Raw genomic sequence first — 72,089 nt, 5'->3', positions numbered from 1 at the left:
AACATTTCTTAAGCCTTTACTCTTATTGGATATTGTGCTAATTCCTGGTGTTGGAGAAATTAATGATACTAACTGCTTCCAAAGGACATCCAAACTTAGAGAGACACATGTGAACAGTCCTCATATAAGACGAAAAAGTAGAAGCCAGTGATCTTTACAGAATCATTGAAGAGAGGGCGGGGAAAATGGTTTAGTGTGAGGGACCATTTTCCAAATAAGACTGATGACCTGAGCTCAATAGAAGAATGAAAAAATACATCTCTACAGTGTTGTCCTCTAATCTCCACACAAGTGGCATGCACCTCCCCCTCCAGGTACATTTCTTTGTCTATCTCTGTCTCTGTCTTTGTATTTCTCTCTTTCTATTTCTGTGTCTTTGTCACAGACACACACACACAAACACACAGACACACAGACACACAGACACACACACACACACATGGAAGAGCATTATTTCTCAGATAAGAAAATAGCCTAGTCAGCCATATCTGCATGTACTATACCTGGAAAGCCAACAGGGGATTTTTAAAAAAATACACAATTTTTAGAAATTGTACCTGCACTGGACATACAGAAATTTTTCTCATCATTATTCCCTAAACAATACAGTATAACAACTGTTCAGAAAACTTTTGCATAACATTAACATTTTTAAGTAATCCAGAGACAATTAAAGTACGTAGAAAGACTGTGAAGACTGCATGCAGTGACTAAGCTGTTTATACAAATGATTTGGTCATCTGTGGATATCAATCACAAGGATCTAGAGCTGGTTTCCCACAGACAACAGATACTGAGGAATAACTGATACTTTCCAAATCAAAGGGCAATGAGATTTAGGATCTGGAGTGGTCAATAGTCCCATAGACAGTTGCAAACAGGTGTGAGAAATGCTGAGCCATGTGTTTAAAGAAGAGTCAGAGATGAGACTGGGAAGAAAAAACATCATAGAAATGTATCTGAGTTATATCAAAGAACTTGAATTTTATTCTATAAAAAAATAAGTTTCCTAAAATGCAACCTTCTTGCAAAAGATTGAATAAAGGGCACTGAAATCACTCTATCTTCTAAGACCCAAATTCTGCTACTATGTAATATTGACAAAAGACTATAGATATGAGCAAATTGCTCACTGAGATGGAGCATTATCCTGTTTATTTGGGCGGACCTATTTTAATCTTAGTATTTATTATCGGAGGAGAGCAGGAAGATCAGCTTCAGACATAAAGTTTGAAACAGGGCTGTAATCAGGCCAAAGTTCCAGTTCTGGAAGCACAAGATTCAGCAACCCATTGCAGCACACCAACTAAAGAGACAATCAATGATTAAAAAAAATTAAAATGCAGAATAAGAAATTTAATCAATTTCTCATTCACATTCAGAGAAAATATATAAAGAAAGTCAACAACCCCAAGTTCTTTTTTTAAGCTTTGGGTTTAATCAAAGGAAGAATTTGGGCAGAGGGCAAGAGGTTTGCATAATATACTGTCCTGATCAAGGTGTAGTCTAGTTGACCAGTACCTGAGTTCCAGTTTTGCAAGTTCTAGGACTGCTTAATTTTGCATACCTTTTGAGCCCACCTCAATTTTTTTGTTTGTTTTTGTTTTTTAAGTTTCAGCACCTTATATATGGCTTGAGGGTCACTGGACCCTATCTCTATTTCTTTCTACAAAAAACACATTGATCTCTTTCTCTGCTCTTCACAATTACTCCTATCTTTAATAAGTCCTTTTTTTTCTAGGAAATTCAAATATATATTAGGACAAATTTTACACTGATAAAAACATTTTTTTCTATTAATCATTTTATTTGTTCACATTTTAAATGTTATCCTTCTTCCTGGTCTCCCTTCGACGAACCTTCCACCACATCCCCTCCCCTTTGACTCTAAGAGTATATTCCTCTACCCACCCACTACCACCTCATCCCTCTTCTCTGGGGCATCAAGCCTCCACAGGACCAAATGATGCCACAGATGCCAAATGATGCAGTCCTCTGCTACATATGTACCTGGAGCTAGGAACAGGCCCATGTACATACTCTTGTGTTTATTGATGCTTTAGTCCTTGGGAACTCTAAGGGGTCTGTTTAATTAATACTGTTGTTCTTTGGGTTTGCAATCCCCTTCAGCTCCTTTAGCCTCTGCTCCTTTCCTTATAGGCATGGGTTATTTTAGATGGGTGGGTGGTCCCATCCTTCCACCAGGGAGTCATGTCTATCTGAAGGTAGTCTCTTCAGGATCTAGCTCCCTGTTATTGGATATTGCCGCGAATGCCATCCCCATTGGCTCCTCGAATCCCTGGTGTCTGGGACTTTCTAGTGGTTCCCCCAAGTTCCCCAACCCCCACTGCTATTCATTTCTGCTCTTCTGGCCCTCTGGACTTCTCTCCTGTCTCTTCCCATACCTGGCCCTGCGCCCCTCCCCCTTCCCCTCCCCCCTTCTCTCACCTTCCCTCCCCTCTCAAATCTTTAACCTCTCTGGGTAACAATTTCTTCATCTGAAAGCTGTAGTTTATACCAAGAGATCTTCCATCTCTATCCCAAACTTAAAACTACTATGGTCATATTCTGTAAATATTGTGAACTGTTAGAAAGTTCATATCTAACTAGAATGACTTTAACTATAGCCTGCTCTGTTAACAAAGTGCTAAACACTGAGTTCAGTATTCATGATACATGGTTTCCATGTAGAGAATAAGTGTTTCTGAAAACTCAGTCCTTAGTTTTTTAAACAAGAGATTATATAAATAATATTTTTGACATTTAGTTTACTAAGATATACAGTGAGAGACTTTAATAATCATCTTTAATAACCTGGAAACACAACTTGTAGTAACAATAAGTTATTTAACAGTTGTTTTATAATTACTGCCTACATCTCTCCATGAAGTGTATAAGTGTATAACTAAGAAATGTGGGAAGTGGGTGTGGCCGCATGGGCCAAGTTGTTTACTGCCTTGCATGTGCAGTGAGGCTGCATTCGTGGGCTGCCTGCCAGACTGGACTGTTCCTCGTGATACGGACCTGTCAGCCTATCGGTGACCGACATGAGTTCGTGCCTGGAGCGTGTGAATTCTGATTGGATGAGGTGGGGTGGAGCTAGAAGGAGGTCAGTCAAAGTGAGTAGAAGGCCCTTGCCCTAAGTAGAAGTCAGAAGTGTATGAAGAGAGTTGTAAGAGGGAAAACTGCAAGAAGGAGAGTAGAAGAAGAGGCTGCTGGGGAAGAGAGCTGTAGGGGGAAAAGTCCAAAGTAAAGAAGCTATTGCATGAAACAAACAAACAAACAAAAAATCATCTCAAAGTACCCTTAAGAAAAAGGATAGAAAAGGGTCTTATATTCTAAGAATCAGTTTAGTCATACAAAATAAAAGTCACTGATATGACTGAAATTTTTATTGAGTTATTGGTTGGTTAATAAACTTGCTTCTTTAAACTCAACTACGAATTTCTGTTTCATCTGAGTTTGGATATGGGAGGAAGAAGAGCCAGAAAGCCCAATCATGCTCTGTTCCTCCAGAGTCATGTGATCTATTTACTGCATGAATGTTTTTTACCTATTTAATTAGCAACATTCATGGAATGTTTATGCAAAGAAATCTCGCTGTTGTTACTTTTACTCCATTTCAAAATGTTAGCTTTATTACTTATTTCTAAGGGAGATATTTTTTAAAATAACAGTTAAAATGCAGGACTAGTACAATTGGAAAGCTCTAAATAAAGTTCTTTGATATAAGTTAGGTGCAACTTCTCCCACTGAGGCTAGATCAGGCAGTCCTCTGCTGTAAATGTGTCAGAGGGCCTTGTATCAGGCTAGTGTGTGCTGCCTGGTGGTGGCTCAGTATCTGAGATATCTTGGGGGTCTAGGTTAGTTGAGACTGCTGGTAGGGTGAGGGGTTGGGGTGGGGACATCTTGTAGATGGAGGAGGAGGAATGGGATGAGGAAATGTTGGAGGGTAGACTGGGAGGGGGATAATGCTGGACTGTAAAAATGATTAAAGATAATTTTAAAAGAAAAAAATGAATTTCTATTTAAAATATCTTTAAACAATGAAAAAAATAAAGTTTCTTAGAAACTTTTTCTCAAGAATAATAAAATGGAAGTTGACTCAACAGGAAATAAGTGAGACAAAAACAGTTTTTATTTAGAAGTATAAACAACAACAGATCAAGATGATTTTAAAGACAAAATTCTTTGGATAATTGACCCACTAAATAATCTCTACGCAGTTATAATTAACTAAGGCAAAGTAAGATTAAATATGATTTACAAAACAAAGAAATGCTAGAATTCTTATTCAATATGAATTGATCCACGCAAGGACAGGTGCCAGGAAAAGGCATTATAGCAGTTCCTTGGAGTATCTTACAGCTTCCAGAACATTTTCTTCTATTATCAACAGTTGGACTGCTCATCAAGTCTTCATGGTAAGCTATTAAAACCTACTAATCTGTTTTTTTTTCTATTAGCTTCTTTTTCTGTATGCAAAGTAAATAAATTTCTATCAATCATGCATGATTTTCTTCTCTCTTCTAAGTAGTGTCACACTGTTTTATAGATGATGGCTAAGAAGAAACTTACTCTTGCAGAGTTTTCCAAATTAACCTCTTTGGGAAACCTGTATTAAATCATGTATTGAATCATGACTTGAATAGCTTGTCCTGAGCTAAAGATAGTTCACAAGATAAGAAAACATGCTTCTGCATTCCTTATCTAGGTATAAAAGCCCAATTAGTTATAAAATGCCCACATTAGGAGAGAATAATTATCTTTATCAACTGTAATATCATCTTCATATGATATACATGTACCATAAAATGGTTTATCTTTTCTTTCTTTGAGTTATATTCTTATATTTCTATTGATTGTGAATTAGCATTGAGAAGGACATGGAAGGTGTTAAATCATCTTCACTTCCAGGCAGTTCTAGATCCTAGAAGAAAAGGCAAGGACCTTTTTGCCATCATTGTACACAATAGCAGCTACTAGGTTTTGTTTTACTACTCCATAGCTATATTGCAAAGTGTTGTATACTGCTCAAATGGACACACAATTAGCTTTTCTGTGAAAATTTAGGAAATTCTAACTTTCACTTCTATAAATATAAAATTATAAAGTTTAAAAAGCTTGAAGTTATCATTATACAGGGTTAAGCATTAACACTTGGAAAAAAAAAAACAGCTTTCCATAGCTGTGACAAAATACTGAGAAAGTCGACTTAAAGAATTAAAGATGTATTGGGGTTCACTGTTTCCAAGGTGTGAGCCTGTCATAACTTGACTTTTAGATCTGTGATAAGGCAGAACCATCATCACAGAAGGGCACAGGAGAGAAGAACATATAACCTCATAGCAGCCAGGATGCAGAAAGAGGTATAGTACACAAGAGTCCAGAGACAAAACACTAGTCAGAAGCAATCCTCCAATAATCTACTTCCTCCAACTAAGTTTTATCTCCTAATAGCTCATTAAGGTTGAACTCATCAATGACATGTTAAATCACTGATGAGGTCAGTAACTTCAGTATCCAATCACCTCTAAACTCTGCTACCAGGATGACTAAGCCTTTAACACATGAGCACTTGGGGGTCATTTTACATTTAAACCACAGCAAACCATATAATAATTATTGAACTAATTATTATTATTACATATCATCTTCTATTAGGATTGAGGACATGTTGGCTACTCAGTCAAAATTAATTCTCTGGACATTATTCTTGAAATAAAGATATGAATTACATGTCATTCATTCATTTATTCATCCACTGATCTTTCTATATGCTTAGTACTGTACTATACAGTGTGAACAAAAGTCTAAATAACAGCCCCAGCTATTCTATGAAAGGTGGCAAAATGCTTGGAGAAGACATATCAACAACCTAAAATATGTGCCAAGTACTGTATTGGGGAAACCGTGCATGATGTAACATGTATCACATGTTATATTTGGCTGGCTGTTTTTTTTTCCTATCCTCCTGCTAGGACAGATTTGATGAAGAGAAAGACCTCTCTCTCTTTCTCTCTCTCTCTCTCTCTCTCTCTCTCTCTCTCTCTCTCTCTCTCTCTCTCTCTCACACACACACACACACACACACACACACACACACACACACACACATGCATACACATACATATATATACATACACACATGTGTGTGTGATAATTTCTAATGGTCATTCCTAGTAGATTTCCATTTTCTTTTCTTTTCTCCTCCTATATTACAGAATTTCTGCTACCACTGTATCACATCTATTAATTTCAGTCATAAAATGCTATAATCTCAGTTCCCACTTCAGGTTGATACCTGCCACCTACAACAAAAACAACCAGACGCATGTCAAGATAGAACACCAGAGGTCATATTGACCCTCTTTTCTGAAACACTTTAAAAGACTAAGACAATGGTCTTCAATATAATATTCATTAACCCATCCGTGAATAACCATAATCACTGATTATATTCAGTAATATAATCACCTTGCTTGACTACTTGTTTGAATATAATAACAATATATATTTATTTGTATATAGTAACTATTGAGTGATATAATCACCTTGTTTGTCTATTTGTTTTTATTTGTTTGTTCAGACAAAATCTCATATTATAACCCTGTCTGGCTTCAAATATGCAGTATAAATCAGGTGAGCCTGAAATTCACAGTACTCCAGCCTCCTAAGTACTAAAATTACAGACATGCCTACCATGCCTACACATTAACACATTAGTGCCAGGAAGGCTATTGAATAGAGTAACAGACATCCTGAGCTGATGAGACAAAGGTTGGACTCAACAGGATAAAACTTATTAGAAGCGTTTTTGTTGTTTTTTTTTTTTTTGGTAATATATTTCCGTTGAATTGTTTATTTATTTACTTATTTACATTCCAGATTTTATTCTCCACTGTTCCACATCCCATACCTTCTCCCCCATCTCCCTGTCTCTACAAGGATGTCCCAACCCCCCAACCCCATTCCCACCTAACCTCTAAACTCTCTGGGGCCTCTAGTTTCTTGAGGGTTAAGTAAATCATCTCTGATTGAACAAAAACCCTGCATTCCTCTGCTGTGTATGTGTTGTGGGCCTCATATCAGCTGGTGTATGCTGCCTTTTTGGTGGTCCCCTGTTTGAGAGATCTCGGTGGTCCAGATTAATTGAGACTGCTGGTCTTCCTACAAGATCGACCTCCTCTTCCGCTTCTTTCAGGCTTTACCTAATTCAACCACAGGGGACAGCAGCTTCTGTCCATTAGTTGGGTGCAAATATCTGCATCTGACTCTTTCAGCTGCTTGTTGGGTCTTTTAGAGGGCAGTCATGATAGGTCCCTTTTTCTGGTCGCTCCATAGGCTCAATAATTGTGTCAGGTCTTGAGACTTCCTCTTGAGCTGGATCCCACTTTGGGTCTGTCATTGGACCTTCCTCTAAGACTCCTCTCCATTTCCATCCCTGTAGTTCTTTCAGACAGGAACAATTATGGGTCAGAGTTTTGACTGTGGCATGGCAACCCACTCACTCATTTGATGCCCTGTCTTCCTGCTGGAGGTGGGCTAAGTTCCCTATTCCTACTGCCTGACATTTCATCTAATGTTCCTCCCTTTGAGTCCTGAGAGTCTCTTACCTCCCAGGTCTCTGGTACATTCTGAAGGGTCCCCACAGCCTCCACCCTCCCTAGGTTGCCTGTTTCCATTCTTTCTGCTGGCCCTCAGGGCTTCAGTCGTTTTCCCTCACCCAATAACAGATCAAGTTCCCCTTTCCCCTAAAGCCCCATCCACTTTCCATCCAAGGTCCCTCCCTCTCTCCCCACTTGTGATTGCTTTCTTCTCCTTCCCAAGTGGGACTGAGGCATCCTCATTGGGACCCCTCAGCTTGTTGACCTTTGTGAGTTCTGTGAACTATATATAGGGTATTCTATACATATTTTTTGGTAATATCCACTTATTAGTGAGTACATATCATGCATGTCCTTTTGTGTCTGAGTTACCTCAGGATGATTTTTTTTCTAGTTCCATCTGTTTGCCTACAAAATTCAGGATGTCCTCATTCTTAATAGCTGAGTAGTATTTCATTGTGTAAATGAACCAGATTTTCTATATCCATTCTTCTGTCATGGGTCATCTGGGTTGTTTTCAGCTTCTGGCTATCAGAAATAAGGCTGCTATGAACATAATGGAACAATGTGTTCCTGTGGCACAGTGAGGCATCTTTTGGGTATATTACCAAGAATGGTATTGCTGGGTCGTTAGGTAGATCTATTTCCAATTTTCTGAGGAACCTCCAGATTGATTTTCAGACTGGTTGTACCAGTTTGAAATCCAACCAGCAATGGAGGAATGTTACTGTTACTCTACATCCTCTCCAACATGTGTTGTCACCTGAAGTTTTGACCTTAGCCATCCTGATTGCTGTAAGGTGAAATCTCAGAGTCGTTTTGCAAATGAAATAATTAGAATTTAAAGAAGACTTCAATAGATCTTGTACAGTGTACTCCTTTATAGTACATATTCTCACTAGCCAGAAAGAAAAAGAACAAAAGAAAAGGTTTTTAATATTTATTACAATTTGTTCTTTTTTTTAAACCTTTAAGTGAGTTTTGGACTACAGGTATGTCTAAGTACCATATGTGTGTCTGGATTCCACAGATTTCAGAAGGTAGAATCAGATCCCTTAGAACTGTAATTACAAATAGTTGTGAATCAACATATGTATGCTGGGATTGAACTCAGGTCATCAGGAAGAGCAACAAGTGATCTTAACTGCTAAGCTGTCTCTCCAGTCCTGATTTTTTTCTTTTTTTTTCTTTTCTTTTTCTTTTTCATTAGATATTTTCTTCATTTACATTTCAAATGCTATCCTTTTTCCTAGTTTCCTCTCCAAAAGTCCCCTATACCCTCCCCCACCTTGCTCCCCAACCCACCCACTCCCGATTCCTGGCCCTGGCATTCCCCTGTACTGGGAATATAATCTTCACAAGACCAAAGGTCTCTCCTCCCATTCATGGCCAACTAGGCCATCCTCTGCTAAATTGCAACTAGAGACACAAGCTCTGGGGGGTACTGGTTAGTTCGTATTGTTGTTCCTCCAATAGGGTTGAAGATTCCCTTAGCTCCTTGGGTACATTATCTAGCTCTTTCATTTTGGGCCCAGTGTTCCATCCAATAGGTGACTCTGAGCATTCACTTCTGTATTTGTCAGGCACTGGCATAGCCTCACAAGAGATAGCTATATCAGGGTTCTGTCAACAAAATCTTGCTGTCATATGCAATAGTGTCTGCATTTGGTGGTTGTTTATGGGATGGATTCCGAGGTGGGGTGGTCTCTGGATGGTCCTTCCTTCCACCTCAGCTCTGAACTTTTTAACTCCTTCCATGGGTATTTTGTTTCCCATTTTAGGAAGCAATTAATGATTTTGAGTGGTTGTACCAGCTTGAAATCCCACCAGCAATGGAGGAGTGTTCCTCTTTCTCCACATCCTCACCAGCAACTGCTATCACTCTGGAAGTCAGTCTGGTGGTTCCTCAGAAAATTAGACATAGTACTACCAGAGGATCCAGCAATCCCTCTCCTGGGCATATACCCAGAAGATGTTCCAACTGTTAATAAGGATACATGCTCCACTATGTTCATAGCAGTCTTATTTATAATAGCCAGAAGATGGAAAGACCCCAGATGTCACTCAATAGAGGAATGGATACAGAAAATGTGGTACATTTGCACAATGGAGTACTACTTAGCTATTAAAAACAATGAATTTATGAAATTCTTAGGCAAATCTGGAGGATATTATCCTGAGTGAGGTAAACCAATCACGAAAGAAATAACATGATATGTACTCACTGATAAGTGGATATTAGCCCAGAAACTTAGAATACCCAAGATACAATTTGCAAAACACAGAAAACTCAAGAAGGAAGACCAAAGTGTGGCTACTTTGTTCCTCCTTAGAATGGGGAACAAAATATCTATGAAGGAGTTACAAAGTTTGGAGCTGAGATGGAAGGAAGGACCATCTAGACACTATCCCACCTGGGGATCCATCCCATTACCAGCCACCAAATGCAGACACTATTGCATATGCCAGCAAGAAATTGCTGACAGGACCCTGAAATAGCTGTCTCTTGTGAGGCTATGCCAGTGCCTGGCAAACACAGAAGTGGATGCTCACAGTCATCTATTGGATGAAACACAGGGCCCCTAATGGAGGAGCTAGAGAAAGTACCCAAGGAGCTGAAAGGGTCTGTAACCCTATAGGAGGATCAATAATATGAACTAACCAGTACCCCCAGAGCTTGTGTCTCTAGCTGCATAAGTAGCAGAAGATGGCCTAGTTAGCCATCATTGGGAGGATAGGCCCTTGATCTTGCAAAGATTATATGCCCCAGTACAGGGGAATGCCAAGGCCAGAAAGCAAATGTTGGTGGGTTGGGTAGCAAGGCAGGGGGGGGGGTATAGGGGACTTTCGGGATAGCATTTGAAATGCAAATGAAGAAAATATCTAATGAAAATTTTGTTAAAAATTAAAAAAAAGAAAAAAAAATCTCCATTCTCTTCTATACTTATCATTCTTAGGTTTGGTCTTCTCATTGTGTCCTGGATGTTTTGAGTTAGGATCTTTTTGCATTTTGCATTTTGATTGTTGTGTCCATGTTCTCTATGGAATCTTCTGCACCTGAGATTCTCTCTGCCATCACTTGTATTCTGTTGCTGATGCTTGCATCTATGGTTCCTGATTTCTTTCCTAGGGTTTCTATCTCCAGACTTGTCTCCCATTGGGTTTTCTTTATTGTTTTTACTTCCCTTTTTAGATCTTGGAAGTTTTTGTTCAATTATATCATTTGTTTGGTTGTGTTTTCCAGTAATTCTTTTTTTAAAAATATTTTTTATTACGTATTTTCCTCAATTGCATTTCCAACGCTATCCCAAAAGTCCCCCATACCCTCCCCCCCCAATTCCCTACCCACCCATTCCCATTTTTTGGCCGTAGCGTTCCCCTGTACTGAGGCATATAAAGTTTGCATGTCCAATGGGCCTCTCTTTTCAGTGATGGCCGACTAGGCCATCTTTTGATAAATATGCAGCTAGAGTCAAGAGCTCTGGGGTACTGGTTAGTTCATATTGTTGTTCCACCTATAGGGTTGCAGATCCCTTTAGCTCTTGGGTACTTTCTCTAGCTCCTCCATTGAGAGCCCTATGATCCATCCAATACCTGACTGTGAGCATCCACTTCTGTGTTTGCTAGGCCTCGGCATAGTCTCACAAGAGACAGCTATATCTGGGTCCTTTCAGCAAAATCTTGCTGGTGTATGCAATGGTGTCAGCTTTTGGAAGCTGATTATGAGATGGATCCCTGGATATGGCAGTTTCTAGATGGTTCATCCTTTCCTCACAGCTCCAAACTTTGTCTCTGTAGCTCCTTCCATGGATGTTTTGTTCCCAATTCTAAGAAGGGGCAAAGTACCAGACTTTGGTCTTTGTTCTTCTTGAGTTTCACACATTTACCAAATTGTATCTTATATCTAAGTTTCTGGGCTAATATCCACTTATCACTGAGTACATATTGTCTGAGTTCCTTTGTGATTGGGTTACCTCACTCAGGATGATGCCCTCCAGGTCCATTCATTTGCCTAGGAATTTCATAAATTCATTCTTTTTAATAGCTGAGTAGTACTCCATTGTGTAAATGTACCACAGTTTCTGTATTCATTCCTCTGCTGAGGGACATCTGGGTTCTTTCCAGCTTCTGGCTATTATAAATAAGGCTGCTATGAACATAGTGGAGCATGTGTCCTTCTTACCGCTTGGGACATCTTCTGGATATTTGCCCAGGAGAGGTTTTGCAGGATCCTCCCGCAGTACTATGTCTAAGGAATCGCCAGACTGATTTCCAAGGGGATGTACAAGCTTGCAATCCCACCAACAATGGAGGAGAGTTCCTCTTCACATCCTTGCCAGCATCTGCTGTCACCTGAATTTTTGAACTTAGCCATTCTGACTGGTAGGAGGTGGAATCTCAGGGTTGTTTTGATTTGTATTACCCTGATGATTAAGGATGGTGAACATTTTTTCAGGTGCTTCTCAGCCATTCGGTATTCCTCAGATGAGAATTCTTTGTTCAGTTCTGAGCCCCATTTTTAATGGGGTTATTTGATTTTCTGGAGTGCACCTTCTTGAGTTCTTTATATATATATTGGATATTAGTCCCCTATCTGATTTAGGATAGGTAAAGATCCTTTCACAATCTGTTGGTGGCTTTTTTATCTTATTGACAGTGTCTTTTGCCTTACAAAAATTTTGCAATTTTGTGAGGTCCCATTTGATGATTCTCGATCTTACAGCACAAGCCATTGCTGTTCAATTCAGGAATTTTTCCCCTGTTCCCATATCTTCCAGGCTTTTCCCCACTTTCTCCTCTATAAGTTTCAGTGTCTCTGGTTTTATGTGAAGTTCCTTGATCCACTTAGATTTGACCTTATTACAAGGAGATAGGAGTGGATCAATTCGCATTCTTCTACATGATAACAATCATTTGTGCCAGCAGCATTTGTTGAAAATGCTGTCTTTCTTCCACTGGATGGTTATAGCTACCTTGTCAAGGATCAAGTGACCATAGGTGTGTGGGTTAATTTCTGGGTCTTCAATTCTATTCCATTGGTCTACTTGTCTGTCACTGTACCAGTACCATGCAGTTTTCATCACAATTGCTCTGTAGTAAAGCTTTAGGTCCGGCATGGTGATTCCACCAGAGGTTCTTTTATCCTTGAGAAGAGTTTTTGCTGTCCTAGGTTTTCTGTTATTCCAGATGAATTTGCAGATTGCTCTTTCTAATTCGTTGAAGAATTGATTTGGAATTTTGATGGGGATTGCATTGAATCTGTAGATTGCTTTTGGCAAGATAGACATTTTTACTATATTGATCCTGCCAAATCATGAGCATGGGAGATCTTTCCATCTTCTGAGATCTTTTTTAATTTCTTTCTTGAGAGACTTGAAGTTTTTATCATACAGATCTTTCACTTCCTTAGTTAGAGTCATGCCAAGATATTTTATATTATTTGTGACTGAGAAGGGTGTTGTTTCCCTAATTTCTTTCTCAGTCTGTTTATTCTTTGTGTAGAGAAAGGCCATTGATTTGTTTGAGTTAATTTTATATCCAGCTACTTCACTGAAGCTGTTTATCAGGTTTAGGAGTTCTCTGGTGGAATTTTTAGGGTCACTTATATATACTATCATATCATCTGCAAAAAGTGATATTTTGACTTCATCTTTTCCAATTTGTATCCCTTTGATCTCCTTTTGTTGTCGAATTGCTCTGGCTAGGACTTCAAGTACAATGTTGAATAGGCATGGGGAGAGTGAACAGCCTTGTCTCATCCCTGATTTTAGTGGGATTGCTTCCAGCTTCTCACCATTTATTTTGATGTTGGCTACTGGTTTGCTGTATATTGCTTTTATCATGTTTAGGTATGGGCCTTGAATTCCTGATCTTCCCAAGACTTTTATCATGAATGGGTGTTGGATATTGTCGAATGCTTTTTCCACGTCTAACAAGATGATCATGTGGTTTTTGTCTTTGAGTTTGTTTATATAATGGATTACATTGATGGATTTCCGTATATTAAACCATCCCTGCATCCCGGGAATAAACCCTACTTGGTCAGGATGGATGATTGCTTTAATGTGTTCTTGGATTCGGTTAGCGAGAATTTTATTGAGGATTTTTGCATCTATATTCATAAGGGAAATTGGTTTGAAGTTCTCTATCTTTGTTGGATCTTTCTGTTGTTTAGGTATCAGAGTAATTGTGGCTTCATAGAATGAGTTGGGTAGAGTTCCTTCTACTTCTATTTTGTGGAATAGTTTGTGCAGAACTGGAATTAGATCTTCTTTGAAGGTCTGATAGAACTCTGCACTAAACCCATCTGGTCCTGGGCTTTTTTTGGCTGGGAGACTATTTATGACTGCTTCTATTTCTTTAGGGGATATGGGACTGTTTAGATCGTTAACTTGATCCTGATTTAACTTTGGTACCTGGTATCTGTCTAGAAATTTGTCCCTTTCGTCCAGGTTTTCCAGTTTTGTTGATTATAGCCTTTTGTAGAAGGATCTGATGGTGTTTTTGGATTTCTTCAGGATCTGTTGTTATGTCTCCCTTTTCATTTCTGATTTTGTTAATTAAGATGTTGTCACTGTGCCCTCTAGTGAGTCTAGCTAAGGGTTTATCTATCTTGTTGATTTTCTCAAAGAACCAACTCCTCGTTTGGTTAATTCTTTGAATAGTTCTTCTTGTTTCCACTTGGTTGCTTTCACCCCTGAGCTTGATTATTTCCTGCCTTCTACTCCTCTTGGGTGAATTTTCTTCCTTTTTTTCTAGAGCTTTTAGATGAGTTGTCAAGCTGCTAGTATGTGCTCTCTCCAGTTTCCTTTTGGAGGCACTCAGAGCTATGAGTTTTCCTCTTAGAAATGCTTTCATTGTGTCCCATAGGTTTGGGTATGTTGTGGCTTCATTTTCATTAAACTCTAAAAAGTCTCTCATTTCTTTCTGTGTTCCTTCCTTGACCAAGTTATCATTGAGAAGAGTGTTGTTCAGTTTCCACGTGAATATTGGCTTTCCATTATTTACGTTGTTATTGAAGATCAGCCTTAGTCCATGGTGGTCTGATAGGATGCATGGAACAATTTCAATATTTTTGTATCTGTTGAGGCCTGTTTTGTGACCAATTATATGGTCAATTTTGGAGATGGTCCTATAAGGTGCTGAGAAGAAGGTATATCCTTTTGTTTTAGTATAAAATGTTCTGTAGATATCTGTTAAGTCCATTTGTTTCATAACTTCTGTTAGTTTCACTGTGTCCCTGTTTAATTTCTGTTTCCACGATCTGTCCATTGATGAAAGTGGTGTGTTGAAGTCTCCCACTATTATTGTGTGAGGTGCAATGTGTGCTTTGAGCTTTATTAAAGTGTCTTTAATGAATGTGGCTGCCCTTGCATTTGGAGCATAGATATTCAGAATTGAGAGTTCCTCTTGGAGGATTTTACCTTTGATGAGGATGAAGTGTCCCTCCTTGTCTTTTTTGAGTACTTTGGGTTGGAAATCGATTTTATTCGATATTACAATGGCTACTCCCGCTTTTTTCTTCAGACCATTTGCTTGGAAAATTGTTTTCCAGCCTTTCACTCTGAGGTAGTGTCTGTCTTTTTCCCTGAGATGGGTTTCCTGTAAGCAGCATCTGTTATGTTGGGTCCTGTTTCTGTAGCCAGTCTGTTAGTCTATGTCTTTTTATTGGGGAATTGAGTCCATTGATATTAAGAGATATTATGGAAAAGTAATTGTTGCTTCCTTTTCTTCCTTTTATTTTTGTTGTTAGAGTTGGCATTCTGTTCTTGTGGCTGTCTTCTTTTTGGTTTGTTGAGGGTTTACTTTCTTGCTTTTTCTAGGGTGTGATTTCCATCCTTGTATTGGTTTTTTTCTGTTATTATCCTTTGAAGGGCTGGATTTGTGGAAAGATAATGTGTGAATTTGGTTTTGTCGTGGGATACTTTGGTTTCTCCATCTATGGTAATTGAGAGTTTGGCCGGGTATAGTAGCCTGGGTTGGCATTTGTGTTCTCTTAGTGTCTGTATAACATCTGTCCAGGCTCTTCTGGCTTTCATAGTCTCTGGTGAAAAGTCTGGTGTAATTCTGATAGGCCTGCCTTTATATGTTACTTGACCTTTCTCCCTTACTGCTTTTAATATTCTATCTTTATTTAGTGCATTTGTTGTTCTGATTTTTATGTGTCGGGAGGAATTTCTTTTCTGGTCCAGTCTATTTGGAGTTCTGTAGGCTTCTTGTATGTTCATGGACATCTCTTTCTTTAGGTTTGGGAAGTTTTCTTCTATAATTTTTTTGAAGATATTTGCTGGCCCGTTAAGTTGAAAATCTTCATTCTCATCCACTCCTATTATCCGTAGGTTTGGTCTTCTCATTCTGTCCTGTATTTCCTGGATGTTTTGAGTTAGGATCCTTGCGTTTTGTATTTTCTTTGATTGTTGTGCAGATGTTTTCTATAGAGTCTTCTGCACCTGAGATTCTCTCTTCCATCTTTTGTATTCTGTTACTGATGCTCGCATCTATGGTTCCAGATTTTTTTCCTAGGGTTTCTAACTCCAGCGCTGCCTCGCTCTGAGTTTTCCTTATTGTGTCTACTTCCCTTTTTAGGTCTAGTATGGTTTTGTTCATTTCCATCACCTGTTTGGATATGTTTTCCTGTTTTTCTTTAAGGACTTCTACCTGTTTGGTTGTGTTTTCCTGATTTTCTTTAAGGACTTGTAACTCTTTAGCAGTGTTCTCCTGTATTTCTTTAAGTGAGTTATTAAAGTCCTTCTTGATGTCCTCTACCATCATCATGAGATATGCTTTTAAATCCAGGTCTAGCTTTTCAGTTGTGTTGGAGTGCCCAGGACTAGGTGGGGTGGGTGTGCTGCGTTCTGATGATGGTGAGTGGTCTTGATTTCTGTTAGTAGGATTTTTACATTTGCCTTTCACCATCTGGTAATCTCTGGAGCTAGCTGTTATAGTTGTCTCTACTTAGAGCTTGTCCCTCAGGTGATTATGTTAGCCTCTATCAGCAGACCTGGGGGACTAGCTCTCTCCTTAATTTCAGTGATCAGAGTACTCTCTGCAGGCAAGCTCTCCTCTTGCAGGAAAGGTGCCCAGATATCTGGTGTTCGAACCTGCCTCCTGGCAGAAGTTGTGATCCACTCACCAGAGGTCTTAAGATCCCGTGGAGGTTCCTGTGAGGACCTTGGGGGTGACCGGAGACTCCACGGACCAGGAACCCCGGTGCTGCAGTGGACTGGAAGGGACTTGTGCCCCTGATCAGGCCGGGTTATCTGCTTCCCTGGTTAATGCAGTCTCAGGTCCCGCGCAATTGGATTGGAGCAGACATTGTGTTCCACTCATCAGAGAGCAGACACTGTGTTCCACTCACCTGAGGTCTTAGGATCCCTTTGGGGATTCTGTGTGGGTCCTTTCCGGTGTCCGGAGTTTCCCCGGAGCAGGACTTTCCTGTAATTCTTAAAGAGATTTTTGTGTTTCCTTTTTAAGGACTTCTACCTGTTTAGCAATGTTTTCCTGTAATTCTTAAAGAGATTTTTGTGCTTCATCTTTAATGACTTCTATCTGTTTAGCAGTGTTCTCCTGTACTTCTTTAAGTGAGTTATTAATGCCCTTCTTAAAATCCTCTACCAGCATCATGAGATATGATTTTAAATGCAAATCTTGTTTTTCAGGTGTGTTGGGGTATCCAGGACTTGTTGTAGTGTGAGTACTGGGTTCTTATGATGTGGAGTGGTCTTGGTTTCTGTTAGTAAGATTCTTACATTTGCCTTTTGCCATCTGGTAATCTGTGGTGTTATATGTTCTAGCTGTCTCTGGCCGGAGCTTGTTCCTCCTGTGATTCTGTTAGCCTCTATCATCACTCATGGGAGTCCAAGTTTCTGCTAAGTCCCAGTGATCAGAGTACTCTCTGCAGGCAAGTTCTCCTCTGGTATGGAATATGCACAGAGGTCTGGAGCTCTGCTCTGCCTCCTGGCTGAAGATGAAGGCCCAAAGGGACTCTGTCCAAGAAGCTCTGTTCCTTCTGTGGCCCACACACTCTCCTGCACAGACTGGTCTCTGAGAGACCTGGGATACAAGTTGGTGATCTCGCCTGAGTCCTGGGGTCAGATCCCTCCCTGGAGGCTGACTCTCCTCTGGTGGGGAAGGCGCACAGAGGTCTGGGTCTCAGCTTAGCCTCCTGGCTGAGGATGAAGGCCAGAAGTCCCCCTGTCCAAGAAGCTCTGTTGCTTCTATAGCCTGCGCGCGCTCTACTGTGTGGATTGGTCTCTCCTGATTTTTTAAATAGAAACAGGCTCCTTGTTTCATGTACAAAATGTTTGAAAGCACAAAAATCTCATGAGAAAGACAGTATTGAAATAGAAATATATACAAATGTTGAAATTCTAAAAAAAAATATTAAAATGAATACTACTCTACTTTCTCCTAAATCTTTAAGTAAAAGCCTAAAAAATCAAACTGTTTCAAATATATGAATCCCTGATAGGAATTCAGAACTATTCAAGGAATAAAGATAAACTCAGCAACCAAGTAAAAATGAAATGTCTGCTATCCAACCAAAATTACCAAACATGAAAAGAACCAATATAATATATAATTAAGATAAAAATTTATGAATGGTAAATTGATATGCTAATATTAACATGCAACATGGTGGTAAACATCTTTAATTCCAGCAGACAGGAAGCAGAGGCAGGCAGATCTATGTGAGTTTGAGGCTAATCTGATGTACAAAGTAAGTCCAGGACGGCCAGGGTTCTGGTGCACAGAGAAACCCCTGTCTCAAAAAAATTTTTTTCCATATTGTTGTACCAGCTTGCAATCCCACCAACAATGGTGGAGTGTCGCTCTTTCTCCACATCCTCGCCAGAATCTGCTGTCACCTGAATTTTTGATCTTAGTCATTCTGACTTGTGTGAAGTGGAAGCTCAGGGTTCTTTTGATTTGCATTTCCCTGATGACTAAGAATGTTGAACATTTCTTTAGGTGCTTCTCAGCCATTAGATATTTCTCAGTTGAGAATTCTCTGTTTAGCTCCCTACCCCAATTTTTATAGTGTTATTTGATTCTCTGGAGTCTAACTTCTTAAGTTCTTTGTATATATTGGATATTAGCCCTCTATCAGATGTAGGATTGGTAAAGATCTTTTCCCAATCTGTTGCTTGCCACTTTGTCCTATTAACAGTGTCCTTTGCCTTACAGAAGCTTTGCAATTTTATGAGGTCCCATTTGTCAATTCTTGATCTTAGAGGATAAGTCATTGGTGTTCTGTTCAGTTAATTTTCTCCAGTGAGCATGTATTTGAGGCTCTTCCCCACTTTCTCTTTTATTAGTTTCAGTGTATCTGGCTTTATGTGGAGGTCTTTGACCCACTTGGACTTGAGATTTATACAAAGAGATAACAATGGATCTATGTGCAATTTTCTACATGCTGACTGTCAGTTGAACAAACATCATTTGTTGAAAATGTTGTCTTTTTTCCACTGGATGGTTTAAGCTCCTTTATCAAAGAGTGTGGGTTCATTTCTGGGTCTTCAATTCTACTCTGGAAATCAGGCTGAAAGTTCTTCAGAAAATTGGACATAATATTACCTGAAGACCCCAGCTACACTACTCCTGAGCATATACCCAAAGGATGTTCCAACATATAACAGGGAGACATGTTCCACTATGTTCAGCCTTATTTACAATATCCAGAAGCTGGAAAGAACCTGATGTCTTCAACAGAGGAATGGATACAGAAAATATGGTACATTTGCACGATAGAGTACTATTCAGCTACTAAAAACAATGAATTCATGAAATTCTCAGGCAAATGGATGGAACATGAAAATATCATCCTGAGTAAAGTATCCCAGTGACAAAAGAACACACATAGTATGCATTCACTGATAAGTGGATATTAGCCCAAAAGTTCAGAATATCCAAAATACAATTCACACACCACATGAAGCTCAAGAAGAAGGAAGACCAAAGTATGGATGCTGTGGTTCTTCTTAGAAGCAGGTAACAAAATACTCATGGGAGGAAATGCAGAGGCAAATTGTGCAGCAGAGACTGAAGGAACAGCCATCCAGACATTGCCCCACCTGGGGATCCATGCCATATAGAGACACCAAGCTCAGACACTATTGTGGATACCAAGAAGTGCTTACTGACAGGAGCCTAATATAGCTGTCTCCTAAGAGGCCCTGCCAAACCTGACAAATACAGAGGTGGATAGTCACAGCCAACCATGGACTGACCATGAGGACCCCAATGGAGGAGTTAGAGAAATGACCGAAGGGGTTTGCAACCCCATAGGAAGAACAATATCAACCAACCAGACACCAGAGAACTCCCAGGGAGTAAAGGATCAACCAAAGAGTAAACATTAAGGGACCCATGGCTTCAGCAGAGGACAGCCTTGGGGGGCACCAGTGGGAGGAGAGGCCCTTGGTCCTGTGAAGGCTTGATGCCCCAGTGTAGGGGATGCCAGGGCAGGGAGGCAGGAGTGGGTGGGTGGGTAGAAGAACACCTTCATAGAAGCAAGAGGAATGGGGATAAGATAGGGAGTTTCTGGGGGTGGGGGGTGGGGACCAGGAAATGGGATAACATTTGAAATGTGAATAAAGAAAATATCACATAAAAAAGAACATAAATATTTTAAAAAATTAATTAACATGTAGATACACTAAAATATTTACTATAACTGTATTTTATATATTTCAATGAAGAATTAGAGTAGAGGATGGCCCAGTTGGCCATCAATGGGAGGAGAAACCCTGGTCTTGTGAAGATCATATGCCCTAGTACAGGGGAATGCCAGGGCCAGGCAGCAGGAGTGGGTGGGTTGGAGAGCAGGGCAGGGTGAGGGTATAGGGGATTTTCGGGAAAGCATTTGAAATGTAAATGAAGAAAATATCTAATAAATAAATTCTCAATAGGAAAAAAATTTCTTATGCTTGTGGAGCACATCTATAAAACAACAATGCTGACATCAGATTTAGTGATGGAAGGCTCAATACTTCCACCTTAAGTTCAAGAATTCAAAAAGTTGTTCTTTCTCATCACTATACTAGAGTTTCCAGTCAGTGCAATAAGACAAAAAAATAAAAGGAATTAAAGGCATCTATAATGTAAAAGAAGAAGTAAAACTCTCCTTTCTTACAGACATTATCTGTGTATACTCTCTGATGAAATATATAAAAAGAAAACAAAAATAATAAAAAAGAATTTCAAAAGGATACATTTACAAGATGAATATATAAAAGTCCATTTTCTTTCAATACACTAGTATACAAAAAGCAGAAGCTCAAATTAAAAAGCAAGATAATTTATGGTGTCCCAAATATCCAATAATTATTGTTAATTAGTGAGATTTTTTTGTTACAGTGACATATAACAGAACCACTGCCTTTAGGAAAATTTCTAAGTCAAGAAGTAAACAACAACAAAAGCAAATAATAAACATGTAACATGGACAACTCTATTAACTTCTGTCCTCTGTTTAGTAACACAGTCTTCTATTTGTGAGAGAGACCTAACAAGTAATAAAATAATTCCGTAAATTGTACCAGCATCACCAAGATTCTTAATGATGCCAGAATAACTTTGTTTGATGCCTGCAGAAGGGGGTTATTTTAATCCATATTTGAGGTTCTTTCATCTAATGAACCAGTTCTGTCACATAGTTGACAGGGCCTGGGAACTTACAAGAATAAGTTCCCTAAATAAGACCTTTCATGGCTGAGCCACCACTAATCCAACAAGACGGACTCAGAATCACATTTTGTCCTTTTCAAGAGTGTGACTCAAGAGCTGACTAATTAAAATCCAAGTATAATCAAGATTCTCACTAAGATATCTCAAATCCTTTAGTAGAAAGAAGCCAAATTCTTACACACTCTATTATAAACACTCTTTTCCTGCTTAGTTTATGAAAAGCAGTATTTCAGAGTCTACTAACTGCATTCAACAAACAAGTTTTGAATGTTTGTGGTAATTCCCTAAACATAACACTGCCTACATGACTGAATCTGTTCTGAGCCTAGATCTTGTGTTTACATTCATTTTATCTCTACTAGGCAAAAATATTGCCTAAGCTGGCCTCTTACTGGAGAGACAAATTTAACAAAATGGAATCATACCAACTATTTCAGTTAAGACCCAGATCAGCCAACAGATTATCACAAATTCTGGTTATAAGAACAAGTCCAAATATGTCAGCAGATCTACACAGCCAACTAACCCTCTTAACTGTTAGATGGCAATGGCATTTGTTATTTAACTGATGCTACAGTATTGACAACAGAGAAGTAATATGTCTTTTGCTAATTTTTCTAAAGCTTAGATAGGGCAATTTATAGTGCAATTTCTATAGTTTCTACCTGTAAAGCACCTCAATTCCACCAGCTTGTTTCCTACGTGAATTTCTCTATCATAGTCTGACACTTGAATTTCTCTTCAGATATAGATATTTGTGAGTGGCTTCTTTGCAAATCAAAGACTGCCTTAGGCATTCTTCTGCTCAGCACCCTCTAGCATCATCCCTGTTTTCACAATACAGTCTTCACTCCCCACTAAGAGTCACATCTGCCTATAGCCAAGAAAAAACAGCAAGCTCAATTCTACTTTCATGAATGACCTCTTCAAGGAAGTATAGTATCTTTGTTCATGGAAAGCCTTTTCTACTTTAATTCAGAAAAAAATTAGCTTGGTAAATATACCAAAATGTATCAAAATAGTATTCTATTTATATAGTTAAAAACATGAACATCTTATTTTACCAAGTGGAAAAAGGGATCTACCAAGAGGAGAGGTTGGGTAGAAAAAATAGTAATACATTTGGAGTAAGATCAATTCACACTTCTAGAGAAGTCTACAGCTGAGTGTTATGGGGAAAGAGGCAAAATGACACTATGGAAGAGTGAGTACAGTTGTTCTTTAACTTATACCAATGACAAAATAGATGTATACGGATTATATGTAAAATATTAGATATAAACTCAAACCTCCTAAAAGTGGACATTATCACGTATTATTTGATATTTATAGTAGCACTTTGGACTAAAATAACTAAATAAAAAGTGCTTTTTCAGAGGCGGGGGATATAGCTCAGTGGTAAGTGCTTGTCTGGAATCTACAAGGCCTTAGTTCAATCCCTGGTGTTGGGTGGGTGCTTCGCATATTTCCGTGCTTACACTTGATTAATTGAGAATTCAATGTAGTATCCTCAGAAATTCAGCCTTGGGGGCATGGCTGAATGTTTTATTGTTCTCCAGGGTTTCATGAGAGAAAAAGAGAGAGAGAAAAAGAGAGAGGGAGAGAGAGAGAGAGAGAGAGAGAGAGAGAGAGAGAGAGAGAGAGAGAGAGAGAGAGAAGGGAGTTATTTGTTTGGGGTACTAAGGATTAAAGTTAGGATTGCACACATACCACTCTACCACTAAGCTACATCTACAGTTCCATCTACTTTTTATTTTGAGTTGGGAGTGGGTGTCTCAAAAGGTTGGCTCACTTGAACTTAGAATCTTCTTGTTTCAGCTTTTCAAGTACCTAAGATTATAGGCTTCTCTTAGTAATCTCGTTTTTACATAATAAACCCAAACCAAATTCATACCTATTCCACCAGCCCTGGGGTTAGAAACTAATTTTCATCTTGAATTTATCTAAGCATGCTAACTTAACACATATGAATTCTTAATTTGTAAACCTTCAAGGAATGACTTACAATGTTTTCCTTTGAAAATAAATTCCTCAAGGTGCTAATTTCTAGAGTCTGTACAGAAAGAAATATTAAGGATACAAAATATTCAAAACAGTGCATACACCACCACCACCATCAACAACAACAACAACAAAAGCAACAACAACAACTAGTTCCTGTTCTTAAACACATGGCTTCAGTCCCAGGATACCTAAGCCATCACAAAAATACCAAAGAAAGACATTTGAGGCATGAAGGGGCACCAGGAATACTAAAATGTTTGCTCACTAGGAATTATTCAGTACTATGATATGAACCATAAATCTACCCAAGGAAAGACTCGGGAGAAAATGATATCCAATAAAAGTGAGATAGAAAGTCCTGCAACATACCCTATCAACTGCTTACTCCCTTACACTGCCCTCATTCTAGCAGTGTCTTCTCTATCTTAATATCTCTCTTTACCATACCCAACCAAATCAGTCTGCTTCCATGTAGGAGTAATCTTCTCTCGGTAGTCTGTTTTTATATAATAAATCCAAATCAATTTCATCCATTCATCCATTCTCCCTCCTTCTTTCTCTCTTTATTTTCCTCTTTATACTCTGTGGTCTGTCCCAATGAATTATACTAGAATCTAGTGGTCATTTCTTTGGCCCTTTATTTTCCCATAACATTTATTAATCTCAAATCTTGATCAGGCAACCTCTAAAATAACTCTTTAATTTGACCATGTATATCTACCCCCAATGTATCTTTCGATGAGAGCCATCTTCCTTTAATCTTCCTTTGCTTGATCTGTTTCTCCTTTTGATTTATCTATTATAATGCCCATTACAATAATAAGTGAAATGCAAAGTAGATCATGTAATTCTTCATCAAAACCTCTTCTTATGAAGAGCTATTGATTTCTTTAGATAAGACAAAGTTCCACAAAACTGGACCTTCCCTTATCTCTAGACCAGTCTTAGGTTTCTACTCCTGAGATACAACACCCTGACCAAAAGCAACCTGGAAAGAAAGTTAAATCTTACATCTCTAGCTCTCAGGTCACATTTAATAACTGAAGTAAATCAGGGCAGGAACTCAAGTCAGGAATTTGAAGGCAGGAATGAAAGGAGAGACCATGAAGAGTTGCTGTTTACTAGGTTGTTCTCCATGGCTTATTCGGCCTGCTTTCTTATAGCACCCAAGACCATCTACCTACTCGTGGGTGGCCTGCCCACAATGGGCTGTGCCCACCCACTTCAAATGCTAATTAATAAAATGGCCTACAGACTTGCCTACAGACCAGTCTAATAGAGGTGTTTTTATCTATTATGGTTCCCTCTTCTCAGATAACTCTTGCTTATATCAAGTTGAAAAAAAAAAACCTGTACAACAAGTTTCACCTCTTTCTAGTTCATTGTATCACATTCACATCTAAACTTTATAAGCTCTCAAGCTTTGACTGGCTTTTATATAGTCTTTCTAGTTCAGATTGCTATATTTTTCTTTTAGGACTTCCTAAACCAATGGAGACATCCCTTCTAAGTACAACATCATTTTATAGAATTTGGACCCTCAGTTGCAAATGGTGAAACCAAGTTTAACTAAGTAAAAAGTGCACAAATAGTTTAAATACTAGGTAGCTAACATAATTTCTGGAATAGTTAAAAGATAGAGCTTTAGGAATTAACTGTACAGTTATTTCCTAAGTTCCTCTACACTGTGTCTTAAGTGGTCTCAGGACTATCATGAATGAGCAGAATCTCCAATGAGGCCAGGCACTGGGTGCTACCACCACCCTCTCCTTCTGCCTATACTTGTGTCTGTGCCCCTGTTGCAAGTAAGCTGGGAAAGTTCCTCATATTTTTCTGAGTTCTTGGATTGATTGCTTTACACAGCTTTGCTGTATAAGGAAAAGTTGTCATAACCATTTAAATTTAAATTTAAATTTATCCCTCAGTTTCCTGAAAGTGATATCATTGCTCTCTCTTGTCTATTTTCCTAGGACTTCTGTAGACAGCACATGTCTATCCTTAATAATAGCAGTAGCTTAATATGAGTGTTGACATGTGAATAAAATGGCATTATTTAGTCTCTGAGTGCAGAACAAAAGCAATGGTGAAGACAGTGATGGACAACAGGCAAGCAGTGGTGATAAGCAAAAACATGTAGTGTTTCCTCTTTAATAAGTTCTCAGCTAAAGTTCTCAGCCTTGTTGAAAGGACCTGGATACTGAACTGTGCCAAAGAAGGATAGCAGGATTAAAACATGCAATGACAGCACCTCATATACCTCTAATGTTGTTAACAATAGCTATCTTTTATCAAACAGTGTCCTGTCACCATGACAGTTACAACATAATGATAATGACTGTACTTTCTCTAACCAGGTCTAGATTACTTATAATAAATATATTTTTTAGTAATTGAGTAAATGAATTACAGTGAGGATAACAGCAAAGAAATGGTGAACAGATGTTTACACCAAGAAAGTGTGATGACTGAGGTCAGCTCAGGACTTCATGGCAGGCCCACATGGCTTCTTTTTATCCAACTCATTTCTCCCTCTCCTTTGGAAGGATCCAAGTCTGGAAAACAGCCAAAACACTGTTATGCAAACACCAAGTCCAAATAATGTGCAAGCATCTAAAGTATTGAAAGCCACTTTTGTTACCTTCCATCAGCTGAGGGGTGGAGAGGGTTCTCAGAGCCCCAGGCTCCTCCAATAAGGATTAGATTGCATACAAAAAAGCCCTGGCTAAGAACTTGCTTCCTCATCCTACAGCTGGTACCAAAACTCTCTCTAATCTTCACTGGAAGAAAATGTCTATCCAGTAAGTATCTCTGAGAGAGCTTCTATCATGACTTTGTGATGGTAAATGGAATATTTCAGGATATTGTAGAAAATAGTATTGGGTTATGGTTTGTTTAAGACAGCTCTTGGGCCTAGCTGGAGATACTTCTTCCTGCAGTGAACAGAACATACAAAGTTTATATTTAGATGATGGTGAGATCTGTATGATTTGCAATGGGCCTGGAAGGCAGTTATGAACACATATATGAATTTCATGTCTTGCCTAGTCATTTCCTACCTGTGTGGCTTTGGCAAATTACATATGTTTTTAAGTCTAAACTACTTAATTTTTAAAGGTTTTCCAAATCCAGAAGTGATATCATAATACTATTTATCCTACTGTATTATTGAGAAATTTAAATGTTGTAGTAAAATATGAAATTCTCTTTATAAAGTGCTTAATAATAAGTGCTTGATAAAATGTAGTTAGAATTAGAAGGTCTAGCTAGTTAGGACTGCACTTTAAGAAGATATAAAATGGAAGCAAAGACAAGACATGAGTAGGCACACACAAACAAGTATAGAACCTGAGTCTCTCAATCTTCCTCTTGAAAGAACTATAGCTCTTGAGGATTGGTAGAGACATGAGATGATGGGAAGAACTAAGAGCATAATACGGTGAATAACAAAGGGTGGGGCACCTGACTCTGAATGCTGACCTTATTTTATGTAAATGAACGAGTCCATAAGAAGGTCAGGAGTGCCCCAGCTGGGTGTCTCTAGGCAGGTAGTTCTTGAAAGAATCTTGTGTCACAATTCAGAAATAGAAGTGAACACAGATGAATTAATTGATATGTTTTCAGAAGCATGAAAAACTGCATAAAATAGGATTTGGACAATATGTCCATTTTTATTTAAAGTGTCAAAATTCTCTGTGGCATGAAAGGAAGGGCCTGAGCAACACCTCATAAAATCCTAAGTGGGCTGTGCTGCAGGTGAACTGGAAGGAGTCCTTAAAACACCTTTCTCCAAAACAGAGGCGTCGCCTCTGACCCTCTGGAATACTCTTTGAGAATCAACCTGTGCTTCTTTCTCATAATCCTGCATTTCAGAATTGAACACCCTGCTGGTGGCTACAAGAAACTATTTGAAACTGTGGAGGAACTGTCCTCACCACTAACAGCTCATGTCACAGGTTTGTCTCATTGATCTTAGCTTGCTTATTGATTGTACATTCTAAACTGGCATCTTGCAGTATAGCCTAGGTTAATATAAACCATGACACCTTTCTTGCTTTATCCTGAGTACTAGGTTCAAGCTAACAGAACCTAACTCTTCAGAAAGCTTTCCTTTCTGTCAAGATCATCCTGTATCAGACATCAAGTAAGCAGTAGACAGGAGCCACTGTTAGTATCATCAACTCTGTCCAAAGACCTCATGTGACTCATGCTTTGCTATGTATAACAGGATGCTATGTGAAATGTCAGCAGTTGGGCAAATCTTTTCTCTGTTTTCTGCTCTATAAAAGGCAAGGAGAGCAGTGAACACTCTTCAACTAGATGGTGGCATTACAATATAGGTTTAGTATCAAACATTAGCTTTCAGTAAAAGCAAATATTGTTTTCTAATTTTTATTTGAAGTCTGCTTGGTAGTTGAACTTAATATGTAGGCAACAATCGATTTGTTTTAAAATAAAAACCTGGTAAGGATTGAGCAAACATGAACTTTTCTGGGGATGAGAGAACTGATCAAACCTCATTGTGAAAGATGGAAGTCCCCAATAACAATCTTGGTGCCATTTTTTTTTTTTTGATGAGGAAACAAAAGCTCTTAGAGAAAGCAGGAGAATATTCTGCATCTGAATCCAGGTCCTGACACTTATCCCTGTATCTTATCTGCCACAAAGGGTGAATTTCATAAAGCGTGCTCATTTATATCCCAAGATAAATGGGAGTTTTAGATTTTAAAAACTCAGCCAACATTCTTGCTGCTTCATATAAAAGGTTCTTTCTACATGAGTAGAGTAGTGCACATCTTTAAATTTCAGCATTCAAAACACAGAGGCAGAAGTGTGAGGCCAGCTTGGTCTGTTTAACTGAGGATAGACCATCAAAAAACCCTATCTTAAAAAAATGCATCTTAAAAAAATTGACACCTAGTTTTAATATTTTGATCCATGCTCCTAAAGTCTATCCTTGTACTTTTTAATCCACCAAATTGCATAAGAAAAACTGATGTTCTCTCTATAGGTAAGCTGACAAATAACAAATAGACAGGCACATAGAAAATCTAGTAAGTAGTACCACCTGATCATCTCACTTTGCTGCAGGCAGGATTCCCCTCTGGCTCACTGGCAGTCTTCTCCGATGTGGGCCAGGGCTCTTTGAAGTTGGATCTGAGCCTTTCTATCACCTGTTTGATGGACAAGCCCTTTTGCACAAGTTTGACTTCAAGGAGGGCCATGTCACATACCACAGAAGGTAAGTCCATGACTGACCTCACCAGAGTAGAGCCTATCTCAGTTCTTCTCCTGTTTGAACTTTCACCTTCATGAACCCAGAGAAAACCTCTAAACACATTTCTTTCTTCTTTCTTCATGGTCTAGCCAGGTCTGTATATTTGCACAGCCACCTGAGAATGTTAAAATGAGATAATGGGGTTCAAGAGCTCTGAGACAAACATGGCTATCTTCAAATCCTGAATCCACCATGCACCATTTTGTTTTAAATGATGGCATCTGATAGGGAATTATTGACCTCTAACTATTTTGTCAACTGTAGAATGAAAGAAATGGTAGAATCTACTATAAAGAGTCTACCCATGACTAAATGAGAATGAAATATGTCACTCATAGTAATAGTGCAGTAAAAACAAACACTGCTAGTACTATTGTGACTATTAGACTATTGGGTTATCTAAATTTCTTTCATTTTTTTAGCATCAGAAAGGTCTAAAAAAGAAGCTGGTAAAATGACTCAGAAGGTGCGGGTACATGCCATTAAGCCTTACCCAAATCCAATCCACATATAAACTACCTCTAGCAAGTTTTCCTCTGAACTCTGTATGCATTCTATAGCTCCTGCACATGTTTGTGTGTGTGTGTGTGTGTGCACACACGTGCGCGCGCACACACACACACACACACACACAAATGTTTAAAAAATTATAAGGACTTGAAGAGAGTTGCACAAAAGGGGGAGGGGACAAAATATGTCACAGAAACACTAGATACAGATGTGAAGAGGAGTGAGAGAAGGGAGAAAGACAGAGGGATACAAAGAGAAAATTTTTAGCCTGTTATTTGCTAAAAGGTTAGAGCAATGACTCAACATCCAGAGGACCCAGGATTCAATTCTGAGCACCATGGCAGCTGCTGCTCACAACTGTCTGCAACGCTAGACCAAGGGGATCCGATGTACTTTCTAGCCTCTATGGGTAACAGGCACACATGTATTACACAGACATATGTGCAAGCAGAACACACATACATATAATAATATTAGTAATAATAATTTATTAATAGTAACAACAATAAAGAGTTATTACTAAAGCCATCATTCCAACCCCATAACAACACAGTAAATACCCTGATTCCTGTTTGAATATTCAGGCTTGTTAATGGTATGATTACCATAAATTTCAAGTATTTTGAAGGGACATCAAAGGAAGAGTAAGGGGAAACTGGAAATAGGATTTGAACTGTGGCAAAAGAGAGGAAAGGACTGCCAAGCATAAGTTTTTCTAGGAAAGCAATTTTGGATTTCAGACACAGATTTTATATAACGTCTAATGTGTACTTTCATATACATTCCTCTTTATAAAAGCACAAAATCAAAATTTACTTTACCTTCCATATGGCAAGCCTCAAGTAACATTTTCCAGGTGGTCTAGGAAGTAACTCACAGATAAATCAGCCTGTGAGAGAGATAAAATTCAATAAAAACAAAATTTTAAAATATATAATACATTTTAGAATTAAAGAGAAACACAAGGTCAAACAGATGAAAGAAATACAATCCGTCACACTATGTCCTATAATGTGATGAGCTTCATGTGTGACATAGCCACATGTTCTAGTTTGTTTTCTACTTCTGTAATAAACATCATGACCAAGGACAAGTTGAGTAGGAAAGATGTTTATTTTATCTTTACAATTCATCACCAGGGGAAGCCAAGGCAGGAAGAAATCTGAACATGGAACATAGACCATGAAGGAATATTGTTTACTGCCTAATGTTTTGTGTCTTCTTCTCTTCTTCTTCTTCTTCTTCTTCTTCTTCTTCTTCTTCTTCTTCTTCTTCTTCTTCTTCTTCTTCTTCTTCTTCTTCTTCTTCTTCTTCTTCACCTTTCTCCTCCTCCTCCTCCTCCTCCTCCTCTTCCTTCTCCTCCACCACTGCCACTGCTGCCACCACCTCCTTCTTCTCTCTACCTCTCTCTCCTTTCCTAACCCTTTCTTTTAAAAATGTTTTGTTTATATAATGGATTACAGGGATGGATTTCCATATATATGCCCCAGTACAGGGGAACACCAGGGCCAAAATATTGGGAATGTGTGGGTAGGGAAGTGGGGGGGAGGGTGGGGGGGACTTTTGGGATAGCATTGGAAATGTAATTGAGGAAAATATGTAAAAAAAAATGAAATGATGGGAAGTTGATAATTTGTACTGAATTACAGTACAGCAAATGATGTTTTAAGCACAGTAAACATAATGATTGGGTTATCACTATGATTGGATTCAGTGGGTATCATTATTATTTTTGTTTGATAGTTGTAGAAATGGGGGCCATGGAGGATTAGGAAACTTGTTCTGAATTATATATATATTAAACTACAAAATGAAGCTTCAGAAAATATGACCCCAGAGTCAGTTCTCGTGTGTTCTTTGTACTAAAATTATCCAGTAAAAGGAAAGAAAAGTCTATCCTTAGAACTTTAGGGGAAATACAACATATGCCCTATGCCCAAGAAGCATCTTTTGGTAAACAACAGTCAGGGATGTTTGTACACTGTTCTTGGAGAGATATTGCTTGCTTCTCACTTTGCTGGAGTATTCATAATTTCATGAGATGTCCTGGGGCATAACAAGGTGACATTTCTACTTTTAGTGATTAAAAAAACAAACAAACAGCACAAACACAAATAAAAACACCCCTATATACCATTAAAAATGTTTTGGGAATATTATTTCATGTGTATGTTGCCTGCATGTCTATCTGTGCACCACATTCATGCAGTACCTGCAGAAACCAGAAGATCGTGTCATATCTCCTGGGAGTGGAGTTACAGATAGATGGTTGTGAGCCCAAAACAAGAATGCTGGGAATTGAATCCAAGTCTTCTGGAAGAGCAGTCAATGATCTCAATGGCTGAGCCACCACTTCAGCCTTCAGCCTGTTTTCTGAAGTGGTACCTGTCCAGTGATACCATACACAGTGGGCTGGTCTCGCCTGTATCAATCATTAATTTGTTAAAATGTCCTCATGGACTTACCTACAGGAAATATGATGGAGGCATCTTTTCAATGAAAGTTTTCTTTTCCCCCAAAGAATTCTAGTTTGTGTCAAGTTGAAAAAAACTACTCACCATGATGTGGGGTACTTTTCTTTTTTCTAACTCTGACCAATGTCACAATCACATATATCTACTCATCTTTCGGAGCCTCAGTTTCTCTATCAAACACTTGGTTTTCATCCAATTTGATGAAAACACACTGACTCTCAGCTTCATGTGTCTAGAATGGATAGCCTACTTGTATCCTTTATCCATTTTTCAATGTTCTTCAGATTCATCCGCACTGATGCTTATGTTCGAGCAATGACTGAGAAGAGGATTGTCATAACAGAATTTGGCACCTATGCTTTCCCAGACCCCTGCAAGAATATATTTTCCAGGTTAATGAAACCAAACTACATTTTATATCACCCCTTTTTGTTCACATAGTTTTAAAGTTACTGAACTGCAAAATTCATTTGCTTCTGCAGGTTTTTTTCTTACTTTCGAGGAGTAGAGGTTACTGACAATGCCCTTGTAAATATCTACCCAGTGGGAGAAGATTACTATGCATGCACAGAGACCAACTTTATCACAAAGATTAACCCAGAGACCTTGGAGACAATTAAGCAGGTAGGATATTGTGCTTAGGAGACATTACTCAAGCACATAAAATTGAGAACTTAGAATTAAAACATTAGGATAAATTTGACAGAACAGATGAGCTAGAATAAATTTTGACTCCTTGCTAGTCCCCAACTATGAGATATTTAACATAGGATGAAATTTTTTCTTAATCCATGACATTTGAAATACATAGTTGGGAGGAAAACATTAAAGCAACTTACATTTGTTCATTTGTAAATATTTTCTGAGACCTTCCTATGTATTAAAACTTCTGTAAGATACAAGAGATAACACAGCACTGTCTCTGACCCTTCAAGTATAATAGGCTAGCTTGAATCTGGTGTATAACAGTCTTAAAAGTAACAGCTAATAGCCGAGCATGGTGGCGCATGCCTTTAATCCCAACACTTGGGAGGCAGAGACAGGTGGATTTCTGAGTTTGAGGCCAGCCTGGTCTACAAAATGAGTTCCAGGACAGCCAAGGCTATACAGAGAAACCCTGTCTTGAACCCCCCACCCAAAAAAAACACAAAAAAAACAAACAAACAAACAACAACAAAAAAAAACCTATTAATGTTGAAAACCTGCTGTTGGTGGTTCTAAGCAACTTTGTTGCACCAATTTGGCCCTTTTTAGAGATATTTATTAGAAATAAAGCAATATTTTAAATAAATATCAAAATATTGGAAAATTAAACACTTTGCACTTTTCATGAATAATACTTAAAATAGAGACAATCTCAACCATTATGTATCATCATATGTTTGCACAGTATTGTGTTTTTAGTAAACTTAACTTCTAGATGGGAAAATCAAAGAGGCACACTATAGCAGGATTCAGAAAGTGATAAATCTTTTAAGAAAATGTAAAACTAAAGAAAACAGATACAAAAGTGTGCCTCAAGGCAGTTGTTTAGGGTGAAAAAAGATGAAATCAGAGTTTAAACTCTTGCATTTCATCTGGATACATGTAACTTCCGTGAATTTGGTCAAAGAATATTCTAGATTGAGGGATTGCATGATCGAAGTCACAGAAATGGGAAAAAAGTGGACATTTTTGCAGAAATTGAGAATAATCTTTTTATGCTAAGCCTGCAGCAATTCTCTGTGCAAGCTTTAGACAGGAAATGGCTGTTCAATGTAAGCTGACCCACGCACTGAAAAGGCTTGATGATCCTGACTTTGTCTTCTAAATATTAGAAATGTCCTTGATCACTATGATTTTCAAAAATGACTCTGATATCTCAGGTAGGGAACAATAACACTTTAAACTGAGAACTAATAATCTAGAAGTGTAGATGGTTTAAAAGGGAGCAGTGGGACACACTAGGGTGAAACTGAAAGCTGGAGTACTAAGCTATAAATTTGAAATAAACTGTTTTTCTAATTGAAAGCTACTGAAAGTCTTTGCTCAAAGAAATTTTGCAAGCAGTTATACTTTAAGGTGTTTACTTGGGAATGGGAAGCAATAAGGGCTAAATAGGGGACCAGTCATGGAAACCAGGACTATAAGGAATATTAATGTAATGTTTATTTCAAATAGTTAGAATAAAGGAATTTAGATATTCTGCCATTATTTTATTGATCTCAACCTCAATGCCCAGTATTAGTTTATTGACCTCAACCTATACCCAGTGTCGAAATCATAAGTGTGCAACTGAAACTGAAAGTATCCTCAAGATTCATCTTTCATTCCACAGGTTGATCTTTGCAACTATATTTCTGTCAATGGTGCCACTGCTCATCCACATATTGAAAGTGATGGAACAGTTTACAACATTGGCAATTGCTTTGGGAAAAATTTTACAGTTGCCTACAACATTATTAAGATCCCTCCACTAAAAGCAGGTGAGATTGTAATCTTCCCTCCAGTAGGAGAAAAAGGTGTTCTATCATTGACAAAAGGTTGCTGGAAATATCAGATCTAGATCATAGTATCAAAATTACTCTCAAATTTAATAAGACTTCCTCTCATTTGTATCCTACCAGGTGACTAATGTCAAAAAGCACAATAGTAAACAATTAGAAAACTCGAGAAAGCAAGAAGCCAAGTTCTGTTCTACAATGTTTCAAAATTTAGTTACATCAAATGTAAATTTGATAAATTTAATTCTATCAAATATTTATTGAGCCCTTATTCTTATGCCAAGAAAAATCTGGAGTTCCTCTTTATATTGAATGACTGAAAATTTGGGGGAGTGAGGCCATTGACATTATTTAAGAAGTCATTCACATTATTTTCTCATCTGTGAACTTTAGTATGCCTAGTATTTATTGGACAGAGCTGTTGATATTGCTCATCCATACTATAGTTCTAAGGAACTTTGTAATACCAGAGGGCACTTTGCCTACACTAAAGCACTGCTTTACTTCCTTGGACTTAAACCTAAACTCTATTTGCTGTAAAATGTGACCCTATAGTACTCTTCCCTGTGCACTTTTTCAAATATGCTGCTTTTTGGATTTCCCTAGGTTAGTGTAGCTTCACAATGAAGAGAAGTCATCAAAATGTGGGCAGATCTGGAAAACAATACTGCCTTCTTATGTAGAACTATTTGGTGCTCCTGGGATAGGAAAGAGCCCTCTTCTTCGAAGAGAATGAAACTGTTTCTAATTGTAAATAGCAGGCTGAAGGGAAAAAAGTTTATTGAAAATACAATATCCAGGCTAGGACCAATCAGAAAAGAGAGGAAGTCCTAAGGGCTTCCAAGAGCCTATTAAAAGTCCTACCACAAACCAAAGATTGGATTCCAACCTCTGGAGTCTCTTCTATACCCTCAATAGGAGTAGATTGCCTGTTAAAATGGAGTTTTAGGAGTTTGTTCTTTAATTCTATCTGTGTCTGGTGCGTATTTTTTCCAATATCAGCCCATAACTTCCTTCCATTCCATCAGGTGCCCTCAGATCTGTACCTATTACTTTCTGTCCAGAACCCTCAGCTGCTGCTTTCTTGTCCTCCGTCTCATTCTCTAGCTAACAATGGCTCCCTGCTCTCCACCTGTCACTACATTTTCCTAAGTGTGTCTTCTTTCTAAGACATACAATTATTTGTCCTTACCCCAGAAGGAACTTGGTGGGACCCTTAGGTAACCACCTCCTTAACAACATGAAATTCTACTAGAATATACCACTAACTGAGAAGATGAAAATGAGCTCTGAAAAATCCACATCTGAAGATGTATTTTTGCTTATATAAGCTGTTTGAGTGTTTTACATGATGAAGTAGGAAGAAAAAGAAGAGGAAGAAGAAGAGGAGGAGGAGGAAGGAGGAGGAGGAGGAGGAAAAGTTGTTGTTCGACAGCCTTTAAACCACTTTATTTCAGACAAGGAAGATCCAATAAACAAGTCAGAAGTTGTTGTACAGTTCCCCTGCAGTGATCGGTTTAAGCCATCTTATGTACACAGGTAATTTAAAGGGCAGCTTAAACTTAAAGATGTCCCTTGCCTACCTTTGATACCAACCCTGATTTGGAAAGTCTTTGTAGAAAACTAAGTTTAAATCCAATTAATTCCATATAAGCACTGTAAATCTGAGTAACTAAATATACTTTGTGTAGACATCTACCCACCCATAACTGAGAACTAGCTCTTCCATTCACAAGCCCATTTGTGTTTTTGAACAGTTTTGGTCTGACTCCCAACTATATCGTTTTTGTGGAGACTCCAGTCAAAATTAACCTTTTCAAGTTTCTTTCTTCGTGGAGTCTTTGGGGAGCCAACTACATGGACTGTTTCGAGTCCAATGAAAGCATGGGGGTATGTCTGATTCATTTGTTACATTGTGATTCTAAGGAAAGTGTTTTATAATTTTTTTCCTTAAAATTTATCAAAACATTTCCTTACTTTTCCAGGTTTGGCTTCATGTTGCTGATAAAAAAAGAAGAAAATGTTTCAATAACAAATACAGGACTTCTCCTTTCAATCTCTTCCATCATATCAATACTTATGAAGACAATGGATTTCTGATTGTGGATCTCTGTTGCTGGAAAGGGTAAAAAAATATGTTGAATAAAAGTCCCATCACCAATTTCTTCTGGAAACAAAGTGCCTTAATGCAAGTCTTTGTTGTTAAATGTGAATCACATATAAAAAGGGAAGTGCTATGAAATAGCAAAATGTATGATAGTGACCAGAGAGTTTAGAAAATCAGAGGCAGACTAACCATCAGAACTAGAGTTAACACTGAAAACCAACTTGATCTGAACCAGGCCTAAAAATGGAAACTTCTTGAGGTCTGTAAAGTGCCTTGAATCCTTCCTCATTCTGAATAATAGAAACAGAAATGCTATTCTCAGTCTAGTCATTAAAAATACATTGACTCCTAAAGACACAGAGTGGAGACAATGGAACAGAACAAAGAGTATGTAAAGCTGCTGTAAATCTCCATGAGGTAAGCCTTTTTATTTTCCCTCACTGAGTAGGAGGAGGAAATGACTCTGACACTATTTCTGTCAATAACAGTCTGGGTTGTGGCCTAAGGAACAATCAGATATATGTGCTTTCAAAGTCTTGAATCACCTCTAAAATTGGTTAGGTGTGGTGATGCATGCCTTAAATCCCAACAGTGGTAGAGTGCTTGCCTAGCAAGCACAAGACTCTGGGTTCAGTCCTCAGCTCTGGGGAAAAAAAAAGACAAAATCCCAACATTTGGGAGGAAGAGGCAGGAAGATCTGAAGTTCAAGGTCAGCCTATGCTACATTAGACCTTTTTTCATTATTTGCAATTGTGTTCATGTTTGACTTGTTTTCACAGGTTTGAATTTGTTTATAATTACTTATATTTAGCCAATTTACGTGAGAATTGGGAAGAAGTAAAAAGAAATGCTATGAAGGCTCCTCAGCCTGAAGTCAGGAGATATGTACTTCCTTTGACAATTGACAAGGTAACTTTCTATACATGAGTGTTTCAACTCACTTGGAAACTATCCTGTTTATACATATAATCCTGAAATTTCAGATGTAGGAGGAGTTTTTAAATACCATAATTAAACCTCTTATTTTACAAATGACGAAACTGAAGCTCAAAAGAATGGTGTGATTTAGAAAGGGTGACTTCCACAGAGCCAAGATGATATGTAGTTTTCTTGATCTCAAATTCTGTGCCCTTTTTATTCATAAAATCCCTTTAAAATCATACTTCACTAATAACTACAGACCCAGTGATTCTCATCCTCCTTTGATAGTTGTACAAATATCCTAAATAATTTCAAATTCTGGAAAAATAAAGGATCAGAAAGCAGGTCCTCAATCCATTGGCATAGGAAATACGTTTTTCTATAAATTTGAAAATGACATTAGACAGCAAAAATAATTAATACTATTAGATAGTTGCTGGAGGAGTTTATAATATTCCTCTGAAGATTTTTTAACTGAAATAAATGCAGTAGGTACACTGGTAAGAGAAATAACATTTAAAATTACTAATATATAAATAAGAACCCTAAAAAACATGAACCTCAAAGTTGAGGCTTAAATACTCTTTTGATAAAGTAAATACGAACACTATAGAGGAGGAGTGATTGTCTAAGGAAACTAATAACCTGGAGAGTAGATGGTATTTGAAAAAAAGGTCCTCTAGGCCCCAGGTGTGTTTTCCTCTTTGATGTAAGTGTAATATTCCTTTGAAAATTAATGATTTGAAGGTCACCATGAGACTCTCCAACTAGACAATGTGACTAAGACAAAAGCCACTCTGATCCTGCTGTTACCAATCTATAAAACACAGTAGGATTCTACACCATTAGTGAGTCTCCACTACCATTAAGAAATTATGCCTTACGGGCTGGTGAGATGGCTCAGTGGGTAAGAGCACCCGACTATTCTTCCAAAGGTCCGGAGTTCAAATCCCAGCAACCACATGGTGGCTCACAACCATCCGTAAGGAGACCTGGCGCCCTCTTCTGGAGTGTCTGAAGACAGCTACAGTGTACTTACATATAATAAATAAATAAATCTTTAAAAAAAAAAAAAAAGAAATTATGCCTTAACTTTATATGCCCCAGTACAGGGGAATGCCAGGGCCAAGAAACGGGAGTGGGTGGCGTAGGGGAGCAGGGCAGAGGGAGGGTATAGGGAACTTTCAGGATAGCATTTGAAATATATATAAAGAAAATATCTAATAAAAATAAATTTAAAAAGGAAATTATGCCTTTTAAAGGGGACTTTGTGACTAAAAAGCAGATCTAGAATCAGGAAACCTGGTTCTCATGAATATTTGGAAGATTAGCTTTATGGACCCCCAAAACCATCTCTTTGTCTCTACATTTTTGTCTTTTCAGTGTTTTAGAATAACATCAGCAATATCCCGAATTTTTAGTGAAATAGAAATACTAGTCAACGCTGGCGCATGCTTTTAATCCCAGCACAAAAAAAAAAGGCAGAGGCAGGCGGATTTCTGAGTTCGAGGCCAGCCTGGTCTAAAAAGTGAGTTCCAGGACAGCCAGGGCTATACAGAGAAATCCTGTCTCGAAAATAAAACCAAAAAAAAAAAAAAAAAAGAAATACTAGTCAAAACCAAGAAAAACATACTTTTCCATGTAAACAATGAACACCCACTTTTTCTGTCTATATACTACCTGCTTCGACAAAAGGTGTTGAAGTAAATACATTGAACTAAAAACTTAAATCAGAGGCAGTTGAAAGCAAACATAACTTAGAACTTGATCCTTTTGCCTTTAAGCATATCTGCAAACTAATAAAGAATAATAGTTGAGTGAAATTGGGCTTCTTAGGGGAAAAAAGAACTTCTACTAAGACAAAGAGTTGTATTTAAAGGAAAAATAAAAAGCAAATGGGATTTAACATAGAAATATAACAAAATCCTTGGGATGCTTTATTGAAAGCAGAGGAGAGGTGGTAGTTTGTAAGAACAGCTGGAAAGAACGATTGGAGTGAAAGAGATTATAAATGGGCTTTCTTTACCAGACTCTAAATAACATATAATTGGTAAGAGATTATTGAGGAAGTTTAAGTGTGTATGGTGTGTGTGTATGACATGGGTCCCTCTGGAAATGGTGTAGAGAACATATTGGGCAATAGAGAATCTAAAACTAAACTCTCTTTTAGAATATAAATGTTCTTCTGCAATTTCAGTGCTCTTTCAATCCCATTTACTCCATGTTTTAGCTGTGCCTTTTATATTGCAATGTGACCTGTTAGTGCAGTATTAAAAGTGATAATTTCTCCTTCATCCTGGTTAGCTTTCAAATAAATGAAACAGGGACTATAAGATTTATTTAATCAAGCTTTATGGCACAATAACTGAGCAGTATTAATCTATTTTAATGCTCTAAACGAAACTGGCTACCTTACAGCCAAAATACCAGAGACACTTGCATTTCTGTATTGATATGGCTTTCCCTGCTCCAGATGTGTTCCTATGGTATCTCCTGATCCCTCCTCTAATGGCAAATCCTCCCTTACTCTCTCCCTTTCCTCTAGCTGGAATTAGCAGTACAGAAATACTCTCTACTCTGCTCACCTATTGGCTGATCAACTTTTATTGACAAACCAGAGAATAAATGGGGAACAATGTTTATATAACATTGAAACCAGAGATTTTTAGTATAAGCATTACAATGTTATGTCTGGATTGCAACCAGATATGAGGGCAGAGAAATCAACATTTGAATAATACAAGAATAATATTTACATAATGTACAATAACATGATGCCCACAGCTGCCTGCCCTGCTATCATTCCTACTATAAATTTCCTTCCATTGAACATACCATTTAATATCCTTTATGACCTAGAATACTCACTTTCTTTTCTCACTCAAGTCATTTTGCATGATCAACAATTATGAACAACATCCGTGTAGATAATCATTCTTTATCAAACTTGTCAAAATCATACTGTAGTTCAATTAGATTATCTATTTTCTCCATATTTATACCTTTTCATCTAAATTTAAATGTTGCGAACACAGTCATGATAGTTGGTTCAATTTTAAATATCTGACCACAAATCTAACTGATTCGTTTCCTAACTTCCTATATTACCTTACTTTGCTAGTTAAATATTCCAGATCTTCCTCTCCTCTATCATACCTCCCACTTTTAGAGCGTCATATGTAATGATGATGATGATGATGCTTTCTCCTCATCTGAAATAAAATGAAAGTATTCAGAAAAGAATCAAAGATTCCTTCTGTCTAGTCTACCACTCACTTTGAATATCTATCTTCCTAAGCAAAGCTAATCTTTCTCATCCTTGCAGTTGATACATTGGTCTAGCAATCTCCTCCTTTCCTTTCTCCCTCCCAGATCTTCCTTCCTTAGAGAACCAAGTCCTTTCAACTCATTTTGCCTTAACAAGCTTCCACTACCTATCTTTCTTTTGCTGAAAGACTCTATAACTCAGTCAATGGCTCCTATAGTATATTTTTGTGTCCTCATTGCTTCAACAGTTTACTTTAAAGTAGTCTGTATAACATCTCTTCCTGTTTCTGAATCTCAAGGTTCAAGTTATCAACCACTACCACCAATTTTCAATATAATAGAAAGCAACAAAACCTAAAGCTGCACCTAATCAAAAACTGTACCACCTGTAATAGTTTTAACCATTGTGGGACAATACCAGCCTTTATTCATATCAGACAACATAGTGCTGGGCTTGCTATCTCTCTCACTTCCAAACACTTCACCAGGAAACTCTCAACTCCATCCCCCCCCCCCCCCGTCTCACTGATTGCAGTATTACCAATCCAACTAGAATCATTTTCTCTAGATTGGACTACTATAAAACAAAGTAGTTTTACTGAATCTAATATTGCAATTTAACTTCAATCCCCAAAACAAATACCCAACTGTAGATTCAACAAAGCAGAGTGATTTCTTTAAGAATAATTCAGTGTCTTCTTTGCCTACTCAAAATCCTTATATAGTTTTTCCTCATTTATCCACAGTGAAAGCCCAGGTCTTCACAATAACCCATGTGCCTTACAAAATCTAAGTCCATCAAATCTCCACAAACTTCTGTACTTTACCACCACAGTTATCCTTGGTACTCCTGAAACGTACTTGGTGCCATTCTCCTAGATTAGAACAGTTTTTCCCTCTCTGCTTGAGTGCATTGCAGGTTTCCTCATCTAAGAGTTTTGTATCAAATGCCACTTTTACAAAGAGACTTACTCTGACCCCATGTTAAAATTTCAACCCACAAATTCCTCACTCTTTGAATCCCCTTGTTATTCTATTGTTATTTCTATATTCATGGTACACTGTACACTTTATTAAGTATATTTTCTAATCTCCAAATAGAACATAAGCTTTACTGACCCTCAATAATAAGAAAGTATAATATATGATCCAGAAGTATTTCCCACTGTTTTCATGAAATCATATAAGGTGTGAGTGTGTGTGTGTGTGTGTGTGTGTGTGTGTGTACCATTACATGTATATAATAGGAGATAAATGCCTTTTTAAAAATCTTGTCTAGTAGGTTTTTTGTTTGACAATATAATTACATGTCATTTTTATATATCCTTGCTAGAAAATAATAAATACTTTATACTCAGGCAGTTGACAGCTGTTCTTCAGAAACTATAATTTTTTTAAAAAAGGACCAATTTTCACAGGGTCTTTCCTCAAACCCTTAACTTTTGTCTGAGAACAGCTTCATCTCACTGATGAAGAACTTGAGTCACTAAGATCCTCTGTGACTTGCCCATGGGTATGAGTTCCTAACTCAGCTGCTGGCCAAGCAGGCGGTTTGTTAAGACAGGGATGGAGGCACACCCTAGCTCTGTAACTTTGACATAATGCTTCATCTGAGGCTAAATTTCCTCATGTGTAAAGTGGGAGAAAGACAGGTCTTACCTGCTGTGATAACCAAATGAATATGATCTATATCAAATGGATTGCACAGTGTCTGGCATCTAGATAAAAACTGCTGCTACTGTTCATTAACATCGTTATAGTGATGTATCAGTGTTCTGTGTTCAGGTGGTATATAAAAGGAATTGTCAGACAGAAACTGACTAGTTGGCTGTTTTGCCAGTCCTCTTTGATGGTATGTGTTGGGTGTGATTATAATAACTCTGTGTGTGATGTCAACACTTCCTTATTGCCTTTCCTTCATGTTCCCAGTCCTGTTTTCCTTTTGACTGAATTTCCTTTTACCATTGTATGTGTAGGTTGTAGTCAGGTCTGCGCTGACATTTCCTCCATTGCTCTCTTCCCTGCTATTTCCCAACATGGAACCATACATTCAGAGTCTTCATAAACTCTGAATGGATAGAAGCAGGAAGCCATCTCCATACTTCTAGGCTGTGGCTTGATCCCCACAGTTTGGCTTTCTCTGGTTTAGGTTCTAGTCTTACCAGGGAATCAAAACTTCAGCTTTTTACTGTCTCAGAGACACTCTTCCAACCACACCTGCTTATTCACAAGTATAAGTATGCTAAGCATGCTAAGTAGTTTTATTACTATTACTCCCTGGACAGTATTTATTTTTTCCTGAATTTTAAAGTCCTGTTCTCATTCTTATCTGAAGTTAAATTTCAACTACAGGTTGTTCTCAGGCTTTGTCTTTTTCTGACTGCTTAAAACAAACAGAAACTTTTCTCCACCTACTTGACATTGACATTTTTTCTACCTTGTATTATGAGCCCACTGTTATGCCCTGTTCTTCCTACCCATAGGTGTCACCTAAGTTCTCGTTTATCCCACAATATTACAAAATCCCTTGATTATAATGCTTTCATGTTGTTTCTTAAATTACACACACACACGCACATTCACAGGCACACACATACACAGAGACACACAACATGGGCCAGTTCAACCCTTTTTATAGCTGTCTCCCTAACACCTAATATAACCCATAATCTATAGGAGATGCTCAATAAGTTCTTGTGAAGTAATCAGATGACCAAGATGCTTTCAGTCATGCCAACTGCATTTGTAATGCTGAATATTTAGACAATTGGAGAATCCCTAAATAGCCTTTCCCCTCCTAGTACCTAGCATGGTGCACAGCACACAAGTTAGTGATTAAGCAACTGGCTTGCCTGACTGATTGGCTGCATGAAAGAATAGACTTTTAGGACAGGACAATGTCACATGCCACCTATTCTGAAGTCTAAGACCATTATCAAGGATTTTAAGCTAATCAATATGGTTGTCACATTAAAGACAGACATTTAACCCTGAACAATATGGCCACTACAGTAGCCAGTCTCCTTGTCTGATTGTTGTTGTTGTTGTTGTTGTTGTTGTTGTCCCTTAAATGGTGACCTCTGAAAAGAGGAGAAAAAGTTTGGGAAGTCTGCATTTACAGATACTTGAATTTCTTTCCCTTCTCACTGTGGTCTCTGCTATCTTCTTTCTTAGGTCGACACAGGCAGAAATTTAGTCACACTGCCCCATACAACTGCCACAGCCACTCTGCGCAGTGATGAGACCATATGGCTGGAACCTGAGGTTCTCTTTTCAGGGCCTCGTCAAGGTAAGATGATCTAGTAAAAATCTGAGGAGGGGATCAATGATCTACTTAAAGATATTGAATTTTCCTCTACCTGTGTTCTGTTTTAAAGCCTTTGAATTTCCTCAAATCAATTACCAGAAATTTGGGGGGAAACCTTATACTTATGCATACGGACTTGGGTTGAATCACTTTGTTCCAGACAAGGTAATAAAGCATCTTACTAACATCCAATAAATCTTTGAGTCATATGCTAGTCAAGTAAAGCAGTTCATTAACTATCCAATTGCTTTTTCTTGGTCATAAGCAGCTCTGTAAGCTGAACGTCAAAACTAAAGAAATCTGGATGTGGCAAGAGCCAGATTCTTACCCATCTGAACCCATCTTTGTTTCTCAACCAGATGCTCTGGAAGAAGATGATGGTAATGGAAGCAATGAGTGTGTCTGGACTTTGCTTTATATTGAAATTCAGTGTGTTCTCTATTAGGAAAGGGGTTGGGCTGATTATTTACTAACTTTCAAATGGTGGTTCTTAAACTGAATGGAACTGCACCAGAATTGAATTTCTGTGGTCAGGTCTTGTAGATCACTACTAGAAAAAACAAAATGCAACCAACCAAAACAAAACCAAAAACAAAACACCACAGTAAAACACCTTCTGCAGCATAGTGAAGCTCTGAATGGAAGGGATAAGAAAAGGCATAACAGCAAGAATTCTAATCGCCTTTCTTCAGCAAACTATATTTTTGAATAAGCAGATGGAGTTCTAAGAAGGGAAATAAAATATTATAGCAGATCAATGAATGTGCATGTCTGGGACTCTAGTGCTCATTTGTTTGTTTTGGTAAGTTGAGGCTAAGCAAGAACCAGAGCCACAGCATATAATAAAGCAACTGCATTACATAGCATCAGTCTTGATTAAGCATTACTGCTAGGAAGCCTAGAAAGCTAGATCAGTGTAAGAGTACTGCTTGCTCTTGTTGAAGACATGGTACAACTCCCAGCACCCACATTATAGCTCACAACCAGCTGTACCTTCAGCTTCAGGTGATTCAGATGGTACACAGGCACTTACGCAAACAAAATGACCATACACATAAAAATATTAAAAGAATTTAAAAACATTAATGCAAGGACAGGAGAATGTATTACATTCTGTAGGCTTAAAGTTTTAAAATATAGGAAAACATAGAAGAATTATAAATAATTTGGGTGGCCATTTTTAATAAGTGGTTTTATATTCACACCACACATTGAAAAGTATAAAAGTTAGGTTTTCATTATATTTGAAAGAAGTAAACTTACATATAAGTCTTGAAATTTATAGTTATAACACACTCTTCTGCTTTAGAAGTTTTAAAGTGTACATTTTTATTAGTCATAACTTATATTAAAGATAAGAACATAGATCTGCTCCCTTAGTCAACATTGATGAGTTAGTACTTAGATCTGGTTGTTGTAATAAGAAACTGTGGTGTCTTATTACAGACAAGGTCACACTCCCTTCCTGAGGATAGTGCTAGTCCAGGAAGAAAGGGTTTAAAGTATTCCTTCAAGCCGTCACACAGCCAGGTTATTAAAAAGCCAAACAGCTGGGCAATGATGGCGCTTGCCTTGAATCCCAGCACTTTGGAGGCAGAGGCAGGTGGATTTCTGAATTTGAGGCCAGCCTGGTCTACAAAGTGACAGCCTGGTCTCCAGGACAGCTAGGGCTACACAGAAAAACTCTGTCTCAAAAAAATCAAAAAACAAAAAAACAACAACGAAAAAAAAAACAGAATCACAATAAGTCACGTGGTTTTCTATGTGACTATTATTTCTATGTGATTTCTATTTCTTAATGTAATAGCACCTTACTACCTATATAATTTCAATGTCAGATAATCATAAAACCTGACTTTAAAATCTCAAAACTGCCTTAATTAACAGGTGTGGTTCTGAGTGTGGTGGTGAGCCCTGGGGCAGGACAAAAGCCTGCATATCTCCTGGTTCTGAATGCCAAAGACTTGAGTGAAATTGCCAGGGCTGAAGTGGAGACTAATATCCCTGTGACCTTCCATGGACTGTTCAAAAGATCATGAACATATTCCAGGTCAGCAAAAATGGCTCTGTGAGTAATCACTTACTGTCAGGCCTGAAAACCTGAGTTCAATCTCTATGATCCACATCATGAAAGGACAGAACTTACTCCTGGAAGTTGTCCTTTCATCTCTACACACACATTACAGAACACATATATACATTATAATAAATAAATGTAATTTTTATTTAAAAATACAGAAAATCATCAACAATATTCTAGCAAGACATGTTTCTAATGGCAAAACCAAGAAGACTAGCTAGCTCCAAATCTATAATTAAATTCTGTTTTGTTTTGGATTTTTGTTTTTTTGTTTTTGTGTTTTTAGGGACTGGAGAGATGGCTCAGCAGTACAACACTGACTGCCCTTCTACAGATCCTGTGTTCAATTCCCAAAGATCACCTGGTGACTCACTTCCATCTGAGATGGAATCCGATGCCCTCTTCTGGTGTGTCTGAAGACAGCTAAAGTGTACTCATATATACATATGATAAATAAATCTTAAAAAAAAAAAAAAAAAAACAGAAAAAGAAAAAAATTCTGTTTATTTCATCTTGCTGTCCATCATGGTTTTAAGTCAAAGATGTACTCAATTTTGCAGTGTTTTTCAGAAATTTCTGAGTTGGACAAGTGGTTCCTTAAAAAATTAAGTGATTATGAAAGAAAAAAATTACTGAACTCTTCCTGAACTCTTCAACTCAGAGTCCTCTTACCCCTCCCATCTAGAGACTGTTCCCGGAACACTCCTGAACTTTTTACCCCAGAGTACATTCCTGAACTCTTCACCCCAGAGTCCGACCCCCCTCCCAATTGAAAACTGTTCCAAGAACATTTTTTAAATAAGGGTCTCTTGGAACAAACCCAGTCCAACCCCTCCCAACTGAAGACTGTTCCAGGAACATTCTTGAGATAAGAGTTTGAACAAACCTCAGAATACATTGCCAAAATATAGGACACGACCCCTAGGTTATGGAAAGCCCCTTGGAAAAACTCTTGGCAAAACCCCTTGGTGACGTAAACTTGTACTTTCCCTGCCCTGCTCCCCCCCTTGGCTGTTTCCTATAAAAGCCTGAGAAAAACTTGGGCTGGGGTCGAATCTCCTCTATACCATGCTTGGTGTATGAGTTTCGGCCCCAGAGCTCTGGTTCATGTGCTTGCTTGTTGTTGCTTTATTAAATCTTACTCTCTACATCTTAAGTTCGGTCTCAGTGTCTTCTTGGGTTCGCGGCTGTCCCGAGACTTGAGTGAGGGTCTCCCTTCGGGGGTCTTTCATTTGGGAGCTCATCCGGGATTTGCGCGACCACCCAGAAGTCCTAGACCCACTTGAAGGTAAGATTTTCTGTTCTGTCTTGGTCTGGTGTCTGTGTTCTGTTTCTGGAGGCCAGGAGGGTCTCGATCTGTAGGCCTTTGAGAGGCCATCTGAATCTGTATCTGTAGGCCTTTGAAAGGCCATCTGAATCTGTATCTGGTGCGATCGCAGTTTCGGTTTTGCGCGACGCTCTGTGCTCAGTACGAGCACCTGAGACCGTGCTCCGGGAGAGAGCGCGGGGTGGATAGGGATAGACGTGTCCGGTGTCCACCGTCCGCTCGCCCTGGGGGACGCCCCAGGAAGACAAGGGGAGGACCGGGGACGCCTGGTGGACCCCTCTGAAGGCCAAGAGACCGTCACTTTGGTGGAAGGTCTAAATCGGCCGGCCTTGGAGAGGCCATCTGATTCTGTAAGTTGCCTGTGGTCGACGCGAAGTCGCCGCTGTTTTTGCTTTCTCTTTTGTCTCAGTCTTGTGTTTGCTCTTGTTGTGTCTGCTATTATTCTAGAAATGGGACAATCTGCCTCCTCTCCCCTGTCTCTAACCCTGGAGCATTGGAGAGAGGTGAGGGTCAGAGCTCACAACCAGTCGGTGGAAGTTAGAAAAGGTCCTTGGCAGACCTTCTGCACCTCCGAGTGGCCGACGTTTGGAGTGGGCTGGCCACCGGAGGGTGCTTTTGACTTGTCACTAATCGCCGCTGTCAAGCAAATTGTTTTCCAGGAAGAAGGAGGTCACCCTGATCAGATCCCCTACATTGTGACCTGGCAGAATCTTGTTCAGTTCCCACCTCCGTGGGTCAAGCCGTGGGTCCCAAATCCTTCGAAACTGACGGTCGCGGTTGTCCAGTCCGATGCAGCTGAAAAATCCAGTCCTTCAGCACCCCCCAAGATTTATCCAGAGGTTGACGACCTCCTCTGGATAGACTCCCAACCTCCCCCTTACCCCCTGCCCCAGCAGCCGCCTGCGGCCGCCCCGCCACAGGGACCAATAGTGAGAGGGGCTCAGGGACCGGCAGGGGGGACTAGGAGCCGCAAAGGCCGAAGCCCTGGGGAAGAAGGGGGGCCGGATTCAACAGTCGCTTTGCCACTTAGAGCACATGTGGGAGGGCCAGCGCCAGGACCTAATGATCTCATTCCTTTGCAGTACTGGCCTTTTTCCTCTTCTGATTTATATAAACTAACCACTCTCCTTTCTCAGAAAACCCCTCTGGGCTTATTGGGCTCCTTGAGTCCCTTATGTTCTCCCATCAACCCACTTGGGATGATTGCCAGCAACTTTTGCAGGTCCTCTTCACCACGGAGGAGAGAGAAAGGATCCTGCTGGAAGCCAGGAAGAATGTCCTGGGACAAGATGGGACCCCCACTAATCTCCCCAATCTTATAAATGAAACCTTCCCCTTGACTCGTCCTAATTGGGACTACAACACTGCGGAAGGTAGGGAGCGTCTCACGGTCTACCGCCGGACTCTAGTGGCGGGGCTCAAAGGGGCCGCACGGCGACCTACTAATTTGGCCAAGGTAAGAGAGGTCCTTCAGGGACCAGTGGAACCGCCCTCTGTTTTCTTAGAACGATTAATGGAGGCTTACAGGAGGTATACACTGTTTGATCCCTCTTCAGAGAGTCAAAAAGCAGCCGTGGCTATGGCTTTCATTGGTCAGTTTGCCTCTGATATCAAGAAAAGGTTGCAGAGACTAGAGGGGCTCCAAGATTATACTTTACAGGATTTAGTGAGAGAATTAGAAGCAAGAGAAAATCGGTGTGATCGCCGCCAAGAGAGAAACTTAACTAAGATTTTGGCCATAGTAGTAGGTGCAAAAAGGGCAGAAGAAGGACAGTCAGGGTACCTGGGCAACAGGGCAAGAAGACCTCCAGGAGAACAGAAACTTCCACTTGAAAGAGACCAGTGTGCATACTGTAAAGAAAAAGGACATTGGGCCAGAAATTGCCCCAAAAGGAAGCCAAGAGGACCCAAGGTGTTGGCTATGAAAGAAGACTAGGGAAGTCGGGGCTCAGACCCCCTCCCTGAGCCTAGGGTAACACTTTCTGTGGAGGGGACTCCTGTTAATTTTTTAATAGACACAGGAGCAGAACATTCAGTCTTGACTAAACCGTTAGGACAATTGGGAAGTAAAAAGACTATGGTAATAGGAGCTACTGGCAGTAAATTTTACCCCTGGACTACTAAGAGAGTGTTAGAAATAGGAAAAAATCAAGTAACTCACTCTTTTCTTGTGATTCCTGAGTGCCCTGCGCCCCTTCTGGGACGAGACTTATTGACCAAACTTAAAGCTCAAGTTCAGTTCACCTCAAAGGGACCAGAAGTTACCTGGGGAGAGACCCCTATAGCGTGTTTAGTTTTAAATTTAAAAGAGGAATATCGCCTCCATGAGCAGGGTCCCAAACAATTGCCAGACCCTGAATGGCTATCCGCTTTTTCTGGAGTCTGGGCTGAGCAAGCAGGAATGGGATTAGCTAAACAAGTACCACCGGTCGTGGTAGAGTTAAAAGCCGATGCCTCCCCCGTCTTGGTCAGACAATACCCTATGAGTAAGGAAGCTAAAGAAGGCATCCGGCCACATATTCAGAGACTGATAGAGCAAGGAATTCTAGTGCCTTGCCAATCCCCTTGGAACACACCTCTCCTGCCAGTACGAAAGCCTGGGACTAATGATTATCGACCAGTGCAAGATTTGAGAGAAGTTAACAAGAGGGTGCAGGACATTCACCCTACTGTTCCAAATCCTTACAACCTACTAAGTTCCCTCCCGCCAGAGCGGACTTGGTACACAGTTCTAGACTTAAAAGATGCCTTTTTCTGCCTTCGATTACACCCTAATAGCCAGCCACTGTTTGCTTTTGAGTGGAGGGACCCAGAAGGAGGACACACGGGCCAGCTAACCTGGACGAGGTTGCCTCAAGGATTCAAGAACTCTCCTACTCTTTTTGATGAAGCACTTCACCGGGACCTTGCGCCTTTTAGAGCGCAAAACCCTTAGATTTCTCTTTTGCAGTACGTAGATGACTTACTAGTTGCAGCCTCAACCCAGGAACTGTGCCTTGAGGGAACCAAGAAGCTCCTGAATGAACTGGGTGAGTTGGGGTACCAGGTATCAGCCAAGAAAGCTCAGTTATGTCGTACCGAGGTGACCTACCTAGGATACACCCTCCGAGACGGAAAGCGGTGGCTCACCGAGGCCAGAAAAAAGACTGTGATGCTGATCCCAACCCCCACCACCCCGCGCCAAGTACGTGAGTTTCTGGGAACGGCGGGCTTTTGCAGACTCTGGATACCAGGGTTCGCAACACTGGCGGCCCCTCTATATCCACTTACTAAAGAAAAAGTCCCATTCACCTGGACTGAGGAACACCAAAAAGCCTTTGACAGCATAAAGGCAGCCCTGCTTGCAGCCCCCGCTCTGGCCTTGCCAGATTTGACTAAGCCTTTTACCCTATATGTTGATGAGCGGGCTGGAGTAGCCCGCGGGGTTTTAACTCAGACTCTGGGGCCCTGGAAGCGGCCAGTGGCCTACCTATCTAAAAAGCTTGACCCAGTCGCCAGCGGTTGGCCCTCCTGCCTGAAAGCCATTGCTGCAGTAGCCCTGCTTGTTAAAGACGCTGACAAGCTTACTCTGGGTCAGCATGTGACTATAATCGCCCCCCATGCTTTGGAAAGTATTGTACGACAGCCCCCTGACCGGTAGATGACTAATGCCCGGATGACCCACTACCAGAGTTTGTTGCTAAATGATCGAGTAACTTTTGCTCCACCTGCCATCCTCAATCCTGCCACCCTCCTCCCCTTGGCGGATGACTCCACTCCTGTACATCAATGTGCTGATGTCTTGGCTGAAGAAACTGGAACGAGGAGGGATCTGACTGATCAGCCTTGGCCAGGTGTGCCTGCCTGGTACACAGATGGTAGCAGCTTTGTGGTGGAGGGAAAAAGGAAAGCGGGAGCGGCAGTGATAGATGGAAAACAGGTAATTTGGGCAAGTGGTCTTCCAGAAGGAACTTCGGCTCAGAAGGCTGAACTCCTGGCGCTAACCCAAGCTCTGCGGTTGGCTGAAGGTAAGGCGATCAACATTTACACTGACAGCCGCTATGCTTTCGCTACAGCCCATATCCATGGGGCTATCTACCAACAGAGGGGGCTACTTACCTCGGCAGGTAAAGACATTAAAAACAAAGAAGAAATTCTGGCCCTCCTAGAGGCTATACATATGCCAAAGAAAGTGGCTATTATCCATTGTCCGGGCCACCAAAAAGGACAGGATCCTGTGGCCCGAGGGAACCAGATGGCTGATGCAGCAGCAAAGCAGGCAGCTCAGGAGGTAACAATCATGGTTAAAAAAAAAGGCAGGTCCCTGCCAGAGCCCTCACCGGCAACCAGTCCTAATTATACTTACTCTGATGAAGATTTTAAACTATTAGATTCCATGGTTTGTCGCAAACAGGCGCAAGAATTTAATTTTAAGGGGCTAGCACGGACTGTAGATGGGCGTATTATTTTACCTACAAAAGAAGGAAGAGACTATGTCCAAAAATTACATCAACTGACTCATCTGGGATCTGATAAACTCTTACAGCTGATCAAGGGTTCCGATTATTATATTTTAAAACTCAACTCGGTGGTACAACAGGTAATTGACTCCTGCCAGGCTTGTGCTCTCACCAATGCTGCCCGACCTTACAAAGAACAAGGAAAGAGACAGCGAGGAGATCGCCCCGGAGTTTACTGGGAAGTGGACTTCACTGAAATTAAACCAGGAATGTATGGCAACAAATACCTGCTAGTGTTTATAGACACCTTTTCTGGATGGGTAGAGGCTTTTCCCACTAAGTCTAAAACCGCTCAGGTGGTGACCAAGAAGATCCTTGAAGAAATCCTACCCAGGTTTGGGATCCCCAAGGTAATTGGCTCAGACAACGGGCCCGCATTTGTTGCCCAGGTAAGTCAGGGATTGGCCTCACAGTTGGGGACTGATTGGAAGTTACATTGTGCTTATAGACCCCAAAGCTCAGGACAGGTAGAAAAAATGAATAGGACTCTAAAAGAGACCCTAACTAAATTAACTATTGAGACCGGCGGTAAAGACTGGGTGACCCTCCTTCCCTTTGCGCTTCTCAGAGTCCGAAACACACCTGGACGTTTCGGTCTTACTCCTTATGAAATTCTACATGGGGGACCGCCCCCCTTGACTGAGTCTAGCGGGATATTGGATCCCTGTGTTGACTCTTCCTCACCCTCTGCTCTGTTTACCCATTTAAAGGCCTTGAAAGTTGTCAGAACATAGATCTGGGACCAGATTAAAGAAGCTTATGCACCGGGGACTACGGCAGTGCCCCACAAGTTCCAGGTTGGAGATTCGGTCCTTGTCAGACGACATCGCACCGGCACTCTTGAGCCTCAGTGGAAAGGACCATATCTGGTACTGTTAACAACTCCCACGGCAGTAAAGGTAGACGGAATCGCCGCCTGGATCCACGCCTCCCACGTCAAGAAGGCTCCTAGCCAGGAAAGAGGCAACCATGAAGACAACTGGACGGTGGCAGCTACTGATAATCCTCTTAAACTTCGCTTGTGCCGCAGGTGCCACCCTAAGCCTAGGAAACCACAACCCTCATGCTCCAGTTCAGCAGTCTTGGGAAGTGCTTAATGAAGAGGGAAACATTGTATGGGCAGTCACTGCAGTCCATCCCCCCTGGACTTGGTGGCCTGATCTCACACCTGACATCTGTAAGTTAGCAGCAGGATCTCCCAACTGGGACCTCCCCGATCACACTGATCTTAGTAACCCAACCCCTGAAGAGCGGTGTGTGCCGAATGGAATAGGGAGCACTTATGGATGTTCGGGGCAATTCTACCGAGCTAATCTTAGAGCTGCACATTTTTATGTTTGCCCCGGTCAGGGTCAAAGCAAAAAGCTTCAACAAGAATGTGGCGGGGCATCAGTTTATTTTTGTGGTAAATGGGCATGTGAAACAACAGGGGACGCCTACTGGAAGCCTTCCTCTGACTGGGACTTAATCACGGTTAAACGAGGTAGTGGTTATGACAGGCCAAACCAAGGAGAAAGAAACCCCTATAAATATCCAGAAAATGGGTGCGCTTTTAAAAACAGCCCCCCAGGGCCATGCAAAGGTAAATACTGCAACCCCCTACTTATAAAATTCACCGAAAAAGGAAAACAAAATCGATTGAGATGGCTAAAAGGAAATAGGTGGGGTTGGCGTGTATACACTCCAACAAGAGACCCTGGGTTCATTTTTATGATCAGACTGACAGTGAGAGACCTGACAGTAACACCCATAGGGCCCAACACAGTCCTACCGGAACAGAGCCCCCCAGTTGCACCAGCTCCCCCACAAGTCCCGGCCGTACCAGCTCCACCAACTCCACAGCCCAACACAGTGGGACCCTCCCTAGGGACTAATACTTCCCTCATGAAGCCAACCTTAGTTTCCCCACCGCCCCTAGACACAGAGGGCCGTCTGGTCAGTCTAGTCCAAGGAGCTTTTTTAGTTTTAAATAGGACTAATCCTAATATGACTCAATCATGTTGGTTATGCTATGCCTCTAGGCCCCCTTATTATGAAGAAATTGCTCAGATCAGGACTTATAATACTACTTCAGATCATTCTCAATGCCTTTGGGGGGAAAACAGAAAGCTGACTCTGGCAGCAGTTTCAGGAAGTGGGCTTTGTTTAGGCCAGGCGCCTCAGGATAAATGACACCTCTGTAATCAGACCCAGAACATCCAGCCTAGCAAAAGTGGTCAGTATCTAGTGCCCCCCATAGACACAGTATGGGCTTGCAATACCGGTCTCACTCCTTGTGTATCTATGTCTGTTTTTAATAGTTCCAAAGATTTCTGCATTTTAGTTCAACTTATTCCTAGACTCCTGTATCATGATGATAGCTCCTTTTTAGACAAATTTGATCACCGGGTCCGCTGGAAAAGAGAACCCGTTACCTTAACTTTGGCAGTACTTTTAGGATTAGGAGTAGCAGCAGGAGTAGGTACAGGGACCACTGCCTTAATTAAGACCCCCCAATACTATGAAGAATTACGTACAGCTATGGATATTGATCTTAGAACTATAGAACAGTCTATAACCAACTTAGAAGAATCTTTGACTTCCCTGTCTGAAGTAGTGCTGCAAAATAGGAGAGGATTAGACTTATTATTCCTTAAAAAAAGAGGACTCTGTGCTGCCCTGAAAGAAGAATGTTGTTTCTATGTTGATCATTCAGGAGTAATCAAAGATTCTATGGCCAAACTTAGAGAACGCCTAGATATACATAAAAGAGAAAGAGAAAGCCAACAAGGATGGTTCGAAAGCTGGTTTAATAAGTCCCCTTGGCTCACCACCCTCCTCTCCACCATAACAGGACCCTTAATTACACTTATGCTTTTGCTTACTTTTGGCCCCTGCATTCTCAATAAGTTAGTAGCTTTTATTAGAGAAAGAATAAATGCAGTACAGGTTATGGTACTAAGGCAACAATATCGGGTCCTCCAAGAGGCCGAAAACTCGCTCTAAGATTAGAGCTACTCACTAGAAGAAGGGGGGAATGAAAGAAAAAAATTACTGAACTCTTCCTGAACTCTTCAACTCAGAGTCCTCTTACCCCTCCCATCTAGAGACTGTTCCCGGAACACTCCTGAACTTTTTACCCCAGAGTACATTCCTGAACTCTTCACCCCAGAGTCCGACCCCCCTCCCAATTGAAAACTGTTCCAAGAACATTTTTTAAATAAGGGTCTCTTGGAACAAACCCAGTCCAACCCCTCCCAACTGAAGACTGTGCCAGGAACATTCTTGAGATAAGAGTTTGAACAAACCTCAGAATACATTGCCAAAATATAGGACACGACCCCTAGGTTATGGAAAGCCCCTTGGAAAAACTCTTGGCAAAACCCCTTGGTGACGTAAACTTGTACTTTCCCTGCCCTGCTCCCCCCCCTTGGCTGTTTCCTATAAAAGCCTGAGAAAAACTTGGGCTGGGGTCGAATCTCCTCTATACCATGCTTGGTGTATGAGTTTCGGCCCCAGAGCTCTGGTTCATGTGCTTGCTTGTTTTTGCTTTATTAAATCTTACTCTCTACGTCTTAAGTTCGGTCTCAGTGTCTTCTTGGGTTCGCGGCTGTCCCGAGACTTGAGTGAGGGTCTCCCTTCGGGGGTCTTTCAATTATTTATATGGTGATACTTTCTCTGTGATATAAAAATAAATTGAAAAATTATTTTAAACACTTAGTAATCAAATAGGAAAGGAATGTAGACATTGAAAAGTTGCCTTTTTCATGTTGGAGCATCTTTTGGGTGTATGCCCAGGACTAGTAATACTATGTCCAATTTTCTGAGGAAATGCCAGAATGATTTCCAGAGTAGTTGTACCAGTTTGCAATCCCACTAACACTGGAGGAGTGTTCATCTTTCTCTCCATGTTTGCCAGCATCTGCTGTGACCTGAGATTTTTGATCTTAGCCATTCTGATTGGTGTGAGGTGGAAGCTCAGGGTTCTTTTGGTATGTGTTTCCCTGATGACTAAGAATGTTGAAGATTTCTTTAGGTTCTTCTCCACCATTCAAGCTTCCTCAGTTGAGAATTCTCTGCTTAGCCCTGTTCCCCATTTTAAATAGGGATATTTGGGTTTCTAGAGTCAAACTTTGTGAGTTCTTTGTGTATATTGAATAATAGCCCTCTATCAGATGTAGGATTGATAAAGACCTTTTCCCAATCTTCTGTTTGCCGTTTTATTCTATTGACAGTGTCTTTTGCCTTACAGAAGTCTTGCAATTTTATGAGGTCCCATTTGTTAATTCTTTTTTTTTTTATATTTTTATTACATATTTTCTTTTTTTTTTATATATATATATTTATTACATATTTTCCTCAATTACATTTCCAATACTATCCCAAAAGTCCCCCATAGCGCCCCCCACTTCCCTACCCACCCATTCCCATTCTTTTGGCCCTGGCATTCCCCTATATTGGGGCATATAAAGTTTGCAAGTCCAATGGGCCTCTCTTTCCATTGATGGCCGACTAGGCCATCTTTCGATACATATGCAGCTAGAGACAAGAGCTCCAGGGTTCTGGTTAGTACATCATGTTGTTCCAACAATAGGGTTGCAGATACCTTTAGCTCCTTAGGTACTTTCTCTAGCTTCTCCATTGGGAGCCCTGTGATACATCCAATAGCTGACTGTGAACATCCACTCCTGTGTTTGCTAGGCCCCGGCATCGTCTCACAAGAGACAGCTATATTTGGGTCCTTTCAGCAAAATCTTGCTAGTGTATGCAATGGTGTCAGCGTTTAGAAGCTGATTATGGGACGGATCCCTGGATACAGCAGTCTCTAAATGGTCCATCCTTTCATCCCAGCTACGAACTTTGTCTCTGTAACTCCTTCCCTGGGTGTTTTGTTCCCAATTCTAAGAAGGTGCACAGTGTCCACACTTTGGTCTTCATTCTTCTTGAGTTTCATGCGTTTATCAAATTGTATCTTATATCTTGGGTATCCTAAGTTTTGGGCTAATATCCACTTATCAATGAATACATATTGTGTGAGTTCTTTTGTGATTGTGTTACTTCACTCAAGATGATGCCCTCCAGGTCCATCCATTTGGCTAGGAATTTCATAAATTCATTCTTTTTAATAGCTGAGTAGTACTCCATTGTGTAAATGTACCATAATTTCTGTATCCATTCCTCTGTTGAGGGACATCTGGGTTCTTTCCAGCTTCTGGCTATTATAAATAGGGCTGCTATGAACATAGTGGACCATGTGTCCTTTTTACCGGTTGGGACATCTTCTGGATATATGCCCAGGAGAGGTATTGCTGGATCCTCCGGTAATACTATGTCCAATTTTCTGAGGAACCGCCAGACTGATTTCCAGAGTGGTTGTACAAGCTTGCAATCCCACCAACAATGGAGGAGTGTTCCTCTTTCTCCACATCCTCGCCAGCATCTGCTGTCACCTGAATTTTTGATCTTAGCCATTCTGACTGGTGTGAGGTGGAATCTCAGGGTTGTTTTGATTTGCATTTCCCTGATGATTAAGGATGTTGAACATTTTTTCAGGTGCTTCTCTGCCATTCGGTATTCCTCAGGTGAGAATTCTTTGTTCAGTTCTGAGCCCCATTTTTTAATGGGGTTATTTGACTTTCTGGAGTCCACCTTCTTGAGTTCTTTATATATATTGGATATTAGTCCCTTATCTGATTTAGGATAGGTGAAGATCCTTTCCCAATCTGTTGGTGGTTTTTTTGTCTTATTGATGGTGTCTTTAGCCTTGCAGAAGCTTTGTAGTTTCATGAGGTCCCACTTGTCAATTCTCGATCTTACAGCACAAGCCATTACTGTTCTATTCAGGAATTTTTCCCCTGTGCCCATATCTTCAAGGCTTTTCCCCACTTTCTCCTCTATAAGTTTCAGTGTCTCTGGTTTTATGTGAAGTTCCTTGATCCACTTAGACTTGACCTTAGTACAAGGAGATAGGAATGGATCGATTCGCATTCTTCTACATGTTAACAACCAGTTGTGCCAGCACCATTTGTTGAAAATGCTGTCTTTCTTCCACTGGATGTTTTTAGCTCCCTTGTCGAAGATCAAGTGACCATAGGTGTGTGGGTTCATTTCTGGGTCTTCAATTCTATTCCATTGGTCTATTTGTCTGTCACTATACCAGTACCATGCAGTTTTTATCACAATTGCTCTGTAGTAGAGCTTTAGGTCCGGCATGGTGATTCCACCAGAGGTTCTTTTATCCTTGAGAAGAGTTTTTGCTATCCTAGGTTTTTTGTTATTCCAGATGAATTTGCAGATTGCACTTTCTAATTCGTTGAAGAATTGATTTGGAATTTTGATGGGGATTGCATTGAATCTGTAGATTGCTTTTGGCAAGATAGCCATTTTTACAATGTTGATCCTGCCAATCCATGAGCATGGGAGATCTTTCCATCTTCTGAGATCTTCTATAATTTCTTTCTTCAGAGACTTGAAGTTTTTATTATACAGATCTTTCACTTCCTTAGTTAGAGTCACGCCAAGATATTTTATATTATTTGTGACTATTGAGAAGGGTGTTGTTTCCCTAATTTCTTTCTCAGCCTGTTTATTCTTTGTGTAGAGAAAGGCCATTGATTTGTTTGAGTTAATTTTATATCCAGCTACTTCACCGAAGCTGTTTATCAGGCTTAGGAGTTCTCTGGTGGAATTTTTAGGGTCACTTATATATACTATCATATCATCTGCAAAAAGTGATATTTTGACTTCATCTTTTCCAATTTGTATCCCTTTGATCTCCTTTTGTTGTCGAATTGCTCTGGCTAGGACTTCAAGTACAATGTTGAATAGGTATGGAGAAAGTGGACAGCCTTGTCTAGTCCCTGATTTTAGAGGGATTGCTTCAAGCTTCTGACCATTTACTTTGATGTTGGCTACTGGTTTGCTGTAGATTGCTTTTATCATGTTTAGGTATGGGCCTTGAATTCCTGATCTTTCCAAGACTTTTATCATGAATGGGTGTTGGATCTTGTCAAATGCTTTTTCCGCATCTAACGAGATGACCATGTGGTTTTTGTCTTTGAGTTTGTTTATATACTGGATTACGTTGATGGATTTCCTTTTATTGAACCATCCCTGCATCCCTGGGATGAAACCTACTTGGTCAGGATGGATGATTGTTTTGATGTGTTCTTGGATTCGGTTAGCAAGAACTTTATTGAGGATTTTTGCATCAATATTCATAAGGGATATTGGTCTGAAGTTTTCTATCTTTGTTGGGTCTTTTTGTGGTTTAGGTATCAGAGTAATTGTGGCTTCATAGAATGAGTTGGGTAGAGTACCTTCTGTTTCTATTTTGTGGAATAGTTTGTGAAGAACTGGGATTAGATCTTCTTTGAAGGTCTGATAGAACTCTGCACTAAACCCATCTGGTCCTGGGCTTTTTTTAGTTGGGAGACTATTAATGACTGCTTCTATTTCTTTGGGGGATATAGGGCTGTTTAGATCATTAACCTGATCTTGATTCAACTTTGGTACCTGGTATCTGTCTAGGAACTTCTCCACTTCATCCAGGTTCTCCAGTTTTGTTGAGTATAGCCTTTGGTAGAAGGATCTGATGGTGTTTTGGATGTCTTCAGGATCTGTTGTTATGTCTCCTTTTTCATTTCTGATTTTGTTAATTAGGATGCTTTCCCTGTGCCCTCTAGTGAGTCTGGCTAAGGGTTTATCTATCTTGTTGATTTTCTCAAAGAACCAGCTCCTTGATTGGTTGATTCTTTGAATAGTTTTTCTTGTTTCCACTTGGTTGATTTCACCCCTGAGTTTGATTATTTCCTGCCGTCTACTCCTCTTGGGTGAATTTGCTTCCTTTTGTTCTAGTGCTTTTAGGTGTGTTGTCAAGCTGCTAATGTGTGCTCTCTCTAGTTTCCTTTTGGAGGCACTCAGAGCTATGAGTTTTCCTCTTAGAAATGCTTTCATTGCGTCCCATAAGTTTGGGTATGTTGTGGCTTCATTTTCATTGAACTCTAAAAAGTCCTTAATTTCTTTCTTTATTCCTTCCTTGACCAAGGTATCATTGAGAAGAGTGTTGTTCAGTTTCCACGTGAAGGTTGGCTTTCTATTATTTATTTTGTTATTGAAGATCAGCCTTAGTCCATGGTGATCTGATAGGATGCATGGGACAATTTCAATATTTTTGTATCTGTTGAGGCCTGCTTTGTGACCAATTATGTGGTCAATTTTGGAGAAGGTACCATGAGGTGCTGAGAAGAAGGTATATCCTTTTGTTTTAGGGTATAACGTTCTGTAGATATCTGCCAGCTCCATTTGATTCATAATTTCTCTTAGTTTCACTGTGTCCCTGTTTAGTTTTTGTTTCCATGATCTGTCCATTGGTGAAAGTGGTGTGTTGAAGTCTCCCACTATTATTGTATGAGGTGCAATGTGTGCTTTGAGATTTACTAAAGTTTCTTTAATGAATGTGGCTGCCTTTGTATTTGGAGCATAGATATTCAGGATTGATAGTTCCTCTTGGAGGATTTTACCTTTGATGAGTATGAAGTGTCCCTCCCTGTCTTTTTTAATGACTTTGGGTTGGAAGTCAATCTTATCAGATATTAGAATGGCTACTCCAGCTTGTTTCTTCATGCCATTTGCTTGGAAAATTGTTTTCCAGCCTTTCATTCTGAGGTAGTGTCTATCTTTTTCTCTGAGATGAGTTTCCTGTAAGCAGCAAAATGTTGGGTCTTGTTTGTGTAGCCAGTTTGTTAGTCTATGTCTTTTTATCGGGGAGTTGAGTCCATTGATATTAAGAGATATTAAGGAAAAGTAATTGTTGTTTCCTGTTATTTTTGTTGTTAAAGTTGGCATTCTGTTCTTGTGGCTGTCTTCTTTTAGGTTTGTTGAGGGATTACCTTCTTGTTGTTTCTAGGGCGTGGTTGTATTGGTTTTTTTCTGTTATTATCCTTTGAAGGGCTGGATTCGTGGAGAGATAATGTGTGAATTTGGTTTTGTCGTGGAATACTTTGGTTTCTCCATCTATGTTAATTGGGAGTTTGGCTGGGTATAGTAGCCTGGGCTGGAATTTGTGTTCTTTTAGTGTCTGTATAACATCCGTCCAGGATCTTCTGGCTTTCATAGTCTCTGGTGAAAAATCTGGTGTAATTCTGATAGGCTTGCCTTTATATGTTACTTGGCCTTTTTCTCTTACTGCTTTTAGTATTCTATCTTTATTTAGAGCATTTGTTGTTCTGATTATTATGTGTCGGGAGGTATTTCTTTTCTGGTCCAGTCTATTTGGAGTTCTGTAGGCTTCTTGTATGTTCATGGGCATCTCTTTCTTTAGATTTGGGAAGTTTTCTTCTATAATTTTGTTGAAGATGTTTGCTGGTCCTTTGAGTTGAAAATCTTCATTCTCATCCACTCCTATTATCCATAGGTTTGGTCTTCTCATTGTGTCCTGTATTTCTTGGATGTTTTGAGTTAGGATCTTTTTGCATTGTACATTTTCCTTGATTGTTGTGCCGATGTTCTCTATGGAATCTTCTGCACCTGAGATTCTCTCTTCCATCTCTTGTATTCTGTTGCTGATGCTCGTATCTATGGTTCCAGATTTCTTTCCTAGGGTTTCTATCTCCAGTGTTGCCTCATTTTGGGTTTGCTTTATTGTGTCTACTTCCCTTTTTAGCTCTAGTATGGTTTTGTTCATTTCCATCATCTGTTTGGATGTGTTTTTCTGTTTTTCTGTAAGGACTTCTACCTGTTTGATTATGTTATCCTGTTTTTCTTTAAGGATTTGTAACTCTTTAGCAGTGTTCTCCTGCAATTCTTTAAGGGATTTTTGTGCTTCCTCTTTATTGTCTTCTGCCTGTTTAGCAGTGTTCTCCTGCATTTCTTTAAGTGTGTTATTAAAGTCCTTCTTGAAGTCCTCTATCATCATCAGGAGATATGCTTTTAAATCCGTGTCCATTTGTTAATTCTTGATCTTAGAGCATAAGCCATTGATGTTCTGATCAGGAAAATTTCCCCTGTGCCCATGTGTTCAAGAATTTTCCCGACTTTCTCTTCTATTTGTTTCAGTGTATCTGGTTTATGTGGAGGTCCTTTATCCACATGGACTTGAGCTTTGTACAGGGAGATAAGAATAGATCAATTTGGATTCTTTTACATGTTGGCCCCTAGTTGAACCAGCCCCATTTGTTGAAAATGCTGTCTTTTTTCCACTGGATGATTTTAGCTACTTTGTCAAAGACCAAGTGACTATAGGTGTGTGGGTTCATCTCTGGGTCTTCAACTCCATTCCATTGCTCTGCCTTCCTGTCACTGTATCAATACCAGTTTTTATCACTATTGCACTGTAGTACAGCTTGAGGTCAAGCCTGGTGAGTCCCCGAGAAGTTCTTTTATTGTTGAGAATGGTTTTCACTATCCTGGGCTTTTTGTTATTCCAAATGAATTTGCAGATTGCTCTTTTTACAATATGAAAAATTGAGTTGGAATTTTGAAGAGAATCACATTGAATCTGTAGATTGCATTCAGAAAGATGATCATTTTTACTACATTAATCCTGCTAATCCATGAGTATGGGAGAACATTACATAATCTGAGATCTTCTTAAATTTCTTTCTTCAGGGACTTGATGTTCTTGTCATACAGATCTTTCACTTGTCTGGTTAGAGACACACCATGATATTTTATATTATTTTTGACTATTGTGAAGGGTGTCGTTTCCCTAATTTCTTCCTCAGCCTGTTTATCCTCTCAGTAGAGGAAGGCTACTGATTTGTTTGAGTTAATTTTATAACCAATCACTTTGCTGAAGTTGTTTATTAGGTTTAGGAGTTCTCTGGTGGAATTTTTGGAGTCACTTAAGTATGCTATCATATAGTCTGCAAATAGTGATATTTTGACTTTTTCCTTTCCAATTTGTATCCTTTTGACCTCCTTTTGTTGTCCAATGCTCTGGCTAGGACTTCAAGTACTATATTGAGTACATAGGGAGAAAGTGGGCAGCCTTGTCTAGTCCCTGATTTTAGTGGGATTGCTGCAAGTTTCTCTCCATTTAGTTTGATGTTGGCTACTGGTTTGCTATATATTGCTTTTACTATGTTTAGGTATGGGCTTTGAATTCCTGATCTTTCCAAGACTTTTAACATGAAGGGGTGTTGAATTTTGTCGAATGCTTTTTTTGGCATCTACTGAGATAATTGTGGTTTTTTTTCTTTGAGTTTGTTTATGTAGTGGATTACATTGATGGATTTCAGTATATTGAACCATCCCTGCATCCCTGGAATGAAGCCTACTTGATCGTTGTGAATGATCATTTTGATGTGTTCTTGGATTCGGTTTGAGAGAATTATATTGAGTATTTTTGCATCAATGTTCATAAGGGAAATTGGTCTGAAGTTCTCTCTCCTTGCTGGGTCTTTGTGTGGTTTAGGTATAAGCATAATTGTGGCTTCATAGAATGAACTAGGTAGTGTTCCTTCTGTTTATATTTTGTGGAATAGCTTGAAGAGTATTGGTATCAGGTCTTCTTCAAAGGTCTGATAGAATTGTTATGGGAGAATGTTGGGAGAATGTTAATGACTGCTTCTATTTCTTTAGGGGTTATGAAACTGTTTAGATGGTTTATTTGATCCTGATTTAACTTTGGTACCTTGTATCTGTCAATAGAAAATTGTCTATTTTATCCAGATTTTCCAGTTTTGTTGAGTATAGGCTTTTGTAGTAGGATCTGATTATTATTTTTTATTTTCCTCGATTTTGGTCATTACGCATCCCTTTTTATTTCTTGATTTGTTAATTTGGATACTGTCTCTGTGCCCTCTGGTTAGTCTAGCTAAGGGTTTATCAATCTTGTTGATTTTTTCAAAGAACCAGCTCCTGGTTTTGTTGATTCTTTGTGTAGGTTTTTTTTTTTTTTTTTTTTTTTTTTTTTTTTTTTTTTTTTTGGTTTTTTGAGACAGAGTTTCTCTGTGTAGCCCTGGCTGTCCTGGAGCTCACTTTGTAGACCAGGCTGGCCTCGAACTCAGAAATTCGCCTGCCTTTGCCTCCCAAGTGCTGGGATTAAAGGCATGCACCACCACACTGGGCTTCTTTTTGTTTCTAACTCCGTCGATTTCAGCCCTGAGTTTAATTATTTCCTGAAAAATATTCCTGTTGAGTGTATTTGCTACTCTTTGTTCTAGAGCTTTCAGGTGTGCTATCAAGCTGCTTGTGTATGCTCTCTCCCATTTCTTTTTGGAGGCACTTAGAGCTATGAGTTTTCCTATTACCACTGCTTTCATTGTGTCCCATAAGTTTTGGTAAGTTCTGTCTTCATTTTCATTAAATTCTAAAATTTTTTTTCTTTCTTTATTTCTTACTTTACCAAGTTATCATTGAGTAGAGCATTGTTCACCTTCCATGTGTATGTGGGCTTCCTGTTGTTTTTGCTGTTATTGAAGACCAGCCTTAGTCTGTGATGATCTGATTATGGGATTATTTCAATCTTCTTGTATCTGTTGAGGCCTGTTTTATGACAGATTATATGGTCAATTTTGGAGAAGGTACCATGAGGTGCTGAGAAGAAGGTATAAATCTTCTGTTTTAGGATAAAATGTTCTAAAGATATCTGTTAAATCCTTTGGTTCATAGCTTCTGGTAGTTTCACTCTGTCTCTGTTTAGTTTCTGATTCCATGATCTGTACATTGGTGAGAGTGAGGTGTTGAAGTCTCCCACTATTATTATGGGAAGTTCAGTGTGCACTTTGAGGTTTAGCAAAGTTTCTTTTATGAATGTGGTTGTCATAGCATTTGGGGCATAGATGTTCAGAATTGAGAGCTCATCTTTGTAGATTTTTCCTTTGATGAGTATGAAATATCCTTCCTCATCTTTTTTGATAACTTTTGGTTGAAAGTTGATTTTATTTCATATTAAAATGGACCATTTTCTTGAAAGATGTTTTTCCGACCTTTTACTCTGAAATAATATCTGTCTTTGTCACTGAGGTGCATTTCCTGTGTGCAACAAAATGCTGGGTCCTGTATCCAGTCAGTTAGTCTATGTCTTTATATTGAGTAATTGAGTCCATTGATGTTAAGAGATATTGAAAACCATTGATTGTTGCTTCCTGTTATTTTTGTTGTTAGAAGTGGAATTATGTTTGTATAGCTATCTTATTTTGTGTTTGTTAAAAGAAGATAAATTTCTTGCTTTTTCTTCCTCATGCTTGAGTTTTCCATCTATTATCCTTTGTACGGCTGAATTTGTGGAAAGATATTGGGTAATTGGTTTTGTCATGGAATATCATGGTTTCACCATCTATGATAATTGAGAGATTTGCTGGGTATAGTAGCCTGGGCTGACATTTGTGCTCTCTTAAGGTCTGCATGACATCTATCCAGGATCTTCTAGCTTTCATAGTCTCTGGTGAGAAGTATGGTGTAATTCTGCTAGGTCTGCCTTCATATGTTATTTGACATTTTTCCCTTACAGATTTAATATTCTTTCTTTGTTTTGTGCATTTGGTGTTTTTATTATTATGTGATTGGAGGAATTTCTTTTCTGGTCCAATCTATTTGGAGTTTTATAGGCTTCTTGTATGTTTATGGGCATCTCTTTCTTTAGGTTGGGAAGTTTTCTTATATAATTTTGTTAGAGATGTTTACTGGCCCTTTGAGCTGGGAATCTTCACTCTCTTCTATTCCTATTATCCTTAGCTTTAGTCTTTTCATTGTGTCCTGGATTTCCTGAATGTTTTAGGTTAGGAGCTTTTTGCATTTTGCATTTTCTTTGACTGTTGTGTCAATGTTTTCTGTGGTATCTTCTGCACCTGAGATTCTCTCTTCTATCTCTTGTATTCTGTTGGTGATGCTTGTGTCTATGACTTCTGATCTCTTTCCTAGGTTTAGTATCTCCAGGGTTGTCTCTCTTTGTGATTTCTTTGTTTCTATTTTCATTTTTAGATCCTAGATGGTTTTATTCAATTTCTTTACCTATTTGGTTGTGTTCTCCTGTTATTTATGGGAGTTATTTATGTCCTTTTTAAGTCCTCTATCATCATCATGGGATGTTATTTGAATCAGAATCTTGTTTTTCAGGTGTGTTGGGATATCCAGGGGTTGTCATGGTGGGAGAACTGAGTTCTGATGATGCCAGGTAACCTTGGTATCTGTTGATTATGTTCTTGAGCTTGCCCCTTGCCATCTGGTTATATCTGATGTTACCTGGTTTTGCTGTCTCTGACTGGAGTTTGTCCCTCCTGTGAGCCTGTGAGCCTGTGGTCTTAGGTGTGTCAGCACCCCTGTGATCTTTGGTGTGTTAGAGCTCCTGGAAGACCTGATCTCTCTGGGATGGACTGGGGTCCTGTTAGCTGTGGCACAGGGTCAGCCACAGGCACAGATGAAATCTAGAATGATCCTGTCCTAGGCTGCTCTGCAGTTCCTGGGCCATGTGGATGCCAAACAGGTCCCACTTTGGCTCAGTTTTGGGGCAGCAGTGGTGGTCTCACCTGTGGTTTTTAGTATGATAGCACTCCTGGAACACCTGCTCTCTCTGGGCAGGACTGGGGTCCAGATAGCTGTGGCACAGGCCAAAGCTCAGATGAAAACCAGATGTTGGCTCCTTTTTATTTTAATGATTTGAGAGAAGAGAACTAAGAGTTCAAGGCTACACTGATGTGTTTGTGTTTGGGGTTTTGTGCATGTAAGTGCACACACTTGGAGACCTGAAGAGTGCTCTAGACCCCCCTGGAACTGGGATAGCAGGAAGTTCTTGAAGAACAGTCAGTGCCCTTCAGAACTCTGTTCTCTCTTACATCCTAATTTCCCTAATGACTTTATTTCTCAATTGTAAGTAGTGATTGTATGAATTCATTTATATAGAGATACATATTGTAATGAACATAGATCATGAATGATTAAATGAAGTTGCTGTGTGGTATTTTTGAGAGAAGCCTACCCATACATGAGTTTAAATTAATAGAAGGTCTTTATTAGCCAGACCAAGACTACCCTGCAGACTCAGGATCCCAGTATAGCCCCAAGCCTTCCTCAGGATGAACTTTTAAGAAAAAACAAAAAACACATCTTGCTTTGACATACTTCAGTTATCAAGAACATTTAGCTAGAAGCTGAACTAGAGAAGCCAAAAGTATTGTAACAGAAAAAGTTCATGACCCCCCAAAAAGACCACTAAGGAGCCTATTCCAATGTAGTCCCATTAAGACCTATTTGTTCACGCTGAAGCTTGGTCCACATCACCAACTCTGATGCAGCAGAATGGGAGGAATCTGGTTTGAGTCCAGTTTCAAGCAAGCATTTATAGAGGAAGAAAGGAGTATCTAACGTGGTATACATCTAATTGGGGGCCATTATAGCCTTTAACATAAATTACTGGTGCTGGGAGCCAAACCATAAATTTAACTTCTGCTATCCTCCTGATAGGTGATTGTTAGGAAGTGAAGTATCAGAGGCAGGCGTGTAAAGTGGAGGTGCAGATTTGTTGGGAAATAACCAGGAAACTGGTGCTAAACACAGGTCTTGTTAGGGAGTAGCCTGAAAAGTGGTGCTAGGTATAGGCCTGTTAGGTCAGGTTCTCTAAGATGAAGTGTGAACCCAAATGATCTGGTATCTCAAAAGCACATTTAGAGACTTTCCCAGAACAATAGACTTTGATGAATTAAGTCTTTTTTTTTGGGGGGGGTGGCTGGTATTGCTATCTACTTGTTGAGTTTTAACACATGAATGGTGGTACTTCCATCATGAAGTCATTTTTCTAAGGTCTGGGGGGCCCTAATTAGCCTGCTTATTACCTTACATTCAAATCATTTTGTGGTGGCAACCTTTAAATTTTCTTTAGTAATTCTGAAGTATAAACCACATTTAAAACAAAAAACAAAAACAAACAAACAAACAAAAAAAACAGATTCTCAGACTGGACTCACTATGTAGACCCAATGGCCTAGAACTCACAATCTGCTGTTTACCATCTGCCTCTGTGAGTGCTGGGATTAAAACCTGTCCTATTAATTCCCCCACACTAAGGAATTACTAATGTGCAGATATTTCTCTCTCTCTCTCTCTCTCTCTCTCTCTCTCTCTCTCTCAAGCTCCCTTTTCCACTCTCATCTATTCTGGTCTATACATTTTATTAATTTATGAGTGAAGTTGGAAGTGCAAACTTTGCTTTGGTGTAGTCATTTTAAAAGTAAGAAACAGAACTTTTGATGTTTTTGGAGAGTAAACTTGAACACAGAAATTGCTCCCTTCTTCCTCTCATGTGCTGGGAACAAATGGCCCCTGCCAGCCTGACTGGCACAGATTTCTTTTTTAAGTAGTTTTTCTATTTCTTTCTTTGTTCTTGTTTTTTGAGGCAGGGTTTCTCTGTGTAGCTCTGCCTGTCCTGGAATTCAAACTCTAGACCAGACAGGACTCAGCAGAGATCTGTCTACCTCTGCCTCCCCACTAAAATGGAAGACTTTTTCTTCCTTTTTTTTTTAAAAGATTTCTTTATTTTATTTATATGAACACACTGTAACTGTCTTCAAACACACCAGAAGAGGGCAATGGATCCTATTACAGATGGTTGTGAGCCACCATGTGGCTGTTGGGAATTGAACTCAGGACCTCTGGAAGATTAGTCGATACTCTTAGCTGCTGAGCTGTCTCTCTAGCCCCCACAAAAGGCTTAAGTAGCTGTCCTAATACTATGTGAGTAGGTCCTAAATGTTGTAAAACTTCTTTCTTACTGCACTTACTGAGTTGGACTTCTGAGCAATTATCTGTCTGGTGGTATAAATGGTGTCCCCTGTGTTTGTTTTTCCTTATCTCCTTTTGAACAAGGTCCCATGGAACCTATGCTGAACTTGAACTTGTTATGTAGTTGGAACTGTGTTTTAACTTCTGCTCCTTCTGCCTTACCCTGAAATTATAGGTAAATAGCACCACAATCAGTACAATTAAGCTTTTTAAGTGTACTGGACATAAAGGTTTAATTTGAAAACACTGATCCATTTCAGTTTTTTTCAGATGCAGAACCAATTAATTGTCCTATCACACTTTATTGATAACTTTAACCTTTCCTACTAAATGCCATTATTTCCAACATTACATAATCTCCTATTTTTTGCTGTGTTTCTCTACAGTAGAATTATGAGGAGGTTGATGTGAATTCTTTAAAAGAAGAGGAAGAAGGACAAGAGAAATACCAATCCATTCTTCCATTTCTCTCTCTAACTTTAATTATTTCAATACCTATTTTAATGATGGTTCTTAAATGCTTTAACATACCTTTTATCCCACCACCTACCAGAGGGAGTAGAAAAGAAAGGATACTAGGGAAGTGGACCTGTTTAGAAATGCTTCTTTGGAGCAACTGCCATTTGTGTTGTCTGGAAACTGGCAGTTGAATTCACTGATCAGTAGAGGCAGTTTGATTCACAGATCAGCAGCAGCAGCTAGATCCACTGCCAAACACTTATCAGATACACCCTCAGTCCATCTTCATAGAGACAGTATAGCAGCAGGTAGCAGTATCTAGCATGAAAACCCAAGCAGGAGGGATTCAGACCAGCAGGGATATCAGGAGCTGTGCCTCTCATGACATAGCAAAAATCAGGGAATAGGAAACAAACAAGTGTTCTGCTATGCAAGTAAACCACGCTCAGCCTCTTTGACATGGGTATTGCCTTAAGCATAAGTCTTGCCTTGCTATAGTATGTGTTTTGCCTCAGCAGGTAAATCTGTCTCAGCTAACGTCTCTCTGCCAATTAGCCTGAGTCTGTGGAAGTGGCAATAAACTGCAGCACCAGAAGTTTTTGTGTGTGTGTTTCTCTCTATGGAGTCATGTCAAATTGAGCTCAACTACACAATGTAAGGTGTACCAATACCTGTGTGTAGTTAGAAAAGAATCCTTTATTACATGTTCTTTCTCCTGATTGCTTTAGCAGAACATCCTTTCTCCTCTGTCTGATTCAGGGAAAAGTTCCCTCATGAGTCTGCCTAAACACCATCCAACACAACTGATTTTCCAAAGAACCCTTTAGATTCTCCTTTCCTCTTTAGTTTTTTTTTTTTTAACTTTGTTTTGTTTTGTTTTGTTTTGTTTTGTTTTGTTTTGTTTTGTTTTGTTTTGTTTTTTATTCTAAGACAGGGTTTCTTTGTGTGGAGCCTTGGTTGTTCTGGAACTAAATATGTAGTCCACCCTGGCTTTGAACTCAAAGATCTCCTGCCTCTGCCTCCTGAGTGCTGAAACCAAGAGTGTGTGCCACCACCACCAGGCCCAATCCCTTCTTTCAGCCCCTATATCATGTCAGCTTCCCAAGTGTCAGCTTCAACATTAGACCTTGGTGCTTCTGTGTTAATTTTCATTTTGTGATTATGTGCACCTGTAAGCTGTTCCCCATGGTGTCTTAATGTTAAATCTATTTAAAAAAAAAACAAAATTATAGCATAGGCTTAAACTTTACAAGTAATATTTTACTTATATACATTATGAGGCAAATTCTATATTGACTGAACATTTCATACAAGTTTGTCTAAGAGGAGAAAAATATTGTTAAGATTAAAGTATAAAAGAATATGAAACAGTAAACCAGCCACTTTCCATGAGTCTAATGCTAAAGTCACTGTGAGAACTTAGTCAGAAAGAAAGGTCCATCCAGTGCATGTGGAAAACAGCATCAAGTATCATTCATAGGAGACTGACATGTGAAGATCACTCCACCAAGTTAAGGAATGGCTGAAAAGAAGCAAAGAAACATCATTCATTCAGGGCTCGAACCATTTTCTCCTACTATGGTGTTTCTGTGGAGAACAGCTTGAAACAACATGGACAAGTCTTCATTCAGTCATGGACTGACACTGGCACCAAACCCAGTGGTTTCTTGTTTTGGAGAAACAGGAGAGGCAGACAGGGTTCTTACCCAGAACTGCCAATGCACATGAGGTGAAAATGGAAAGTTTTGAGATAAAATCTGAAGTTTGACAATCCATCTTCTGGTTTTCAAAGGCAGTTTAAAAACAAACAAACAAACAAACAAAAACAAAAAACAAAAAATAAACCTTCCAAGGTGTGATGTAATGTTTCCCTTCCTCTTGAAGTCTTTATCTTCTGTCTCTAGTGTGCAGCAGAAAGTGCTGTGTGCACACAGGCTCAAGGCTAGGTTGTTGGGTATCTCGAGGAGCTCTGGAAATCCTATAGGGTTACCAAGCAAGTGTCCTAGGCATTGTGTGCTGGTGGAGCAGTCCATTTTTCCTAGAAGAGACACCTCTTGGCCTTGTACGGAGGGTGAGTAGGTCTCACAGGACTCAGAGGGTGCTGTTCTTGGTGACTTGGAGGAAAAGATGGAGGGAGAGGCTACAGTGGATCATGCTGCCTTTGAGGCTCCAAGTGGACCACGGAGCATATCTCTTTTCACTAGGAGAAACTGAAAGACTCCAGCAATTTGGGACTTGACCCTGAAATGAAGAAGATGAGAAATGAAGCCCTGAGACCAGGCCATCTGGAGCATTTATCCATGGCATCTCTTAGTGAGAGGCATTTTTCCAAGACCTCGCTGTCTCTTACTGAAGCACTGAAGGATCCTGGCTGGATGACTATGAGGTCTGGGGGCACGTCCAAGAGAGCAAACCAAGCAGACTGGTAGGTGAGAACTCAGGATGTCCTGGTCAAGCGGAGGCCTAGAGGCCCTCGGGGACCAAGAGGATGGTGTGACCATGAAGTGACACTTTCAGGATCGAGGTAGGATGGTGCTCTAGCAGCAGGTCAAAACCATCCAAGGGTAGCTGAAGGGCAGAGCCAGAGGCCATCATGGAGGTGAGCAGTCACTGGAAGGCTGAATAGGCCCTTCCAGATCGTGTTGAGCAGGCTGGTCTAGTTGGAGTCGAGGGCACTTGACAGGATTGGATCCAGGGTCAGCGCTGGAACTGCGGTGCAACATTAGTGGCTGTCAAAGAGGTTGATGCAGGTGCTGGACCTATAAGCTATATTTCTTTCAGGTACAACTGCTGTCTGGCTTGATTTTGTAAGAGACTCTGTGAGATCTGGGAGAGAGCAGATGTGATCAGAAAGACTAGCTGTTCCGATGTTTTGGCTGAGAAAGGAAGAGTTCTTTATATATACCTGGCTTCCAAAGAAGTTCTGCCCAGGCAGGGCCGGGTCTAGGGACCAGGCATGGGAAGGGTGGTGGGTGGGGGACTAGGAGGTTGCAGGGGAAAGTTATGTTGAATGTTTCTAGGGGGTTGAGAAAAATAAATCAGCTCTTGGATGTCCTTATGGTTTGCATTGCATTATTGGTGGCATCATACACAGGAAAATTATTTTCCCACCCTTTGCCTCATTGTCATGAACTCTTTGTCCCACTCCCACCTAGAAATGTGGGGGGGGGGTCGGTTTTTTTGAGACAAGCTTTCTCTGTATTGTCCTGGCTGTACTGGAACTCACTCTATACATCAGGCTGGCCTCAAACTCAGAAATCTGTCTGCCTCTGCCTCCCAAGTGCTGGGATTAAAGGCATGTGCCACCACTGCCCTGCTGGGTGTGTGTTTTGGTGCGCATTTGTGTGTGTGTGTGTGTGTGTGTGTTCATGTTTTTGGAGGC

The 72,089-nt window shown here is 39.7% G+C and overlaps 1 protein-coding gene and 1 pseudogene across 3 annotated transcripts in view; one reads left to right on the top strand and one right to left on the bottom strand.

The window, feature by feature from the left end:
* The first annotated feature begins 26,087 nt into the window (after positions 1–26,087).
* On the top strand, positions 26,088–45,683 carry Rpe65 (retinoid isomerohydrolase RPE65). Of its 2 annotated transcripts, XM_021158472.2 has the most exons (14): positions 26,088–26,098; positions 27,171–27,253; positions 28,389–28,539; positions 31,844–31,951; positions 32,042–32,183; positions 33,877–34,024; positions 35,500–35,581; positions 35,800–35,932; positions 36,028–36,167; positions 36,929–37,058; positions 43,512–43,626; positions 43,715–43,809; positions 43,913–44,024; positions 45,532–45,683. In XM_021158472.2, the coding sequence occupies exons 1-14, from the start codon at positions 26,088–26,090 to the stop codon at positions 45,681–45,683; spliced, it is 1,602 nt and encodes a 533-aa protein (XP_021014131.1). The 2 variants fall into 2 exon arrangements, with proteins under 2 accessions (XP_021014131.1, XP_085691368.1); XM_085835242.1 differs by lacking the exon at positions 31,844–31,951.
* Positions 45,684–69,996: 24,313 nt separating this feature from the next.
* Positions 69,997–72,089, bottom strand: part of LOC147005421 (proline-rich protein 23A3-like) — a 23,294-nt pseudogene continuing 21,201 nt past the window's right edge. Inside the window, exon 2 of the transcript XR_015046591.1 lies at positions 69,997–71,533. The product of XR_015046591.1 is annotated as a proline-rich protein 23A3-like (transcript). The remainder of the gene's footprint in view (positions 71,534–72,089) is intronic.

This window comes from Mus caroli, unplaced genomic scaffold (genome assembly GCF_978045245.1).
Source record: "Mus caroli unplaced genomic scaffold, Mus_caroli_1 scaffold_3, whole genome shotgun sequence".
Lineage (NCBI taxonomy): Eukaryota > Metazoa > Chordata > Mammalia > Rodentia > Muridae > Mus > Mus caroli.
The sequence above is the reverse complement of the archived record's forward strand: the minus strand, read 5'-3'. Positions and strand labels throughout refer to the sequence as shown.

Coding starts and splice junctions, on each gene's coding strand:
- Rpe65 (XM_021158472.2), top strand. Junction 34,025..35,499: donor GATCCCTCCACTAAAAGCAG/GTGAGATTGTAA, acceptor ACTTTATTTCAG/ACAAGGAAGATCCAATAAAC. Junction 35,582..35,799: donor AAGCCATCTTATGTACACAG/GTAATTTAAAGG, acceptor GTTTTTGAACAG/TTTTGGTCTGACTCCCAACT.